General features: G+C 35.9%; 1 protein-coding gene across 12 annotated transcripts; it reads right to left on the reverse strand.

The window, feature by feature from the left end:
• Positions 1-4283: 4283 nt before the first annotated feature.
• Positions 4284-59000, reverse strand: DYNC1I2 (dynein cytoplasmic 1 intermediate chain 2). 12 transcript variants are annotated; one of them, XM_042243725.2, is made up of 17 exons: positions 58856-59000; positions 57308-57424; positions 55009-55126; positions 44064-44154; positions 38367-38426; positions 35878-35993; positions 25430-25525; positions 25041-25203; positions 24836-24935; positions 24218-24343; positions 23184-23330; positions 22716-22829; positions 22279-22412; positions 21237-21381; positions 8426-8566; positions 6460-6585; positions 4284-4916 (listed from the first exon to the last, which is right to left on the reverse strand). In XM_042243725.2, the coding sequence occupies exons 2-17, from the start codon at positions 57413-57415 to the stop codon at positions 4806-4808; spliced, it is 1896 nt and encodes a 631-aa protein (XP_042099659.1). In that variant the 5' UTR covers positions 57416-57424; positions 58856-59000; the 3' UTR covers positions 4284-4805. The 12 variants fall into 12 exon arrangements, with proteins under 12 accessions (XP_042099659.1, XP_011989244.2, XP_011989254.2 ...); XM_012133854.5 differs by having other exon boundaries at positions 4284-4919; XM_012133864.5 differs by lacking the exon at positions 58856-59000 and adding an exon at positions 58618-58746.
• Positions 59001-72089: the final 13089 nt, after the last annotated feature.

Below are 72089 nucleotides of genomic sequence, written 5' to 3' on the forward strand. Positions count from 1 at the left end.
ACCTAATCCTTAGATTAGCTTTTGTTACATTACCCAGATGGCTACATAAAGTGATCTCTCTCCATTCTTACATTCTCTAAAAAACAATCCATTATTTGTATGGTACTTCATAATTTACAAGTCTTAACATACATCTCACGTAACCTTCACACAAAGCAAAAATTTTCATCACTTCACAGATGAGAATACTGATACTTTACCCAGGTGATATTACTGGAAATGCGGAGTATCAGGAAGAGAATTTGGGACTTTGAGACCAGTATTCTCTTTTTTCTTATACCAAGCCATCCTTAAGTATAAAAGATTCTGTTCCAAAGCATTTCTATTTGTTCATAAAAAGTTTTTTAAAAATCTAGTACAAAAATTCACAAAGATAAAATGACTTGCCATCAAAGCCTTACTGGTGGCACACTGATTTCCAGAGTCACACAGTCACGTCTCGGCATGTTCAGCACCACGTAGGTGTGTTCTACACCCTACACAATCACTGCCCTACAGCTTTCTGATCAAATCAAGTACATTACGAGAGAGGCAGGATAATACATTACCACGGACCTGAATAAATGACCTCACAAAGTGAAACAGACCTTTCTGAAAGCTTACCTGAGTGCAAGCTGTTCCATCCTCTGGCTGGGAACTGGTAATGGAATATTAAGAAGCTGAAACTGAGATTCCTGCTATGAAACTAACAACACAAAATACTGTAATTTTAGAAAAGTTTGTAAAAGATTGCTGATTGGCTATGTTTAAACTCTCAGTGGCCAGAAGCTACATTCTGAAAACTTAATACCAGAAATCCATTTTAACTTTTAAGAAGTTCAGGGACTGTGAACATGGCAGGCAGAGAATCTGTACATCTAAATTCCAACAAAAGGTCTGAGGGCACTGGCCTATTGGAAAAGGATTACAATATGATGACTATTCAAAGCCTTCCAGTTGGCATTCTGGCTAGGATATAGGATCTTTTTCTAAAATGTGTTTCTTATATGTGAAAAGGATTCAAAAAGTATACCATATATTAAGTGCAAGCAAATTATTACCTTCTTAGAGCACTGAAATTGATTAGTTAAAAGAATGTTAATTGTAATCCTCTTCTTCAAAAGAAATCATAAACATGCTGCTCCCTTCTTGCCTTTGGGGCAAATTTCCTCTTCCTTGGTAGCACTAGAGACCCCCAGTCTGTAAACCAGATCTCTAAGTAAACAATTTCCTGCTTCTCCTGAGTTACTTCAGTCGTGTCTGAACTCTTTGCGACCCTATGGACTGTAGCCCGCCAGGCTCCTCTGTCCATGGGATTCTTCAGGCAAGAATACCAGAGTGGATTGTCATGCCCTCCTCCAGGGGATCTTTCTGACCCAGGGATCAAACCTGCATCTCTCATGTCTCTTGCATTTGTAGGCAGCTTCTTTACCACTGGTGCCACCTGGGAAGCACTAAGTAATTTCTTCAGCATGTTTTTTAAATTAATAAAAAATAAAAGATTCCCAGGTATTTTTCTCAAACCTGTAAGGTCCCTAGTTGCCTAGCAATTAGCAAGATAATAGCAGGAAAGCAAGAACTCCTTTCTTGGCTCTGGCTTGGTGGAGGGGCTGGACCTCAATGGGAATCACCAACCCATAACTAAATCATCAAACAACGCAAAGCTATAGCTTTTTAGCTATAAGCCCAAGATTCAGGCATAATACTGTCATGTTGGGTACTATGTTACGTTTGAAATAACTTGGTTCTCACAGCCACTGAGCAGCTGGAGTTGGAACTGAAGCTCTGTTCTCTGCAATGTGCTTAATTCTACAGTTTTTTCTAATTATGAAATATCACAATGCCAACGCTAAAATACCAGCATTGTGGGAAAGACATTTAAAAAGCATTGCCTGAGGACTTCCCTGGTGGGTCTGTGGTTAAGAATTTGCCTGCCAATGCAGGGGACACAGGTTTGATCCCTGCTCTGGGAAGACTCCACATGCTGTGGGGCAGCTAAGCCTGTGCACCACAACTACCAAGCCCACAGGTGTCAGAGCCCATGCTCTGCAACGAGAAGCCCATACACTGCAGCTAGAGCAGCCCCTGCTCACCACAACTAGAGAAAGCTCGTGGTGAAGACCTAGTGCAGCCAAAAATACGTATTTTTAAAACTATAAAAAAATAAAAGCAAATGCCTGACAGAATGGAAAGATGAAAAATTATATTCTTCACACCAGATTTTTATTCACTCATTCAAACCCCTTTTCCATGTGGTTCAAGTGGTAGAGGTTACAATCTATTACTACTAGTACAAAACAGAATGAATCAACATTCCTACAATACTGAAAGACTAGGATCATTCCTAAAGCTACTTTTACTTCTTACTCCTAAATTTTAAGTCATCCATTCCTTCAATATGCAATATCTCAGGATTATTGAAATAATGTTTTATATCTAGAGACTTTCTAAACTTTGTAGGGAACTAGATCTATAAACTGGAAGATTTTTTTTTTTTTTGGTTATTAATACAAAAAACGATTATTTCTGAGGTTTACAAGCTAACTGTCTGCAAAACTGAGTATTCTTCCTCTATTCAAAGGTAACCAACTTAATTTCTCATCAGAAAAGAAAATAACCAAACAACAAACACAAAATAAGAAATTAGCCAGAAAGCTACGGCTTGTTTCCCACTCAGGAAAAAAGTATAACTGGTAACAAATACAGTACAATTTCCATAAGTGGATTTTTTTTAAACTTGTAAGGTTTCCATTTCTAAAACAGAAGAGTTGAGACACTTTTCTAAGCAGCTTAATCTGTCAGAAGATTTCATATCAATATTTACACCCTCAGTACTTTGTATTTTGCTTTTACACAGTTAACTTTTTTCAGTTAACTTTAAAAGGCAATTCCTCCCATTAAATTCGTGTGCTACTAAATATGTAGGCTAAAGTTAAATGGGCAAAGATAAAGGCCTACATTGTATTTTGGGGGAGAGGTAAGAAAGTTATTTCCCAAAAGCAAGAACTCTTTGGTGAGAAGTATTTTTTACTAACACTTACCAATTTTATTCTTTCACAATTGGATGCATCAACTTGAGTCCAATGAGCATCTGGGTTTGCCACATCTCGTGATTTCCAACCTTAATCACAATTGCGTCTTCTCTTTTTGTACTCATTTATACAAATGGAGGGCAAGAATACAATAACTATTTTAGAGATTACATGAGTTCTATACTAAGACAGTGTGACCCTGCTAAGATTGAATTTTTGGCTCACAGACATTACTACCATGAGGTAACTTATTTGCTGCTGATATAAAAAATACTCTGGTATATAATAGGAAATTATGGGGTGTAAACCTATGAAAACTGAATATATAAAAATAGAGAGTTGCCTAAAGTAATTACAATCAATAATTTTAGAGCTGGAAGGAAATTTAGAAATCATCTAATCTTAACTCCTAGATAAAAGTCAGATATAAAACTTGGTTGGCAAAAACCACACTTCTCATGAGTGCCAAAGCTAGAACTTGGGGTTAGTATTCCAGGTGAATTATTCCTCACAGTATACAATACTCATGGTTAAGAATAAATTACTTGGAAATTTATTTCCCAACAGATCTTTGTTAGATTAAGAAAATCAATCCAAACAAAAATGTTCAAAATCTGCTATCTATTCTTCCTTCTTAGTTCATGTTGCTGAATAAATGACAGTTAAACTTTAGAAGGACAAAAGGTCAAGGAACTAGACAACTTAAAGTGAATAAATTCAACATCTGAGCATAATCCTTTTCTCTAGTCCTGAAATGGGTTGATTTCAACACAAATTCTTGGATATTTGCCACTTAACTTTCAGGCTTATAGACCAAGTTGTAACAGACCTCAAGATGTGGAGTTGATTCAATGACAAAAACTTAATTTGAGCACTTTGCTTCATGGCTACTACAACCACAACCACAAAATCAATTTCTCTCAAAGGAGGTTTCAGTCTCAGAGGGCTCACATATCATCTCAATTAGCAGAAACAAAAGGCAGCTTTCTGTTTATTCTTTATACCATGTATATCTTAGATGGGAAGAAAAAGGGAGTAAAACAAAACTTAACCTAGAAGAAGTTTTTTCACTTAGATAGATTACCTAGACATCAGCTCATAATGGACTGGGAGATCTACAGTATACTGTATGGTAATTTAAGGCACAAAGCTTTACAGGACTTGAAGTAGCTGCTTACAGCAGGAGCTTAAAGCAAGATGAAGATAGGAAACCTTATAAGAGAGACAGAATTTAATAAAATTTTAATTGCAAGGAGTAAATCAAAATGAAAATTTGAAAAGTTAAAGCATATTTGTTTTTATTTATAGACACTTATCACAAGAAATGTAAAGAAAAAGAGAATATCAGAATGGAACTGGATAGTTTTCATGCTATAGCTACGAATAAACAGTATTCCTACATATTATGGTTAGTGAGCACATTATCAGTATAACAGTGAATGGTGGTTACTTAAAAATATGTAGACCATAATCTGTGCTTTAGAAATAACTGCATATAGTGTTATAACCTGAAAAGACATCAAAAGAATACCAAATATACACCTGTGTATAAGAATTCAGAAAAGGTTGCATTCTGTAAAGTCAGTCAGCTGTATTAAAAATGACACAAATTCAAAACAAGATGCATGTTATATAAAAAAGGATTTTGTAAGACTTGCTTGCTGCATTAAATCCATAGTTTAATCCACGAAATTTCCTTTTAATTATCATTTAGACAGATGCATGCAAATAGTTCTAGGATCTACTTTGAGTCTTCCCCAAATCCACTAAGGCTACATATTCTCTCTTCAGGAGCTAAGCAGGTATTCGGGTAGCTGCTTCCTCCTCTGCATCCGCTCGGTTTGCATTAATTTCTGCAAGTGTTCGGCCAAACCGTGCCCATTCATCATTTCGGGGGACAGCAATCTGCTGTTAGAAGAAATACAATGCTTTACGTACAATGAAATAAAAGATCATCTTACCCACTATTTTTCAGTGTTTTCAAATAATTTTTCCATTAAAAAGTAATAATTGACTTGAATGTCCCTTCCATAATTACAGCTACTATACCAATAATTTATAACATTTCAAAACAAAAGATAGTGTTTGAGAAGTGTGTTATGACAGCCTCAGAAATGATTTTGCTATTATCAGCATCTGTGCAAGAGAGAATGACAATGATGCTCTGTAAACAGAACTCCTATGCACTATCTCATGGACTTTCTGGTGAGCAGGAATTCCTGAAGAATTTTTACTTCTTGCACATGAGTATGAAGTAACTTTTGAAACATGGTTCATAAAAGGCTGGTTTCTTAAGTATTTTTGTTTGGAGTATAAGATAATCTTTCTTGATGTATCTTAAACCTTTTGTCAAAAGGTATGCTGCTATTTACCAATTCAGTGACACACCAAGAGTAAAAGGGGAAAGGACGCTTGTGATATATTTCCCTCACTGAAGCAGTTCAATAACCAAACATTTTTGACAGCTGTCATTATAATATTAGAGGAATCTAGTACGCCATATTAGGGCACAGAGCATTCAGTGTGGCAAATGGATGTGCCTGCTTCTAAATCTACTGTACGAATTTAGACTAGTTGGGACAGTGATACCCAGTATTGTAGCTCCCAGACAAATGTGACTATTTAAATTACTTGAAATAAAATTGAAAATTCAGTTATTCAATTGTTCTAGCCACATTTTAAGCGTTCAGTAGCTAATGGCTACCATGTTGGATGGTGCAGATACAGAGTAATTCCATCTATGCAGACAATTCAACTGGCTGCTCTAAATGATCCAATTTACCTCTCTCCAGGTGCAGTTGCTAGAGGCTGTGGGATTTCCAGAGAGGATGGAGAATCATAAGGCACAGCAAAAGAAAAGAGTGACTAAGGCACTAGCCAGGGCTAAAACATGAGGAAACCACCCCTGAGCATTGTGCACAGTCAACCCAAACAGTAAAGATGAGAGGGCTGCAACTCATCCTGTTGGGTTCACTCATAACGGCTTTGCAACAAGGCTCACGGAGTCAAGAATGACATTTCACGTAGTCATTAGATAGCTCTTAAAAGATACTACTTTTTATTTGAGCTACCTGGTCCAAACAAATCTACGAATACAAAAAACAAAATCTTATCTCGATGTCAATTCTGTAAAGCCCCCAAGTCCAACTATGACTAAATTTCTTCTGCTAGAAGAATTTCTAATTTCCAGCAATGCATGCTGGAAAGTACTTTCAACATATGATACTACCCTCAACATTTGTTGCATAGGGACATAGGACATTCAGTTTAGAAAGGAAACTAATCTCAAGAGTTGCTTCTGTAATGAAAAGTAAGTTTTATCTTTACAAACACATGGGTTATTCAATTCATGAACCTCAAAGACTAGATTTAACCACAAAGATACTGCCACTATAGTTCCATGAAAGCTAAATAGATGTGTCAAAATTATAGGCAGTGAGCCCCATACCTCTCCCACATCATATATAACAATCTGTCCTTCAGAATCACCCACGGCAATCTCTCTTCCAGAATGGGTCCATCTTACACGATTAAGAGCAGGATTACCTTCCACAGAAATGCTTGCAGTTGGCACCTAAAGTCATTTAAAATACAGTTCAGTGTTAAAAGTTTCATCAGGATTTCTATAAACATGTAAAATAGTAATTCCTTTTTCTTCCAATCTGGCTAGGTTTTTGAAAACAAAGATGAAAATAGATAAAGAATTTCCCCAACTTTCTTCCTGTTCAGCGATACACTCTGAATGACATTACAGTCAATCCTTGAAAATGGTTTGGGAAAATAACTTAAGTCCTTTCGTAAGAAATCTTCACATGACTGGACACATTTTGAGAAATCTTCTTTTAATAAAGGATTCTTTGTTGTTTTGACTTTTTTAAGAAGTCAAGCCGTTTGAAAACAGATGGCCAAAACCTCATTTAAAGAAACATCTCAGAAGCCCGCATAAACAGATTATGGTTCAATTTTAGAGGACAGGAGTTACTTTTGTAGCTTGTGTCTCTATTAGCTAAAACCTGTGATTTGATCCACAGATTCTACAGTTCATACCAAAGATGCATATGGGTCAGTCCAAAGCCCTTGTCCCATGAACCATCTGGAGCAAGGCCAGAGGACAGCACCAACACCGTGGCACCACCCCTTGGATATGGCTGTGCCCTCTGCTGTGCAGAGGGAAAAGAAATTATCTGCCACTCACAGAGCAAACCTTCAATGTCTGACTCAGAACAGAATCACAATAGTTTTAAATTTTTGAAACCTGATTAAAAATAATCCTTCTATTTGACACAAGTCATCCCCAAATGACTAATTTAACCTTCTAGAATGCCAAAATAGTTTAAGAGAAAAATTATAACTTAGCTTTATTATGAGTTAAATTATAGAACAGATCCAAATTTAATTGTAACCACAAATGCCTAACATGAAAATCCAAATTAAGAAAATTGGTACCACTCTAGGTAACTAGAAATGTATAATTAAGTCCAGTCATGTATCCAGGACTCAATATCTTTCACTAGCAGTATCTGAATGTTGCTCTTCAAACTACTAGAGCAGAAGTTAGCATGATGTTAAAATACTTGTATTTCCAATATATAAATTCCTTGTCCTGTATAATCAACTAATTTACTTAGAGGATTATGATAACATATATTTAGCCACTAGAAATAAGAAGAGATGTGAGAAACAGTGGCTGTGGGAGAAGGCGCCAAGAGACTTTCTCCTCAACAACTTTTATTGATAGAACTGCTAATGTTACTTCTTAACCACCACATTGCAATATAGAACTCTAAGAACACTCTAAGCCTTTGCCTACATTAGTAAAAACAAACATAGTTAAAAATAAATAATAGCTGCAGTTAAATTTCATTCCAAATAAGTCATTTTAGTATAATAATTAGGAAATTTGATTATTTCTATATTAATTTTATAGTAAGACTAACACTGTTTTTAATCTTTCACAGAGCAAGTCATGAAAATACATTTTGTGTCACTCAAGTCAGCCTACAACTAATATTTATTGATAATATATAATTCTACCAAGGCTAAGAGATGATTCAGAAATTCAGAATTAAGGTTAACATATGTCAACAGCCTGAAACTATCTGCTTTCTAGCCTATGAATGAAAAATATCCCAGTTGCCTTATGAATGAGACTTTGCCAGGACATGAAGAGATGTGACAATGCTTTCAGAAGTAAAAGGAATGCCCCAGTGCTCCTGGCAACAATATTTCTCCCTTCAGTTCTGCACAGCAGGCTGTTTATTATTTAGGGTACAAAGCTTATTTGCTTTCTTTGTGATGAAGCTACAATCACAGAGTCCTTTCACATTCCTTGGGATAAAAGGAATTTCACAAATTATTCAATAAATCTCCAATTTTCTATTTTTCAGTGCAATTTTTGTTATTTTCTTGCTCACCTCTGTGTCATTATTGAGATTCCACAAATCCAGCCTACCCATGCCATCCACACAGGCAAACAGGGCTGGGTGAGTGGGTGACCACATAACATCATAAACATAGTCTGAATTATCTTCAAATGAGTACAAAGGCTTGTTATTCTGAAAAGGAAAAGTTGATTTTTAGCACAGTCAAAATATGACATACATTCAATAAGTATGATAATATTTTATGATACTTAACTCAGCCTAGAAAAAGTTCCTATAATCTGTTTCACTATAGAATTACCTGGAGTTATGAAGTATGAATCAACAACTGGATTGCATTTTCTGTTTAACTTTTAGACACCATACTGTTTTTAAAAAGGAATAGGATGTGCTTTAAAAACATTTTAATGAGATGATGCTGGAAAGATGAGAGCAATGGCAGTATACTTTTTGAATCTCCTCTAAATCTCCCCATAAACCCAGACAAAGCACTGAGGATAGCAAAAACCAAAGATTCATAAACAACATCTACAACAAAATCAGGAGACAAAACTTCAAATGTTAACAGGTGGAAATCTTGGCCAACTATGAGATCTGCATGGCACATCTGTGTGAGAAGAAGTACAGGAAGGCACGAGGGCTTCTCACAGCTGGAGAATAGAACAGAAAAGCCTCACAGTACACAGCGGGTGATCACTGGACAGCATGGGGGTCAGTCTGAGAACAGCAGTAGAGACTGGGAGGGAGTCAACACAATTCCATTTACACACGGAAGGCAGACTCCATTATGATAGAAGTAAGGTCTAATGATGCAGTCTGAGCCCCGAAAAACTCGCAAATTAACAAATCAAAGCTCCCTTTCCAAGACCAAGTCTCACCAAAAAGAAACTGAAGGGAATGGAATCCAAGTTGTGGAATACAGCACAATAGGGACAAGGGAAAGAGAAGGTTCAGATAAAGGTGGTGGAGAGGAACGGAAAAGATACATTTCAGAAAGTGCAAGACACAGAGAGATATATATCCACTTTGCAAAAAACCCAGGAGGGCTTTAACCTAGACTACAAAACTAGAAAGGACTTCCCAGGTAGCTCAGTGGTAAAGAATCCACCTGCCAAAGCAGGAGGCACAGGTTCCATCCCTGATTCAGGAAGATCCCCTGGAGAAGGAAATGGCAACCCACTCCAGTATTCTTGCCTGGAAAATCCCACAGACAGAAGAGTTTGGCGGGTTATAGCCCATGGGATGGCAAAGAGTAGGACACAACTGAGCGACTAAACAACAACATGAAACTAGAAGAGTTATCTATGCCCGTTCCCTCCTCCTTAAACACAGAGAAAAACTCATTTCACTACTAGATAATAAGGAACAAAAAAAAGGATCTCAGTCAAACCTCACACAAAGTTACTGTGACAGATCTTTAACGAGTGTAAGGATGTCATGACAATTAAATGTGAAAAGAACAGTCTTTTCAACAAGTGATGCTGGGCCAACTGTATATACACATGCAGAAGAATGAAGTTGGACCCCTCCTTCCCCACATCAAACCCAGAAATTAACTCAAAAATATCTCAGATCTGAATATAAGAGGTAAAACAGTATGTCTAAATACAAGAGGCAAAAACAGTAAAACTTAGGAGAAAGCACAGGAGTAAGTCATTGTGACTTTGGACTTGTCGATGATTTCTTAGATGAGATAAAAGCACAAATGACAACAAAAAAGTATATATATTGGGGTAAATCAAAATTTAAAACCCTTGTGCTTCAAATAATGCCCTCAAGAAAGTGAAAAGAGAGCCTATACAATGGGCAAAAATATTTGGAAATAATATATCTATAAGTAACTTGTGTCTACAACTCTTAACAAAACTTTAATAAAAAGGCAAACAACCCAATTAAAACTTGGGCAAAGTTTTAACAGGCATTTCTCCAGAGAAGATCTACAAATACAAATAAGCACTTGAAAAGATGTCCAATATCATTATCCACTATGGGAATGCAAATCAAAACCACAATGGAATATCATTTCATACCACTAGGACGGCTTAAATAAAATCCCCAAACCACTGAATTGTACACTGTAAAATGATGAATCTTATGGTATCTGAATTATATCTTAATAACACCGTTATTTTTTTAAAAAAGGAAAGTTAAACTGAATGTTTTCGACAGTGATGGACAAATGAGATTAACAAAGATATACCTGTAACGGCAGGCCCTCAAAAAGAAAATCAAAGCAATACTATAGAATACAAAAATAATAATTTTAGAGAACTCTCCTAAAATAAAAGACAGCCTGAAATTCATTAGAGTATCTTGTGTATCTACACAATCAATCCTTAAAATAAAAAAAAAGAAAAAAAATTTGATCATTCAGTTTTTAAAGACCAAGTTATGAGTGAGGTAATGAAAAAAAAAAAAAAGGATTGTCATCAGACTTTTTGACAATGCTTTTGCCAGAAAACAAGAATAACATATTTAGGGCAATCAAACAATGTAAACTGTAGATTTTGTATACAGCCAAACTGGTTTCCCCGGTGGCTCAGTGGTAAAGAACCACCTGCAGTGCGGGAGAAGCAGGAGACATGGGTTTGATCCCTGGGTCAGGAAGACCCCCTGGAGGAGGCCATGGCAACACACTACAGTATTTTCGCCTGAAGAATCCCAAGGACAGAGGAGCCTGGCGGGCTACAGTGCCTGGGGTCATGAGAACTGGACATGACGGAAGTGACTTAGCAGATAGCACAAACTGACCTTCGTAAACAGACTCTTGAGAATACAGGAATAATGCACCCATGAGCACCTCCTGAGGAATCTATTGTGGAAGAAGCTCCCGATCACCAAAAAGAACGAAGAGACGTCAACATAAGGACGGGGGGACACCAAGCTTCTCCTTACAGAATTATAAACCATCTGCAACTATACACAGCAGTATGAACAGCACCACAGAATGCAAAATCCAGACTGAGAAACTAACAGGACAACCAATCTGGTTTCTTCAACAGCAGTAGCAGCAAGGCAACAAGGCAGAGAAGGAAACCCTGTTTTTAAGAGAAGGGCTCAAAGGATGGGTCAATCACAAATAAATGAACCTCATCTGGATTCGGCTTCAAACAAATAAAAGGTAAAAAGAAAAAAAAAGTTTTAATTGAGCACCGATTGCCTATTTGATGAAATTAAGGAATCACTATTCATTTGGGGGGAGGGTACAACAATGATATGGTAGTATTACAGGTTTTTTTGTTTTGTATATATAATACTGCATACTATAAGTCATTGTTTAAAATAATCCAGTGGTACGGAGGGAATGCATATAGGAATAGATCAAACAAGGTTGGTCATGTGTTGAAAATTTTAGGAGCTAGGTAATGAGCACAACAGTTTAATTATACTCCTCTTTCTGCTTTTGTATCTATTTGGAATTTTCTATAATAAAAAGCTTAAAATTATAAATCTAAAATTTTCCAGGAGTCAAAGTAAATGTCAACTGCAGATTATCTTAAAAGCCAAAAAAAAATATGTTTGTAATTAAGAAAATAAAAATTTTAACTGAACTTAAAATTAAGCTAAAAACAGAAAGTAAGAGTTTTCTTCCTTTTTCAGATCAGTATTTTCCTATAACTCCCCTCGGCAACAATGAGTATCACAATCATTTGCAGAGCTTTTAAGAAACCCAGATGCAGGGTCCCACCTTCAATGTGCATCATGAGTCCCTCTGGTGTTGCTGCACTAAAGGTTCTGATGCACATCACTGATTAACAAACACCCTGCTTAGAAAGAGCAAGGAAAGATTTAAAAAAAGCTTTCTTAAGTGAACAATGCAAAGAAATTGAGCACAACAATAGAATGGCAAAGACTAGAGATCTCTTCAACAAAACTGTAGATACCAAGGGAACATTACAAGAAAAGATGGGCACAATAAAGGAGAGAAGTGGCAAGGACCTAACAGAAGCAGAAGAGATTAAGAAGAGTGGCAAGAATATACAGAAGAACTACACAATAATGTCTTAATGACCCGGATAACCACAATGGTGTGGTCATTCACCTGGAGCCAGACATCTGGAGTGTGAAATCAAGTGGGTCTTAAGAAGCATTACTATGAACAAAGCTAGTGGAGGTGATGGAATTCCAGCTGATTTAAAATCCTAAAAGATGATGCTGTTAAAATGCTGCACTCAATATGCCAGCAGATTTGGAAAACTCAGCAGTGGCCACAGGACTGGAAAAGGTCAGTTTTCATTCCAATCCCAAAGCAAGAAAATGCCAAATAATGCTCAAACTACCATACAATTGTGCTCATTTCACATGCTAGCAAGGTAATGCTCAAAATCTTTCAAGCTAGGCTTCAATTGTACTTGCACTGAGAACTTCCAGATGTATAAGCTGGATGTAGGAAAGGCAGAAGAACCAGAGATCAAATTGCTAACATCCGATGGATCATAGAAAAAGCAACGGAATTCTAGAAAAAGCATCTACTTTTGCTTAATTTTCTACACTAAAGCCGTTGACTATGTGGATGACAACAAACTGTGAAAATTCTTAAGAGATGGAAATACCAGACCGCTTTACTGCCTGCTGAGAAACCTGTATGCAGGTCAAGCACCAGTTAGAACTGGACATGGAACAATGGACTGGTTCAAAATTGGGAAAGGAATATGTCGAGGCTTATTTAACTTATATGCAGAATACATCATGTGAAATGCCGGGCTGGATGAATCGCAAGCTGGAATCAGACATGCAGATGATGGCAGAAAGTGAAGAGGAATTAAAGAGCCTCTTAATGAGGGTGAAAAAGGAGAGTGAAAAAGCTGGCTTAAAACTCAACATTCAAAAAGTAAGAGTGGGGAAAACGTGGAAAACAGTGAATGATTTTCCTGGGCTCCAAAATCACTGCAGTGACTGCAGCAATGAAACTAAAAGACATTTGCTCCTCGGAAGAAGAGCTACGACAAACCTAGACAGTGTTTTGCAAAGCAGAGACATCACTTTGCCAACAAAGGTCCATATATACTCAAAGCTATGGTTTTTCCAATAGTCATGTACGGATGTGAGAGTTGGAACATACAGAAGGCTGAGTACCAAACAATTTGATGCTTCTGAATTGTGATGCTGGAGAAGACTCTTGAGAGTCCCTTGGACAGCAAGGAGATCAAACCAGTCCATCCTAAAGGATAGCAATCATGAATATTCACTGGAAAGACTGATGAAGCTGAAGCTCCAATACTTGGGGCACCTGATATGAACGCATTGGAAAAGACCCTGATGCTGGGAAAGACTGAAGGCAGGAGAAGGGGGCGACAGAGGATGAGAAGATTGGATGGCATCACCAACTTAATGGCCATGAGTTTGCGCAAACTCCGGGAGACAGTAAAGGACAGGGAAGCCTGGCATGCTGCAGTCCATGGGGTTGTAAAGAGCTGGACACAACTTAGCGACTGAACAACAAGGTCTATAAATCCTGAGGTGATTGTATACTTCAAGAAAATCCCGTTTTTAGGCAATTTTATGGTCTCTCATCAAAGACTTGAAACAGCTGTTCACAGTCATGTGTACATACATGTTCAACTATGTGGCCAAGTATCTCCCTCCTAAGTATATGCCCAACAGAAACAAGTGCTTATGTTCACCACAAGACACCTACAACTATGCTCATAGCAACATTATCCATAACCCAACCCCAAACTACAATTAACCCATATACCATCAGCAGCAGAATGGATAAATTATAGTATATTTACATAAGGGAATACTGTATATCTGAAACAATGAACATCTAACTATCTACAACTACATTCAACAAAATGCAATGACTCCCACAAACATAATGAACAAAAGAGCCAAACACAAATAAGTACATATCATGATTCCATTTTTTATAGAAGATGAAAAATTTAATATACTAATTTGATTAAAACCCATAAAAATTATATACAGAAAAAGAAGATTGTGGACTGTCTCAGGAAATTATTAATAAAATTCTTCATCTAATTCAGTAGACTATGATGCAGCCAGAGGAAAAGAGCAGGATGCATTAAAATTGGGTAAAAGATATTAAAAATAAAAATACAATAAATGGCAACATGTTTCCAAATTTATAAAATGTAATTAGAAACCTTTAGTAATTTTTTCAAGTTTAATTTAGAAAACACAGTCATCCAAGGATTAACAATTTTCTGCCTCAAAGAGAAAGAAAAAACACACACAATACCAAAATTGTTCATTAATATATTAATCTTATATATGACACTTCAAATTTAAAATCCCCAATGGATCATTTGAAATACTTTTTAATAGTAATATCTTTTCTTAATTCGATGAGAACTTCTGCCTCAATGGAAGAGAGGCAGCAGGAAAGAGCTGAAGAGGGACACAGGACCCAGACTCTTATTTCAGGGCTTTAAGGCTTTGGAGAAGTCATCTCATCATTGCTGGCCCCTACTTCCTTATTCGCAGAGCAACAGTTCTGTATCAGTGGTTCTGAACTTTGACTATACATTGTAATCCCCCTAATCCTAGAGGGATTTTCAAAATTATGCTGTTGCCAAGTCTCCTTAGATATTATGATTAATCAGTCTCAGGTGCCAGGTGAGCACTAAAAGTTTTTAAAATTGCCAAGGTGATTCTAACATGACCAAAACTGAGAGCTACTGAACTAGATGATGTCTAAAGGTCACTGCCGCTCTAAAATTTTTACAAACAAAAGGTTTGCAAATACATTTGCCAAAAAGAATGAATCAAAAGTATTGTTTCTTGAAAAACAGATAGCATTTGAATAATCAAAGGCAGCTCATTGTAGTACATGGTGAAAATAAACACTGAATGGTCAAGAGACAAACCATATATATATTTTTTTTAGTTCTTTACAGTTATGTATTGGGTTAAATGGTGTCCTGCCCACCCCAGCCCCCCAACTCCCTGTCAAATTCAAGTCTGTTTGGAACTTATAAATGTGACATTATTGGAAAAAGGGTCTTTTGCAGACTTAATTAAACTGGGGTTATACTGCTTAGAGTAGGCCCTGAATCTAGCATGACTATTGTCTTAGAAGAAGAGAAAAATCTGGACAGACATGTAAGGAGAGTGCGATGTGACGACAGAGGCAGAAACTGGAGTGATGCAGCTGGAAGCCAAAAAGCACAAGATTGTTGCTGCTGCTGCTGCTGCTAAGTCACCTCAGTCGCGTCCGACTCTGTGCGGCCCCATAGACGGCAGCCTACCAGGCTTCCCCGTCCCTGGGATTCTCCAGGCAAGAACACTGGAGTGGGTTGCCATTTCCTTCTCCAATGCATGTAAGTGAAAAGTGAAAGTGAAGTCGCTCAGTCGTGTCTAACTCTGCAACCCCGTCCATGGGATTTTCCAGGCAAGAGTACTGGAGTGGGGTGCCATTGCCTTCTCCGACAAGATTGTTAGCAACCCTGAAAACTAGAAAAGAGACAGGGAAAGAGGGATAGATTCTTCCTCAGAGCCTCCAAAAGTAACCAACCTTGCCAACACCTTGATTTCAGACTTCTAGCCTCCTGTGAGAGAATAAATTTCTGTTGTTTTAAGTTCCCCAGTTTGTGACAATCTGATATGGCAGCCCCAGGAAATGAATACAGTAATTCTATATTTTTCTGGGGGCATCTGGGGAGTTCTAGATTAATAACCAAAGAGTCTCTATAGTAAATCCATGAACATAACAGTGAGGTACTTTCCAGAGAAGTGGGAAAAAAGTACATCCTCACTTGAATCAAGATGGAAATAAACAGATTCTCATGAAAAAGAAACAATTCCAAGGGCAGAAATACCTTTCTATATAACCTGAAAGAAGATACTAACTTTTTGAGAAGGAATGTATGTATCCATTAAAAGAAATGGAAATATAAACAAGCACTCTTATAAGAAAACTGAAGAAACACCTAATTCAAGCACTGTCCTGGAGACTGTCTCTGTCAATGGATTCTGAGGGTTACCACCTATGGCAGGGTTCTCTCTATGTGAAGATGAATGAATCAGGCTATCTTTGCTTGATGCCATTAAGCATTCAAATTAAAAAACGTTTTTTGCTCCAATTCCTTGCTCACCAAGCAACCTTCTGATTATAATCTGGCTTCCCATGTGGGTTGTCCAATACAGGAAACAATGAACCGGTCAGGCAAGTAAGAGTTTCTGGGCCTTCTGGCAGTTGTTTCTCATTGTAAATTAATAAATTGACCTTCTCCCACATATCAGTGTCTTAGAGACCTGTGAGTGCTAATTAGCATTCTCTAGCTAATCAACTCTGCTGCTGCTGCTGCTGCTAAGTCGCTTCAGTCATGTCCAACTCTGTGCGACCCCAATAGATGGCAGCCCACCAGGCTTCTCCATCCCTGGGATTCTCCAGGCAAGAACACTGGAGTGGGTTGCCATTTCCTTCTCCACTGCATGAAAATGAAAAGTGAAAGTGAAGTCGCTCAGTCGTGTCTGACTCTTAGCGACCCCATGGACTGCAGCCTACCAGGCTCCTCCATCCATGGGATTTTCCAGGCAAGAGTGGGGTGCCATTGCCTTCTCCGAATCAACTCTAGTAGACTAATAAAACTGAGTTTCTGAATATGCAAAGGACAGGCTGGACACTGGCCAACAGCAAGTTATTACAATAAATGTTGCCCTGGAGGACTGGGTCCTGATGGTCAGTCAGCATTTTCCAAGAAACATCCCAACTTCAGAGCATTTCTTCATTTTAATTTGTCTAACAGGTGCATAGTTGCTATTAGAAGCATTAGTAAAATCTCTTTAACCCTGTTTTAACGCAGATATTTTCCAAGAGTTAAATAGGTTGAAGCTTTTCAAATAAGGAGGGAATTTAAGACATCAGAAACTGTGAAACAATTTTACGGTGTATATGGACTATAAAAGTTCAAGAACTACCTATTCTGAGAAATACATTAATGATTCTAACTTTGTCACTTTTTGGTAAATATGCTCCTGAAAGGCATCAGTTCTGAAATTAGAATATATTGTGCATATATTAATACATTGTGTCCTCCAAATAAATAATTCTTATGTTTTAAGAGTAATCTGTAGTAAGTACAGTTAAATGTGGTTGGAATATTAAGCTCATTTATCAGGTCTACCCCTAATCAAGTGCTCATGGAATCCTCAAGTTATCTTCAAGACAACTATTCTATTCCTCCTACCATTTTTCAGGACTGCCAAAGTACTTCTGTTGTGAATTTTCAAATTTGGTATTTTAAAAAGTAAACAGTGTCCTTTAACTATTTTAGAAGCAATATCTTGGTTGGTTTAAATTAAACTTCACCAAAATGCGGAAAATTATCTATCTTTATCTTCTTTATTAAAAATAACTGAGTTCAAAAAAGAAAACAATTTGATGATCCAGAACCCTGTCACTGCATTAAAATCCATGACTCTGCAAAAACTAGAAGATGACAGAAGATAGATTACTTGAAACTAAATTTGAGGCAGTACCAAACTGAGATTTCAAGCGATAGACAGAGGACTTATAGAAAGGGAGAAAAAGAAAGAATCTTGTTTCGCTGCTGGGGCAGAGTCAGATCTTAAAGGATACAAAGATACAGCAATATCTAATGATTCATTCTTCCAGTTTATGGGGACCCAATTCCTAGAGTCAGAAAACACTTAAAAAGTAGAGGCAAAAAGAAAAACAATTTAAAGTCTGTTAAATTTATGAATTTGAAGATACTGGTTTAAAAAGCTTAAAGCTTTTTAAGCTGGAACAATGTTTTTAAGAAGAGATTATCTTAAAATTTTGCCTATTATTCATTATCATTGTATTGGAGAGCAGAGAGGCTCTACCAAGTTTTTAGAGAAGAAATGAAGACCAGTAACACAATTAACCATGAAGTGTAAATCCAAGATCAAAGCAATAATGACTTTGGGAGTCATAATATGGCCAAATAAAAAAATACTTAGCAGATTGTTGCTCTTTCTTCCTTCATAGACTAGAACTATTTGTGATGCAAAGTCAGAATAAAAAGGTAATTCTTCTGATACAGTTTTGAGGATAGATGGTTTATCTTCTATAAAATCACCCTGTTCTGTGTTGTCCTATTCTTCGGTCACTAACATTAGAGTGGCCGAAGAATAGGGTGGTGGGGGGAAGGGAGAGCCTTGTATTACAGTTGAATGAATAAATGAGCCGTCTATATGAAGCTTAAGAAGGAAGCAATGTCTAGCTCCATTAGCAAGGAAAGAGATATGGCTGGCTGTCATTCTTATTCAGTAGGCAGTTTTATGCTGAAATACAGGAAAATACAAAAACAAAAAATATCAACCACCAATCAATCAGCTGTGTAGTACACAAAAGCAAGCACCAGTCAGTCCACTACCACAGATGGAAGTACTGTTCTTATTTAGGCAAGATGAATTCTTCACTTTCTAGTCCTATTTGGTGGTATATTTAAGAATGGAAGCCTCAAATTTAAAGATAAAAAGGATGGCAAACTGAAGCCCTGAGATACTAAAAATAACAAATCTACAAATAGATAAAAGATTCTCTTCAAATACTGAAAAAGGGTACTGGCCAACAATCTAAGATGTAAGGTATCCAGATATCCAGAAATCTAGCCACTTAGGTGGCCACCTACAGCGCAGAGAGAAACAATTGGCTTCATCTCTCCAATTCTGCATCTTGCTTTGTTTTTGCTAGCTGGATTATACATTTCTTTGCTTAAAGACATGAGAATCTTCTACCTCTACCTTTCTCCACTGTATAAATCTCATTCAAAAGCAAAAATTCAAGAGCAATCCAGGAAAGAAAACAGATGATAAACTAAATGCATTAACACTCTGCCTGATCTCCATGGAGGAGAAAAGGAGGAACTGAATGAACACTGTGAAGTCTCTATCATGCTAGACAGACACTGTGTTAAACAGTTTTTAATACATTTTCCTTCATTAGACTTAAATGCTGTTTTTAATGCCTGCTAATTAATCCCAGAGACATTACTGTGCCAACTAAGGTCCGTCTAGTCAAGGCTATGGTTTTTCCTGTGGTCCTTTATGGATGTGAGAGTTGGACTGTGAAGAAGGCTGAGCACCAAAGAACTGATGCTTTTGAACTGTGGTGTTGGAGAAGACTCTTGAGAATCCTTTGGATGGCAAGGAGATCCAACTAGTCCATTCTAAAGGAGATCAGTACTGGGTGTTCATTGGAAGGACAGATGCTGAAGCTAAAACTCCAATACTTTGGCCACCTCATGCGAAGAGTTAACTCATTGGAAAAGACTCTGATGCTGGGAAGGATTGGGGGCAGGAGGAGAAAGGGACAACAGAGGATGAGATGGCTGGATGGCATCACTGACTCGATGGACGTGAGTCTGAGTGAGCTCCGGGAGTTGGTGCTGGACGAGGAGGCCGGGCATGCTGCGATTCACGGGGTCGCGAAGAGTCAGACACGACTGAGCAACTGAACTGAACTGAACTGAATTAATCCCAAACGTGCTTAGTCGCTCAGTCATGTCCAACTCCTTGCAACCCCATGGACTGTAGCCTGTCAGGCTCCTCTGTCCAGAGGGATTCTTCAGGCAAGAATATTGGAGTGGGCTGCCATGCCCTCCTCTAGGGGGATCTTCCCAAACTAGGGATAGAACCCAGGTCTCCCGCACTGTAGGCAGATTCTTTACCATCTGAGCCACCAGGGAAGTTCAAGAAAACTGGAGGTGGGGAGCCTATCCCTTTCTCCAGGGGAACTTTCCCACCCAGGAATCAGACCAAGGTCTCCTACATTGCAGGCAGATTCCTTACCAGAAAAGTCAATCCCAAACATGAAAACTTTGAATTTTAAGAGACAATTTGCTACTTCACTTCCTACTACACTGAAAGAACGCATCAGGAAAGGACAAGAGTGAGTAGTGAGTTTATCCCTGATTTCCAAGGTCAACATTTGATAAATGAATGATTCCACTATAATAGTAAAGAAAATCTCTTAAAAGCACCAGGTTTTCTCAAAGAAATTGAAGAATCAAAGTTAAGATAAGGCAGATGAAAACATGAAAAAACACAGCTTAAAATTTAACTTAAATAGAATATGATATTCTAAGGATGGAACTTCGTCACCAACAATGTAATACTGCAGAAAAGCTAGACAGCAAAGTAAAGGCACTTTGGATTTGCCTTGAGACTTTCAATAATTCAGGGCAAAGTCACATATTTCTGGAATTGCTGGAGGATCAGGAAGCACTGCTTAACATAAAAGGTTTTCAAGGCTTATTTAAACACAAACAACTTGTATTATGTATTGTGGTCAACAAAAATATATATGCATCCATAAGTATAATTATTATATATAAGTATTTATTTATAATAAATTTACCTATTTAATATAAAATATTTAATTATACTATAATAGTTTATAAGTATTTACACAATACTTTCCTAATGACTCGAGTTTATGACATAGTCTTATTGTACAACAGTTTTTATCTATCTTTCCTCCAGTTTCCATCAGCTCTGTGAGTCACTGCAGTTCTGAACATCTTCTAAAAGCTCTTCAAAGAGCAAATGCACAGCTTTTGTGCCAGGCTATAGGGGAGCTATATGAGAGTCATGCGAGATCTTCAGAGGCTTTTCCCCCAGCTCAGTTCAGAATAACAATTTCTATGCTTGAAATGCCAGAAGTGGGACAACTGGTCTTGGTTATGAGTGGAGTTATCATACCTGTGAGCATATTTTTTAAAAACTTCAACATCTAGTTTTCACTCATGTTCTGTGTAACTTTCTAGGTTTGATTTATCAGTAAATCATTCCAAGCTATTAGGAGGCTTTTCATCTTTTCCATGTGGTATTAGAGCACCACCTTGTGTCAGAAACCTGAGCACCTGACCAGACATCTGTTTTTAGATACCTTCGTTGTCCAAAGTTTTACTGTCCAGTCAAATGATGAAGTGACAAAAAGATGTGAGAAGTCCACTGCTCCAACAGCTGAATGGCAATGAATGCCAGTAATTGGTCCTTGATGTCCCTCGAACATCTCACTGATTCCAGCTTTGCTATTTCATAAGAGTGAAAACAGGGAAATCTCTTGTAAGTAGACCACTTACAAATATATGTCATCATAGGTTTATCTATTATTATACTTTGACACAATTTCAACAAACTTAACTCTGTGCTCATAACACATCAAAATAATTATGTTTGAGTGTTACTCTACCCATATTTGACAACACCACTAAAGCAGTAGTAAGTACATTTTGGAACCATAATCATGATGCTATTGATGACAGAACTCAAAAGTCCAATGTCCAAGGTTCTGAGGTGGTGGAACAGAGACAAAGAGATGCTACATGTAAGAGAGAGAACCTAGGTTACTTTTAAAACAAAAGCTTTCAAGTGAAGGTGATCTGTATTTGCAATGAAATCTGAACACTCAATTTTTTTTTTTACAGGAAGCAATTGATAAGGTACAGCTAGACAATTTCAAAACAGATTGAACAGCAGGAGAAATACTAGTCAATTTAAAATGTGTACGTGACATTACTGTACAATTATCAGGAGAAGTGAACTTTGAGCCAAGAAGGCTCAATGTCCAAATAAATTGAAATAGAAAAACAGTTGAAAATCTTATTTACAACTTTAAAGGCCAGTATGTGGTATATGAGTTTTTGTATTTGTAACTGCAGAATGTTACTTCCTACCACTAACTTTTGTGAGCACGTCCACATATACGAAAATCACAACATACCACACCCCTCAAAATCTATTGCTAGAACGCATTATAATCTAAAATGACCTTTTATTTTTAAAAAGTATTTAATTTTACATACCTGAACTTAAATAACTTTAAGTAGCTCTAGGAGAGATTCCTACTTGAATTAAGAGGCAAATTGTTTTAATGAGATTATTCAAGGGAGAATTTTAAATAATTGCAAATTCCAGTTTAGATTTACCTGCCATGGCGACATGCTGTGTACACAGAACCTTCCTCACTTCCAACAACGAAGTTGTTGACATCTCCAACAGGGAAGGACATAGATGTCACAGCAACTGCCTTTGACTGTTTATGAACTAATTCCATGCTATCCTACACAGAAAAAATTGAGATTATTTTGTAAACTTACGATTTTTAAATTTTTAAGAACATTTTCTAGTCTTAGTTTGTAAACCTTCTTTTACTATACTGCTTACATAAATTTAATTGATTAAAAGAAGCAGGTTTGAAAATGAAGTATATATATCACAGATGATATTTAATACATGCTTAGATTTATAAACTGTTACTATAATACTATTATAAAACATTTATGAAAAATACATGGGTTTATAGAGACTTAAAAAAATACCAATACTTGCCTCAAAACTTCAGAGTTTTCCTAGTGTAACCTACCTGTGGATGGGAAAGCATGTCCAGACTCCACGAACAAATTTTTCCATCAGTAGAGATACTAATCAGATTGTGAGCATTCTGTGTTCCAACAACATTTACACAATATACAGGATGCTAAAGAAAGAAATATTAAAGAAATTATTATCTGGAATTATTTTCACAAAAAAGATGAAATAATTTTTACTGTATCATCACAGATATTCTGTTTCATATCCAAATAGTCTCACATCATAAGGGCATTTTTAATGTGAAGTTTGATCCTATTCTGTGGATTAACAATAGATTATTTTAGAAGAGAGATAAGTTTCTAATAAAATAGATTTCAAAAAAAAAAAAAGCCCTCATTCTTAGTTGCTAAATGATGAGGAATTCATACATCAAAGGAAACATATTTTGAGACTATTTTGACAGACGCGACTAAGTATTTAATGATGAAGGAAATCTAATGGAAATAACCTCTTTACTTACTGTGTGTGCGGCAGCTGACAGTGGAGTTCTTTGCACTGGAGTTCTTTTATTGCTACGGTTATCCCACAGCACAATTTGGCCTGAATATGTGCCACCCACAACCAGATTTGGATGAAATTTTGCAAACGTAGCAGACATAACGGCTGACTGCAAATAAGTAAGATTTTTATATTTAAGGGTCAAATGAAAGAAAAGTGACAAGTTATAAGAATAAATCTATAACCAAAAACATTTTCCCTTTTATTATAAGCTATCAGAGATTAAAACCACCAGTAAATAAATACACTTAAAAATGTCATTTTGTTTAAGAACATAAAGATACAGCTCTAGAATAGTTTTGCTTAAAAGTCGAATGTAATGACTGTTTACAGAAATATTTAAGCAATTTATCCAACAAAGCAAAAACTATTTTATTACAGCATTAAATCAAAAGATAACTGGCTCTACTTTAGCCTTTGACAGAAATCTGATAACAGAGTATAATGCTAGTTTTGATTCAGTTAAGTGTTTTGCAGAATTATTATTAAAAGATTATAACTTATGCAACCAGAAAGGCTTGCAAATTCTAACCTCCCACTAAATCCACTTTAAAAAATCTGCATCTGTTTCCTACTTCAAACATATGTTTCTACTTAAAACTATCTAGTTCCAACTCCTCAGGCCATGTATAAGTAATTCAGTGGGCCAACCATCTAATTGTACATTCAGCAAGTAAGTTCCTGAGAAACTCCCTGCAGAAAAGACATTTTATAAAAGATTCCTTTTATACAATCAATCACAATAACAGAAAATCACAACAGCAAAGGACTTTAGGTGTGATTAAACATAAGAGACATCAAAAAAGCTAGAAAACACAGATCATGTTGAATAGAGAAGTCTTCAGTTTTTTGTTAACATCTGTTTGCAAATATGGGGTGGTTTAGTAAATGCCAATCCAATGAAATCATTCTGTTGACAAGAAAAGAAAAAAGGCACTGTCTAAATTCATTAGTGAATTCTTAAACTGGGAGAAGACTGCTAAAAGACTATCTTACCTGGCAGTGAAACACATACTCTGGAGTCGTTTTTTTGTATTTCATATTCCATACAAGGGCCACACCATCAGGCTCATGAGGAGCATCTTCGTTGTTGTTATAGGAAGCCACCAGTAATTCTGGATACTGCTCGCAAGAATCAAGTGGGGAAAAAATGCTATACATAATAACTGTTTTACATTCCTAGTTACTCAACTGTTTTTATTAAATTATTCTGAAAATGCAAATTCCTAACACTTCATCAAGAAATACATCTCTAGAGTTATGCTCTCTGCAACATTAGTAAAACTTTGAATTAGTAAAGTTATTTTAAAGGTTTTAATGTTAAAACATTTTATTAAAATGTGTTGCAATTCTATCCAAAGGACAGAATTAAAATAGGTAAGCAATTAAAGTAAGTAAAACTAATCTGTGGCATAAATAAAACCTTGAGTTTTAAATAGTATTCCAATCCTTTCTTCCTAAGTACATAAGGCAACCATAACATTAGAGCCATCATCCATTGTTATAATATACACTGATTTAATTATACAAAGTTTCCATAATTAAAATACAACTACCTGCTTATTGTAATTCAAAAATGGGTAAATATAAACCAATTTTGTTATTGTAATTTACCTGAGATGACCAATCCAAACAACTAACAACCCGATGCTTTGACCAACGTTCGTCAAAAAACTGTCGATTTAATGACAGTTTAGCACCTGCTTGAATCTCTCTACAGAAAAAAAACAAAAACCAAAAAACAACAACCGTGTTATAACTTCCCACTCTTAAAGTAATTAAACATTGCTGACACCATAATTTTAGCAACTATTCTTACCCTTCTTTGTCTTCCAAATCTCTTCCACTGTAGTCAAAGAAGATGTTAATCTGCTCTGAAAGAGCTCTTTCTACAATTCTTGTGGAATGGTCAAAGAAACTTAAAAATTCCTCAGAGTGCAAGATTTGCTGCTTTTCTTCTTCAGTCAGCTCATGAGGAGGAGCTGGAAAACAAATGTTTTTCTAAAGTCTGATATATGCCACTCAGATCATGTCACCTCACCATCACAATTTGGATCAATGAATGCGACTCATTTTTCAAGCAGATTCACCTCTTTGATTTAGAGCATTTTATTCTACTTTAGTGTATAAATAATAAAAAAACAATCTTAACAGGAATCAATAAAATTTTTTAAATTCTTTTTTTAAAAGTTAAATTCTTTAAGATACCTTTACTATCACTTTCTTCATCTTTCTTTAAAGTTTTCTCTTCCTCAGGTTCAATAGGTGGTTTAGGAGTCACCACGTCATCATCATCTTCTTCATCTGAATAAAAACAAAACAGTAACACAAAAATTATTTTTATGAGAATAACTGAAAGCTCTTGAGGTAATTACTTCAGAAAGTATCACAACTTTTTAGGTAAAAGCACAAGTGAACCACTCATAAGATAGAATGAGTAGAAATAATGTAAATTTTATCAATACGATTTTTAAAAAAGAATTAAGTGGAACTTCTTTATACATACCTAACATGGTAAGTCAGCAACAGCCATATCAAATTCTGTAGCTACATAAACTGAAATAAGATATATAAGCAACTAGGATGAGTTCCTCATGTAAATCTCTAAAAGCTTGCAAGCATTTATCATTCCAGACAGAACAACATGCAACTCCTACATAGTTTTATGTAGCATGCTGACACATTAATGCTGTAAAATGAAGAAAATCAAATGTCTAAAACAGCCTACAGAGTTGGCTGCTTACTTGTGATCTGAAACCATCAGTGTCTAATGGATCTTCATATGGCTTACATTAACTCTCAGGTTGCTATTTGAGAGGCAGATTTTAAAGATAATAGCTACGAGACCACATTTTCTATTCTGTCATTTTAAATGCAAGTCTCATTATCTACTGTTATATGATGTGGCAATAAGCACTTAAAATAATGTTTTCTTAACTTGAATAAAAATACACATTGAGACAACAGACAATGTTTATAAGACTTTTAAAAATGACTAACTCTCCTCTTATACAACCAAACCAGGAAATAACTAAATTACTTATTTTAAAACGTTATAGAACATACAACTCTGCATACCTTCTCTTTCACTACATACAGAGATGGATTTTTATGAAGAAAATGCTTATTTTTATTGCCTAAACAGATGCATCATTTATCTATGAGGGAATGGCAGCAGGCATCTGTGGCAGAGTCCATCTCAAGTAATGAGAGCCTATTCAATCAGGGGACTTTCCTTGTTATAGTCATTTCCCCGACCCATGTTCAAAATTATCTAAAACACACTAACATACGACATACACAAAAGAATGGTAGTATGGGAACCAGCTGCCAAGTCATGGTCCCAGCAGCCAGGCCAGCTGACTAGATAGCAACAACCAGATGGCACTGCTGGGCTTCTGTCTTTCTGCTACAAGGTGGCAATGGGATGGCATAACATTCTTCCGCTTGACTGCTTCCAATCCTGTCTCTCCCCAATGGCGAGCCTGTGCAATTACCCACACTCCAGGAGGCCTCCAGATAAGCCTTTACCCTGCAAACAAAATGCGGCTTGTAGGCCACACCAGCTGCCAAACCACACACACAGTGTTAGGTTTGGAAAGCTATGAAAATCTTTCTAACTCTATAGTATAAGCAATAAAAATATAACTGTACCTTCAGGAAAGAAAGCTTTAAATGACACTGTATAATGCACACAATGATACAACCTCCAACTTAATCAAAATGATAATGACGTATGCCAATCCTACATTACTTGAAATTGAGCGATTTTTACGTTCTGACAAGTTTACAGAACTAGGATAAATGGCACGAATGATTTCAATATATGCTCATACTTTTGAACCAAATGGTGAAGGTTAAAATTTTTCCTTTCAAGGGCCTCAATCAGCCACAAAGGAAAACAGTAATCACTGTCTTTTCAGCCAGCCCAACCGCATTTGTCAGCCCTTTCTCCGTCAATGCAGCCAGAGCAATCAACCTGCCAAACATTCAGAATGGAAAAACAATCTGAAAATACAGGGTATAATGCACCTGCCAGTGAAAATGGCCATTTCAAGAAAAGCTAGTGATCTCAGTGACCCCGCTGAGGAGGCGGTGGTGCAAAGGGGAAAGAACACGCAAAAGAATTCTTAGTGATCGCCACTCTCTTGCACATTGACACTTCCTTACAAAGCATGCCAATTACAGCTTTTGTGCTACTTAAAAAAATGAAAGCTTTTTTGGGGGCAAAATAATCACACAGAGAAACAGAAAGACAGTACTCCCTTTTAGATGAATTCTCATATACAATGGATTATTAATCTGAGAACAGTATATCTGGTAACAATTCTATACTGCACTGCTCAAACATTATGATGAAATTCTACCATCAAGTCACCTACCAGTATAATGTAATGAAAATAATTTAATTACACTTAAGCTGACTTTTAGAATAACAAGATATTTACTTCAATTAAAAATTAAGTCTGAAAATATGTATTTTTCCATTTTCTTCTAATACCATCAGTTATCAATTTTGTTGACTAGTAAGTTCACTGTATGTAAATCCTAAAATCAAAGACAGGGAATCTGAGTCACCCTGGACAGGTCATCCTGAAGCATTGTGAATTATAAATTACAGCCTCCTATCCACATCATATCTTCCTCCCTCAACTTTGTTGCATTATACGGCTTCTAAGTACCATTTCCAATGACAGGTGTCAAATTCCTGTCATAATGCATATGGTCAGTACTTTAGTGCTAAGTGACCTCATAATCTACACATTTAACAGAAAAGATCATGCTTACAGACACTCTTTTCCTTTTAAAATTTAAAATGTAGATGAAGTATGGCAGACAGGGATCTAACTCTGCCTTCTTCATGGCATTTGTCATGCTTATTTGCCCATACAGTTTAGTTGCAGCTGAATGATGACTAATCTATTTAATACTTGTTTTCAGGATTTTATTTTAGAATGAAGGTACTAACTCTATTAAAAACTGACTCAAATTAAAATTAAAAACTGATTCAAAAACTCAGATACTTAAGAATCAAGCTTCAGTAAATGGCTAACACTAAGAAAAATTCCGAGAACATTACAAAAATGATCTGCTTTAAAAATATTTTTATTATTAAGCTGATTATCTACACATACCAAATATTTGGCAAAACAATGCCAAACATCAGTATCATTAGACTGTTCTCTGAAACAAATACTCTTATTAAAAATGAATACAACTAGCTACTAAAAAAGTATTAACATGACCAAAAATATAATATTACAATTCTAAAGATTCTCTAAGCTAGTCCCTATTATATGATAAACCGTAATATATTTAAAACTGAAAAACACTACAACAGAGCAGGAAGACTGAAAAATGTGACTGCCATGTCACATCAATTTATTGATGAATATTCATTGCAATATGCTAAGTAGTTAACTCCATGCTTTCTCTGACAGGGAATCTAAGATTATAAACTGAGCAATAAAGAATGCATAAAAGTAGCAGTTACTTTTAAAATGACAAACCTCTTGTCAATGAATGCTAAGATTAGGTTTAATGAACCATTGAATTTTTACTGAGTTAACATCAAAATTGTGATGTATTTTGGTGAGATGGAAAGAAAAGCGGTCTATAAATTAAGCTGCACCTAGAAATAACATGAAAGAATGAAATTCCAGTTGTTGGAATAATCTGTTACAATGGAGTAGGTTAATCAAAGTTAAATCATCTGTGAAATGGGTGGCTTTTGTTAAGCTGAAGGAAGGACTCTTCAGAACAAGTTTTCTCATCTGTATGTCACACTGCGTTAAAGAGACATCTACAAATAAGCCACAAAGCACACTTTGAATTATTTAAAAATATTGTAACACATAACAAGGAATATGCAAGATCCTAGAAAATACTCACTAAAAACTGATACTCTTTAATCTATCACTTATCACAATTAATTCTTAGCATGAGGTCAAAATCTGTATCATTTGTGCCTTAATGCTATTTAGGAAACAGTTGTCTATAAATTTATTAACTAGTTTCATCATACTGATGTACTCTATTTCAAAATAGTTTAATATCTAATGAAGAATTCCTAATTTACAAAGTAGCATAATTACTCACTATAAAGGAAATTGCCAATGAATTCCAAAAATCAGGAAAAATGTGTTGCACATAAAGACATCATTTAATTTTAAAAATTCTACTTATAAGTAACTTCAAAATAAGACTATTAGAGGGAAATATTTCAATCATAAGTTTAAAATTACATGTTAGACATGAATGATTTTCCTTTAATATTTTCAAAATAATCCTTTCTTTTCTGGTTCAATATCCTTTTGAATCACTTCATTTTGATCCATTTGTTCGTAATTTCATATTCTTTACTCTTTAAAAATCAATATTAAGAAAATATTAGGACAAAACTTTAGGAATGTATCAATGGAATTCATTCCTTTTATTTTTTTAAACATCTAGAATCAAATGCAAGGTCATTTGTTTCTTAACAATTTAGATATTTAACAAGGGAAAATTTTAATCAGGAAATATTTTGAATACAGATCTAATGCTAATTTGTGAGATAAATAAAAAGAGAGTAATACTTTAATTATACCATTTATTTTAACACAGAATTTGTCTCTCTACATTGTCTCATTTTATGTAAAATTCAAATTTTTATTTAGGCAGTATTGGCATCATTAATACAGATCCTGTTATCTGTGATCTCATAAATATTACATTTTTCTGAGGCCACAATTTTAAATATGCTGATTAAAGTCTTTCAATCATGGTTAAGAACAAATGCTTCAATTTTCAATTATTTTTATATTCTCACAGATTCTTTGAGGGTTAAAACTAACGTATTACATATGTTATTTATTCCAAAAATTTTTTTTTAATCCATTTTAGACAAGAATAATATTAACCAGAAGGCCTAACAATTTAGTCTACTTGGGAAGTGTGGATTCCGGATGTTAAGATCATGTAACAAAAAATTAAGAGCTATTTACATATAACATTTTTCTATACATTATATATTCTAATCAACATGTACTTGAGGAAAAATATGATTACTAAGTCAATACCAAAAACCATTATGAAACTCCACACAGATAAGAAAATAGAATGATATGAGAAACATAGCACTCCAATGGAAATCAAGAACCAGGTTCTGACTGTAGCCTGATATTCTTTTATATTGTGACCATAGGGTCATCAATGAGCATTCTTGGGTCTCAGTTTCCTCAGGTGTAAACAAGCTGATTAAACTCTGGAATTTCCTCTTTAAAAATCTGTGTCTAAAAATTGCAACAATAACAAAAAATCCATGCTGATGATTTTTGGTGAATAAGAAAAGACAATGCCATTTTCAAGAGAGTTAAAAACTTCTAAAAGATAAGGGAAGAAAGTAACTTTTCCAGGCGTGTATCTATGGGTATTACACTCCTGCCATGAGAAGTTTTTTTTACCTGCCGGGAGCGAAATTGACTAAGGTCACATGTTCCTAGTCAATTTCATTCACAGTAGGTGCTTTAAGACAGCAAAGCAGCTCAGTTCACAAATGGTACTATCAACTTACAGAGTAAACTTGAAAGCAAGAACATGTGCTTTTCAAAAGAATAAATTCAGCCATTTTTTAAAAAATGAAAGAGAGAGGTAAGTCTAAGACCAATTTTTATCTTCAATTTGATAACTAACATTACTTCTGTACTAATTACACTGCCTACCCAAGTTCAATTTACTGTCTTTTACACTCAAACTGTGAATTTCACAATTTTGTCTCATAGTGAGTTTGGGAATTTATTACATATTCTTAAATGAGAGCCAAGGAGGCTAAGTTCGAGAAGCTCTGTATTAAACCAGTGGAAAAGCAGAGGTAGAGTTAAGCACAAAGTGTTCTCATTATAAAACTTTTAAGTGTAGGGGTTTTTTACCCCTCTTCCTGTAACTTTCATAAATTGGGAAATGAAACAATATAAGAGCCCTGGACATGAAAATAATTGTAATGATACAGACAGGAAATCTCATTTTTATAAATAGTTCTAAAGGCTAAGGACAGCCCCATGGTATTACAGTATGTTTCTCATTCTCCTTCACTTATATACCTCAGTAGTAGTGTAGTCTTAGTCGCTTAATGACGTCTGACCCTTTGCGACCCCACCAACAGTAGCCTGCCTGGCTCTTCTGTCCATGGGATTCTCCAGGCAAGAATACCAGAGTGGGTTGCCATTTTCTTTTCCAGACAATCTTCCCAACTCAGGGATCAAACCTGGGTCTCCTGCTTGGCAGGCAGATTCTTTTTCATCTGAGCTACAGGAGGTCTATATACCTCAACCTTAAACTAAAAAAAAATAATCAAGTAGATAGCATACACCCAATATACTAATAGAATCCCTGAATTCTTGTTAGGTTGCAAATGAATAAACATGGATCTTTATAAAATGAATATCTAAGTCTAGTCCACAGAGGAAAATTTTAAATAGAGTGGTACATAGGTGTACCCATTAGAAACTGGGCTCAGTTTATGTATCTTGCCACTTTTACCCTCTATTAGTGAAGATAAGAAAAATTCTATTTAACAACATGAAAGATCAAAGCTGTTTATTCATTACTCTGAGCTAATCACTATAAAATAGTATCTGATGCAAATTTACCAATAAATAAGTAAGCCATGCTATCTTTTTAATGAAATGTTCTTCAAACTACAAGTGAAAGCCAGCAATTTAGTTATGGCCAACAATGAAAAAAATGAAATACAGTAACAGCAGAGAAGGTATTATTTCAAAAAACTTTTGTATCGGTTACAAGACTCCCCTCCCGCTATCCAAAAGTAGAGCAGTCCTTGAAAACTCTCTTAAGCTGAAATGGTGTAAACTGAAGAAGCGATTACTTTAGGACACAGCTTGTTAACATGTGCACAGACTAAATACTGCAGATGCTCAGAGACAGTTTAAAGCTATGGCAGCTTTCTGCTGAGATGCTGAGTGTAGTTTCCAGGGAAGGAGCTTGGGTTTGTCATACTCCCCAAGTGGCATAAGTGAACTTTTGAAATTCGAAAGATACCTGTACACATCTGTATCTACATTTGTACTAGACTGTAATTAATATAAATTGAATTTCTTACCACAGGTAACTATCATAAAAGAATGAAAGTGCTGCTTCAGTGACTGTGTAAGAGAGAAAGGATATGTTGGAATCAGCCAAACTTGGTTTAGAATCTTACCCTTAGTAAGCTCTCTTTCAGCTTCAGCTTCTTCATATGTAAACAGAATTGGTATTTAACTCTCAAGGTTTTGGTAACAGGATTAGAGATAGTGTAAGTGTCTTACACGATACCTGATATGTAGTAAGCACTCTGCTGTTACAATTTTCAGTCACCAATTTAAACATGAGGTTTGAAGAACTGTAACAAACAAGTAGCTAAGATAAAATATTTGAGAGATGCTAACAGGTCCAATTTGCTCACAGCATTCACAGGGATACACAGAACACAGAGTAACAGCATATGTTTGTATCTAGGTCATCATGGAATCAGAGAAGGCTATAAGGGAGGATGTATGTTTCATTTATGGATCTAAGAGCAAATAATGATTACAACATGATATAGTCATATTAAAATCAAGAACCGAGACTATACTTTCTCACCCAATTTCATCAATATTGTTACTGTAGTATTAACACTGGAAAATAATATTTTCCCAGCAGTTTCCCAAGAAAAGGCATGGGAAAAAAAAAATCTCAAGTAAGTAAACCATTCTCCTAAGTAGGCAAAAGCAATTAATTCCTTCACCAAATATTTACTGAGTTTGTACTCACTACACATCATGCACTCTCCAAACCAGGCATTACAGCAATGAAGAAGAAAACAGTCCCTATTGTGTTCTGGAAAATTTGGCAAAAAAGCTGAAGTACGATGGTTGCTAAAAGCCTTGCCCTAAATAGAAGAACCTGTCTGCAATGCAGGAGGCATAAGAAACACAGGTTCAATCCCTGGGTCAGGAAGATCCCCTGGAAGAAGGCACGGCAACCCACTCCAGTATGCTTGCCTGGAGAATTCCATGGACAGAAGAGCCTGGCGGGCTACAGTCCATGGAGTTGCAAAGAGTTGGACACGACCAAAGTGACTTAGCACTCATGCAACTAATTTTCAAGTGAAAAAATACAGTTTATCTTGAACTTCTGGGTAATTAGCCTACTTTACAAATCACAATCTTTAAAATTTTCCCATTAATTTCAAAATAAAAATGGAAAAAAAGCGTTTTTTACAAAACTGCTAGTCATATACTATGTTATACATTCAAACTAGCTCAAAGACATTATTACATGTTCACTTTAAAATTTATATGCATGTCAAGAATAAGCAACTAAAAATGAAAATTTCAGGTAGAATATAAAACCATATGTGTGCTTGTATATGTATACATATATAATTTTTGAAAAAAATGTATCATAGAAAACAGACTGGAAACAAATATTAACAAATATTAACAAATATTAACTGGAAATATTAACAATGGGTACTACACAGTGGTATCACAGGCATATTTCCTATTCTCTCTGTCTTCTCTAAATTCTCTAGGATATACTACAGTAATTAGAAAAATTAGAAAAAAAATTTTTTAATGGAATTTTTCATTTAAACGATATATATAATTATAGGTGTGTTACAACAGGCATTACCTAAAATTGCTTCAGAATTGCTTTATATTCTAAAACAATCTAAAATGCATTTCATAAATAAAAGTAAATCTTCATATTATTTTAAAATTTATTTTTTAAATGAGATACTGTACCCTCATTTTTTTACTTTCTATTTAACATATCTAGCTTTTCTCATTTAACATATCTAATAATATAGCTCCCAAAAGACAGATATTTCAGTACTTTGAACATATTAGTTAGTAAAATATTTTCTGGAAATTATAGAATCCTACAGTATCAGTTTTCTCCATACTGGTAGTTCAGCACTATCTTTCCTCTTTTTTTAAAATGGCTTATGCCTCAAACAAATCTATCATCAAGGAGTTTTTTTCTGGTAAGATGAGTGATTTTGCACATATGAAAGCTATTTTACCAATTGATGGAGCAGCAGGAATGAAAAACATGTATCGATAGAAATGTATATTCACATGGTCAAGTTATAAAAAAAACTATTGGACAAAAACTTATTCCAATTTCCTCAAAATTTTTGAGTTTAATTGTACACATGATAATGTCAAGTCCTTTTGGGAATAAGAAGAAAATCAAAGGAAAAGTTTATGATATTTATTTCATGTCCATCCTTAGGCGGCAAGGAAAGGAGAGTTGTTAAAAGTACATGTGATGATCTACTATTAAGTTTAAAAAGTCTACAAAGAGTTATAATGGCTCATTTTCTTTTGAAGTATATATAAGTATGAAAATTTAAAGATTTTCATTGGTAATAAACTAGGAATTTCAAGGATTCCCTCCACCCCCACTCTTGCTTACTTGTATCTCGGGGTTTTCTGGAATGAATATTAATTTACTTCTCCTTAATGGAGAAATGTGGAAATTTAATTGAAATTTTAGAGATAAATTAACTTAAACATCTGATAAAGTGCTTATGCTTGATATTCTATAATTAAACAATAATAAATTTTTCTGGCTGAGGAGAAAAAAAATGTTCTTTATGTACAGACTGCTAAAAGGATTACAATAGGCCCACAATTCCAAAATATCAACTCTAAAATCCATAATTCTTTTGGTGGTAAACTCTAACATGACCAAAAGTAAAGGTATCTATAATCATTATTTATCTCACTCAGTTTGAATATTCATATCTTTTGCTGTTGAATATTTATGCCCAAGATGCTGCTGGAGTGTTTACATATGGTACACATAGTACTTAACTACTTCTTTGAAATGTAAAAAATTCTGAATCCCTATATATATATACAACTCCATAGGTTTCAGATAAGAAACTGTGAAACTGTATTAGGTATCTTAAGTAAAGTTCTTTTATATCAAACATAAATTTATTAGCTTCCCCTGGAAAAACAAGAACTATCATATTAAGTTTATGCTTAAATCATTAGCTATTCAATGAGATTTTTAAAATTAGTCTCCACTGTAAAAATGGTCAGCTCCTTTTGATTTAAGACACAAAAGACTCCACATTCAATATAATGTCTATGTATATTCCTTCTGTTTCACAGAGATTACAGGCTGCTATATAATCAACATAGTAGACCCCTTAGATCATAAAATAGGAAGTTTATGAATTAGGTCTAGATTTGTTCATTAATACAGATAACTGGCAGTATATAGGAATATAGCATGCACCAAAGAAAATAATTTATATTATTTCATTTACTATTGGATATACTCTCATTTGGGGAAGAATTATGTTCACGACACAGAAACAGAACATTCTTATTTTTTGCTTCTAAAGCAGCACATAGCAACAACAAAATGAGAATGGAAATATTTGTATTTATGCCAACATAATTAAAAACATACATATAGCTTATACTTCTATTAAATTCTACAAGAAAAAGTTTTCAAACTCTAAAGAGCAAATACATAAATATCGAAACCCAAAGCATTATTTTTATAATGTTCCTCTAAGAAAATATGCCAAACAACAAAGGAAAAAAAAGAAGAATCCCCTTATTTAACATGGGGATTAATGACAATCATATTTAAGGACAGATACTCACCTTCTTTGGGTTGAGCCATTACTGGAGTCTGAGTTTCCTTTGTGTATGTGACAATTTCACGAGGAGGAAAGTCAACTTGTGTAATTTTAGCCATTCCAAGTTTAATAGGTCCTCGTCTGAATAAAGTGAACACAAATACTTTCAAACACTACAAATGATACACTTTACATCAAACCATGTTTTTTGGGAAAAGTAAGAATTAAATATCGTATATCCAACAGTGTAATTTAAACCCCTGTTTTATTCAAGAATATTTAAATAAACAATTAATTGGCTTTATTTTAACAAAAGAATTAGAAGGTAACAAGAACAAAAGAAATTTCTAAATCATTCAAGGTGTTTATTTTTCACTTTAAAAAGGCAAATAATTTAGTTTCTTAGAACAAATGTGTGGGTAATAACAGAGGAAGAGGATGGGAATTTCAAAGTAGACTGCTGAATATGGTTGGTTATGAGGAATGTTTTTAGCAGGGATATGATTCTGGAATTGTTAAGAGTTAAATATATGAATCTCACTCATAGCACATTTAGTCTCCCTTCACCATTAGAAGACATCAGCTTTAAGAGTGAAAAATAACTTTCTGTTGAAAACAACTTTTTCTACTTGTATTTTGCAGAAATTGAGAAGCATACAGTCAATCTAGATTATAAAATAAAATATTTAAACTTTAAGTCTCTAATCTCTGTGTGATCAATATTGTCCTTGATTCACACATGGACAAACTATTGTGTAGATTATTTTAGATTTAAACTAAAGCTACATATCTTCTGAATATCATGAAATTACTCAAGCCACTCCTATCTTAAATAAGTGAAATACATTATTTTTTGACAAACAGAAGAAGAAAGTTGTGGATAATGAAAATATACCAAAAGAAAAATTTATTTTATTCTATATCTGGGGGAATTTTTTATTATAGTAGATGTCTAAATTCTAAACCAAATATAGCACGCTTCCAAACTCCCAAAATTCTCAATAATGAATCTGTCTTACAAGAATATAAAGCTGGACATTTGAAATATATATATATATATATATTTGGTAATATAACTTTGTTCTTATACAAACATCCTTTTCAAAATCCTGTACCAAAAAGTTCAATAAAATTACTACATTTAAAGAATTAATTTTCTCTAAGGTCCCAAATGTGGGCCACAAGAGATTTTTCATGTGTTTTCTACCTTGGAAATAGCTTAGAGAAAAAAAAGCATAATCAAAGAATTAAATGGAAAATTTTAGTAAGATTTGAAGTAACTTAGCAATCTAAGAACAAAATCTGAAATAAATTTTATATTCTAATTTTCAAGATGTAAACCATATGAAAAATAAATTACTCGTATCTGAAATATAATTTCAGTTATTTTTCATATCTGAAAAAAGTGCTTGAGTCAACAACATTAAGAACAAGTTACTAACCTAAGTACATATAGGGTTTAATAGATAAAAATCACAATACTACAACAAACAAAATAAGATTTAGGGATAGATTTGGGGAGATAATACCTTACTTATCCAAAGCCACTTGAGAACAAGCAAGCAGTTGAGGGTGGAGGAGCCTCAGGGGCAGCCAACACACAGAGGACTTCCAGCTAACATACAAGAAGCCCATATACTTTTCTTACATGGCCTAATTCAAGGTTTATTTAAGGGCTTCCCAGGTAGCACTAGTGGTAAAGAATCCACTGCCAATGCCAGATACATAAGAGATGTGAGTTTGAGCCCTGAGACATAAGAGATATGGGTTCAATCCCTGGGGTCGGGAAGATCCCCTTGGAGGAGGGCATGGCAAACCATTCCAGTACTGCCTAGAGAATCCTATAGATGGGGGATCCTTGCAGGCTACAGTACAGAGTCGCAAAGAATTGGACACAACTGAAGCAATTTAGCATGCACGTAAGGCTTATTTACTCTTAGACATAATTTCTAAAGGTATAGGGACATATGTTTTAGAAGCTTCAAACTATCAAGGGAAAAGAGCTATCGGAGTCAGGCACAGTGGCAGAAGCAAACATTTATAGTTTGCACTGGAGACCAGAATAAATAAGTAAATGAATAAATGAATAAATCAACAGCAATCTGGAGCCACAGTGTAGAAACTGACAGCTCTGTTCCTCTCAAAACCTTAAATATCATCAGGAAATTTTAATATAGGAAAATAAATTTCATGTTGAGTAACCTAGAAAAGATTGCATGTAGAGTATGTATTTTTAAAAGTTTAGGAAGTTTGTAATACGCTGTAGAAAAACTTACAAAAAAAGAGCAATAATAAAAGTAATTTAGACATTTAAAAGTAATTTAGACTTAGGGTACCTATAAAATCAGATACGTATTTCTTTCACTAATGACAGAGGATAAATGAGGTGTCACAGTGAAATATCACTCTTCGTATTATCTGCATGTTAGAAATTTAAGAAAAATAAAATTAGGACAATTTCACAAAGAGTCAAATTAACTATAAAAGAGGGAAGGTAATAAATCTATTCAATACCCCAAATCGGAATCTGAGTGAAGCTGAAGAACTGATGGATCTGTATCCCAATGCAGCGTCCTAAATGGTTGTAGGACAACCATGAAGCATTAGCAAAAAAGGCCATAAGTTAGTCAAGCAAATACATTCTATGAATAGCTAAAGTACTGTTCACAATTAAAAACCACATGTTCCGGTTAGTACAAAAAAAACACGATATCACTCAAACACTTTAGTTCATGCAATGCAAACATACAACCTAGAATAGTTAAAAAAAGACAGTATTTTCAGATTATAAGAAACTAATCTTGCAAAATAAGGAATAAGAACAGACAAAACATCCAACATCCCAAATAACACATTATTTTTGGATGATAACAAGCTAGGCTATACACATAGTTGAAATTTGAAGTTTCCTAATGAAAAAAGCTTTAGTAAAAACATCTTAGTTAACATATCATAATCTTGCCCAAAGCATTAAATGTGTCCAGGAAATTGTCATATTGGTAAAGGAAATGAGTCAACACATAAGCCTTTTGGTAAGAAAACCAAAGACTATTCCACTGGGATACAAAATAGCTTAAGTTTCCAAAATGTGACCCTTATGTAATTTATGGGTTAAGCACTGCCTTGGGCTTACATGTCATCTGCTTTAGAAAGCAACCAAAGATTTCTGTCTCTAGGAAAAAGCAGACTTTTTTTTTGCCAGGAAAAATATTTGATGTTCCAAGAATTTATCTAAACTAACTAAGCTTTTGGAGAATATCAATCCTAAATAAATATTTGGTTGTGTTTAGCCTTGCCTATTGGGTAAACAACTTCCACGGGATCTTTTCCAAAAGATTTAAGGAAAATTTGGTCATTACTAGAATAAAAGGTCCTTTCTACACTGGTACTCCTATAGATTAGCAACATGTAGGATAATTATGTATAGTACCATATGATGCTAGAATCCCTATTAAAAAGTTAAGCACAATACATTCAGTGCTACCATCTTTGTCAAATATATTTGTTTCTCATTTATGCAACAAATTATAACGTACAACTAAAACTACTATAATATTTAAATAAAAGAAATGAAATCTTTACTTGCCTATAAACTTAACAGTAAAAGCAATGAAATGAACTAGAGAAATGCTTCATTTTAAAAATATAAAGAAAGATTTTGGGATTTAAATGGTAATGTGTGTATACAAAGAAAGAAGAGGCCACAGTGAAGATTTACTTTATACTAAGCAATGAATAGCAACAAACTCAGGCTTTGTTAAACCAGAAGAGGTTCTATGAGATGCTCTCCAAGGAATGTTCTGTACATACCCTTTACATTCTCTAAGAGTTCGAGCTGTTACCAATGACATAGAGCTCCTTGTTAAGGATGTCATTTTGGTCTAAAATAGAGTAAAACTCTACCTCAGAACAGAGCCAGTACTGAAAACATATTGCACAAAGTACGGGATTATATTAAAGGCATCTCCAGACATATAAATTAAAATTTTAATATAATCCTGACACATATAATCAAAAGCCCAAGAGATAAACTGATCAAGAATGTAAAAAAGGAACAAGGAGCATGGATTATTCATTGAATAACTGTTATCTAAATCTCAGAGTTAACAGAAGTGACAGAGAAAGTAAACTGGAATCTTAATGATATGCAACTTGCCAATCAGCAAAGTTACAGAAATATCATTTTTCATGGCCTCCTACGTACTTATTCATAAATTACCACCAGGCCGAATAGAAACTTTTGGCATTGAGAAACTGTGATTCAGATGTTTTGATATCATACTTGGTAACGACTAGTATGTTTTTTTCCTACTCCCCAAGTGCAGAAATCGTCGACTGTCTTAGCCAGCTAAAGGAGTTGAGTGTATAGGTTTATACATCTCACACATCTTCATGCATTTTGCTGTTTATTTTTTATCATCATGCCAGCTCAATTTATATCCATTCTTTTTCTTTCTCAGACTCTAGCATTCTTTTAAAAAGTCACATATTTTAAAATGCGATTACTTCACTGCCAATATCATCAATTAATCAACAATATTAATTATTTCTCTATTATGGAATCTGAAGATGATTTAAAGGAATTCATAGTTTTCTCGCTGTGTGTACATATATATTAAAAAGTGAAATATTTAGTCCTCTTGAAAATTAACAACTAAAAATTAGTTTCGGTTTTCAAAGGAGATGACATATATATTAAGACTAAAAAGATATCATCTCATTAAAAAAGAATTTATTTTTCTCTCCCATTAATCTTATACTCATTCTCTAATAAAAAAACAAATATCCTTTTAAAAAAGTATCTTTGATATTAATTTCTCATTTTGAATTAATTTCTCAAATGCTTTTTTCTCTGCAACCACGCTGTGTGATCTTTCAGTCTTTTACCTTTACTGAGGCTTTCAATAGCTAAGTCAAAGATCTCTCTTGGTAACTGTCACACTGCATTTGAAAATATGTGGATTGTTATATCTTTTGATCATGATTTCTAACATAATTTCACAGTGATAACAGACTTGAGAGCACAGGTATGATTTCAATACCTTTAGACCATGAAATTTTTGCATCTTGTTTTATGTCCCTGGATATGTTCCAGTGTCTCCAGGTCTATAGTCTATAGGAACTTGAATAGAATTTGTATCCTGCTGTTGTGTGAAAATCGTATAAATTTTAATTATGCTGAATTGGTTCATAGTGCTTTTCAGGTCTAGTATATCCTTCTACTTTCTGTCTGTTCATTCTACTAATTTTTGAGAGTTTGACATTGCAACTCCAACTAAAAATACGTATTTTTAAAAACTGCAATATAGTGGAACTATATGTAACTTTGTTCTGTATTTTCCAAGTCTCCTGTAAATGTTATCATATTTTCATAATTTAAAAAATAAAAATAAAAACACGTATCCCTAAAGATACTCAAATACTCGTTTTCTTGTTTTACATCTACAAATCTACACTTTAAACACAATCTAGCACATTATTCTTAGGATTTTTCAATACTGCTGCTGCTGCTGCTGCTGCTGCTGCTTAGTCGCTTCAGTCGTGTCCGACTCTGTGCGACCCCATAAACGGCAGCCCACCAGGCTCCGCCGTCCCTGGGATTCTCCAGGCAAGAATACTGGAGTGGGTTGCCATTGCCTTCTCCAATGCATGAAAGTGAAAAGTGAAAGTGAGGTTGCTCAATCGTGTCTGACTCTTCACGACCCCATGGACTGCAGCCCACCAGGCTCCTCCGTCCATGGATTTTCCAGGCAAGAGTACTGGAGTGGGGTGCCACTGCCTTCTCCATTTTTCAATACAGTGAATACTATATTTAAGTTATGTAAATTAATGAGCATTAAAATCCAAGTTCCATGAAGGCAAGGACCAGGAACATTATTTTCTTTGACAGCCTATAGCACTTAACATTAAATTGGTAATTCAATTAATATGCATTCTAACAAAATAAACATATTTCTTAACAGTTATTTACTTCCTATACCAATTTACAATATTCCAATTGGGTCTAATAGTCTTTAGGTTTTCCAATGAAACTCAGGTGGTCATATTTTAATTTGCATACATGCTACATAGTATTTTTGAAAGCAAACTAGCTGATGCTGGATTAGAGTAACCTTTCTATTCCTGTTCAAAATCAAGAACAATGAATTAACACAATACAGTATAGGCATTAAAATAATATATAATATCAAGTAAGGAAATTTAATAAAATTTTTTGTGTTTTTTACCTTGGGAAATACTTTCACTTTGGTAATGTATTATAAGGGGAAAATAAAACCCTTCTGAAAATGCCCTTTGTTTTACTAGGAAAGGAATACTAACATATTTGTATAAAAATACAGAAGTACAAAAGCATGAAACAAATTTAGCCTTTAAAAATGAATTTAGACTAAATAAATTCAGCCTTTAATCTATAATATATTCTTTTATCCTGTCACTTAACGTCCAAAAAGAGTATTGTTTAAATCTGCAGTTTCGGTTCTATAAACAGAACAGGTTTGGAAAGCACATCTCAAATTCAGACTAGTGAGCCTTTTGTGTCTTCTAATTGTTAATGACAACTTGATTATTCAGAAACTGATTAAAGGACTGAGTTTATGGATTAGTTAGCCCCTTTTCTTCTTTTTTGTCTTGTCTTTTAGATACTCATTACTTGTTTGCAACTTCAATCGAGGTGCCTGGGCACAAAGAAGATAAAACTTCTTAGCTTACTTCTCATTAAAAGGTGTGTTTAGGTTTTCCTAAGGTAGACATTTAACTTCCTAGCCCAAAATAAGGATTCTGAATAAAGATTTTTAACTGGCTATGTTTAGTCTCATTTCAGTTGCCATAAGAAATAAAAATGTAAGATGTTGTTAAATAAAGATTGGGTATTATTGGGAGTGTGACAAAGAGAAATACTTTTCTCAGTATGGTATTTGCAAAGAAGTTGAAATCTTACTGAATGTTTGAACATCAAGTCCCAACATGTATGCAGGATGATAAAACAAATGTGAGATACTGTTTTACAACGAAGATGCAAGTTCAGGAAAACTTGGCAGCGACTTTTTTTAATTGAGGTATAACTGGCATATAATATCAGTTTCAAGTATATAACATAATGATTTAATATTTGTATATATGGTGAAATGATCACAATAAGTCTAGTTAACATCCATTTTACATAGTTACAAAGTTTTTTCTTATGATTTTCTCTTTCTCTTTAAGACCCAATCTCTCAGCAACTTTCAAATATACAACATATTATTGTTAACTACTGGAGAAGGAAATGGCTACCCACTCCAGTATTCTTGCCTGGAAAATCCTATAGACAGAGGAGCCTGGCAGCCTACAGCCCATGGGGTCACAAGAGTCAGACATCATTTAGCAACTAAACCACCATAAGGTGTTTTTTAATATATATATATATGAACTGTTAACTACAGTCTCCATGCTGTACATTTATACCTCCATGACTTATCTTATAACTGGAAGTTTGTACCTTTTGACCCCCTTCACCCATTTTGCCTACCCGTTACCTCCCCAACCTCTGGCAAACATCAAAAATTTTTAAAATGAAAATAAAAATGAACCAATCTCTTCTCTGTATCTATAAGCTAGTTTCATTTTTTAAATTTCACTTATAAGTGAGATCATACAGTATTTGTCTTTCCCTTTGATTTCTTTCACTTAGCATAATGCCCTCAAGCCAGCAAATACTTTTTAAAATTTTTATTGAAGCCAGTAAACACTCAATATTTCCTTAGCAATTATTCCTTATTCTTGATATTTTATGCATTATTATTTTCTACCTAATTAGAATAACTTAATAGAATAGAATTAGGCTGTTTAACCGAACTGTTTATTTTAATTACCAAATAGAAATTAAGCATAAGAGAGATTTTATACTATTTATACCCAAAACGCTCACATAATAACCAATACAATGCTGCTTAAATAGAAAAAATAATTTAATGAATGAACACTTCTATTTTTAATATAAGAAAATCAGCATAAATCAGTTAACTAGTCAGTAGCTAAATTAATCAAGTGTGATAGTAAAATAATGTTTTTAAAAAATTTCCCCCCAATTTACAACAATTTCTGTGTCATTCAGATTTCAAAATGTTACAACTAACTCAACATAACTATTTAGAGTCGCTCTATACCACTGACAGTAACTGGGTAGTAAATGCATTCTGTCATTAAAATATTGAAAGAAAATTACTGTACCTAGATCCCACGGCGCCATCTCCAGAGTCCTGGCTCCCAGCTTCGCTTGGTGTGCTCACAGATTTGGAGGATGGAGACATAGGAGGAGGGACTAAATAGTGAAATAGACAGGTATCCGCTGTTACTACACGCAGAGGTTGCTCAGCTTATGATGTTTCAAAAGTAATTTAATATGAAGTAATTAACAAAAAATAAAAAATAATGGCAAACCAAAAAACGAAAGTACATGAATGAAAATGAACGGTAAAAGAAGAGGAGAAAGACAAAGTTAACAACGCATGCTGACAATTCATGCAATTTCTCTGGCAAAATGCATTTGGGCTTTATATTAAAAAAAAAAAAAAGGCAAGATTATGAAAGGATGCATTTTCATCTCGGCCAACACCAAATGTGGGTACTAATTTTCAAAGGAAAGCATTCCTTCTCCCCTTTCTAACTTTTTGCTTTTAAGATCACCAGATCATTTATTTTTTGTCAATCTTTTCTTTAAAAAAAAAATTAATGTCTTAAATGATATAATTTTCCCCTCCAAAAATATAAATAAAGAAGAGCCAATTTAGAGAAATGACTACCAGTAAAGGAATGACTCCTTTAAAAGTTCATTAGTTTCCAGCAATTTGGGTGAAAAATGCAAACAGGCCATAAAACAACATGCCTTCTAGACATGATGCATAACATAAAGTGATGCATGCAACTTAAACAAGGCAAGGCTGAATGGTAACTTCCTTACCCCAGTATTCAGAAAAAACTGAAGTGTACAGACAAAGATACAGACACCCAAAATATTCTTAATCCCTTCTTATAGAAAAATATACATTTTTCATAGTATATAAAACAAACAGCAAATGCTCTCCCCTAACTTGTTACTTTTAACATTAGATACCAAAAGTTGAACATGAGTATTTCATGTTATTACACTTGTAAACTTTTTGGTTACCATTTGAGGGAGTATAAGAGGATCATCACTGCCATCTTCTGGTTGAATTTTACCATAAATGCCCCCAACCCCAAGTATCTTTTTAAAATAATTTTTCAATGTACAATATCAAGTGACTAATACATTTTATGTTGAACTGCAAGCCCTTCTTTTAATAGTTTACTGAAAAGAAGGTTAAGTTCCTAGTTATGTAGGAACCAATCTAAAGAAATAGGCACTTAATTAAAAGTCTGTGTTTTTGGAATAGTCACATTCACTGAATCCTTAAAATTATGTTTAAATGTTTACACATGCTTCTGTAAAAACAGTGGGTCTGAAAATCTAACAAAATGCACAAGAATAGTATGATGATTTATATCTTAAACATAGGTACAGAATAGATCAACCTTATTTTTCAATGCCAAATTCTACTGGAAACCCACAGGAAGATTAGAAGGAAAAAAACCATAGCTAGAATGTTGATTTCCTGAGATACTGTGGTTAATTCTTGCTCAAATTTCAAAAGACCATAAAAACATAATAAAAGGTTTATAATTTTGCAATTAAAATCTCTCAGAAACAAAGCTAAAACCAGACTGCCTTTATATAATTCACATGTGGATAGTACTGTGCTAGGGGCTGCATGTATAACTCAAAGTAGCCAAACATGACTTGTATCTGAAGTACAAGAACTTCAATGTCCCCTAACTTCTCTTACTTTGCCAACAAAGAGGTCCATCTAGTCAAACCTATGGTTTTTCCAGTAGTCATGTATGGATGTGAGAGTTGGACCATAAAGCAAGCTGAGCATCGAAGAATTGATGCTTTTGAACTGTGGTGTTGGAGAATACTCTTGAGAGTCCCTTGGACTGCAAGGGGATCAAACCAGTCAATCCTAAAGAAAATCAATCCTGAATATTCACTGGAAGGACTGATGCTGAAGCTGAAGCTCCAATACTTTGGCCACCTGATATAAAGAACTGATTCATTGGAAAAGACCCTGATGCTGGGCAAGATTGAAGGCAGGAAGAGAAGGGTCAACAGAGGATGAGACGGTTGGATGGCATCAACTCAATGGACATGAGTTTGAGCAAACTCAGGGAGTTTGTGATGGACAGGAAAGCCTGGCATGCTGCAGTCCATGGGGTCGCAAAGAGTCAGACATGACTGAGAGACTGAACTGAACTTCTCTTAGGTTAAGCTTTTCCTCATCTTTTTGTCCAACTCTCACTGTGAGGCTTCCCCTTAAGTCCCAACTGATATAGTAATAAAAGTAACATCTCAATGGCACCCTACTCCAGTACTCTTGGCCTGGAAAATCCCACGGGTGGAGGAGCCTGGTAGGCTGCAGTCCATGGGGTTGCTAAGAGTCAGACACGACTGAGCGACTTCACTTTCGCTCTTCACTTTCATGCACTGGAGAAGGAAATGGCAACCCACTCCAGTGTTCTTGCCTGGAGAATCCCAGGGACGGGGGAGCCTGATGGGCTGCCGTCTATGGGGTCGCACAGTCAGACATGACTGAAGCGACTTAGCAGCAGCAGCAAGAGTGATTTGTCTACTGTGCTGTAAGCATAAGCACAAATATGTGTATTGAGTTATAGTGAGGTACTACAATGTTTTCATATTAAAGATTTCCAAAGAAGAAATTTTTAGCTTTTAAAATTACATACTCAACTTTAGGCTTAGGAAAATAATTTTTCTAAGTATATATAAAAGAAAGATTTGAGGAAAAATAGTGATATGAAATTAAAAGACGCTTACTCCTTGGAAGAAAAGTTATGACCAACCTAGATACCATATTGAAAAGCAGAGACACTACCTTGCCAACAAAGGTCTGTCTAGTCAAGGCTATGGTTTTTCCAGTGGTCATGTATGGATGCAAGAGTTGGACTGTGAAGAAAGCTGAGCACCGAAGAATTGATGCTTTTGAACTGTGGTACTGGAGAAGATTCTTGAGAGTCCCTTGGACTGCAAGGAGATCCAACCAGTCCATTCTAAAGGAGATCAGTCCTGGGTGTTCTTTGGAAGGAATGATGCTAAAGCTGAAACTCCAGTACTTTGGCCACCTCATGCGAAGAGCTGACTCACTGGAAAAGACTCTGATGCTGGGAGGGATTGGGGGCAGGAGGAGAAGGGGACGACCGAGGATGAGATGGCTGGATGGTATCACCGACTCAATGGACGTGAGTTTGAGTGAACTCTGGGAGATGGTGATGGACAGGGAGGCCTGGCGTGCTGCGATTCATGGGGTCGCAAAGAGTAGGACATGACTGAGCCACTGAACTGAACTGAATTGTGATACATTATAAAATTCTTTTCCAGTTAATGTTTTTTCCCCTTTCTGGTGACTTTAACTCTAATCAATAAGTTCCTCGCCAGTATCTTAACTAGTTAAGACTGTGTTAAGAAAATGCTACCTCAAATGTTTTATGAAAACAGGTTAAACAGTAATTATACATACATAAGCAAACACATTAAACTAGGCAATTCTCAAATAAAAGTTTCAGAAATAAAAAATAAATCACAGGGGTGATGCAATCAAATTATCACAGATCTTCAGCCAGAAGCAAAATAAATCACAATTTCAAGTTTGTAACCAGACAAAAATCTCTTTCCCAGAACTATTCCTTCAACCAAAAGACAGTTTTCACATCAACTGATAAAGACACTCATTAAGGACTCAAAGTTTTATCTGGCCCACCAAACTCATCTTGCATCAATCTATACCACAGAAGGGACAAATCTAGAAAAGAAGAAGAAGATGACCATCACTGAAAAAGGAAGAATGTAAACAGGAAAAAAGGGAAAGGAAGCATTACTTGGTGACTACCCTATTTTAACCCAATTAGTCTAGAAATGTCAAAGAATATAGTATCTGCGCACTAAGGCAATGTCACTATACTCCCAGCCTCCAATAAACACCCAAAAATGAATAAACGTGTGCACTCAGGAAGGCTTAAAAAAAAAAACCAACTAAATAGCTCATAGCCACTCAAATTTCAGCAAAGACTTAATTCTAGAATTCATTTTAAAAAATGGTTTAAGAGTACAATCAGCTTTAGAAATAACATAAGCTTTATTAATTAGCCTTTGCCAAATACCTGAAATATGATTTGCATGATTAGAACAGTGATTCAATCGGATTACCTTCACCGTACAGTTCTGTCTATAGTCTAAAATAAGGCTTTAAAAATGGCACAAAATAAAAGATTTAATATTAACATATAAGAATCAGATGAATGAATTTAAGTTTCTTAGAAGTTTAGAGCAGAGAGATCTAACCCTTTCTTCAAAAACCAAGGAAGAAATGTGAAGTAAACTGAAAGACAAATCTACCCCCATTAACCACACCGATCATGCAAGTAATACTGGAAGGCTGGGACACTGATTCTTTACGACAAAAAGCTAACCAAGAACTAAGAAGGCCTTTCCTACTAGCCTAGAGCTTGGCCTTCCTTCCCAGGACATAAAATTAATACTGCTGCCAACTGGTCTATGAAGAAAACAACTAGAAATTTTAAAACCACAAAGGAAAAAAAAAAATAAATAAAACCACAAAGGACCTAGGTATGCACCTAGATTTAGAAACCAGAGTTAACTTTGAGTCAACCACTGAGAACTATACAGAAGTCACAGACATGAACAAGGATGGTGCACAGCCCAATTATTTTCAAAGGAAGTCTCTAGCAAGAAGGAGCTCTTGCCAGGAAGAACCCAGAAAAGGTGGACAGCCAAAGAAAGTAAATGTAGGGAGTGTTGGCAGACCACAAACGGGAGGAATGAGCTTCTGAGATAACCAAACATAGCTCATCTATGATACTTGGCACTCAAAGGCTAAGTTACACAGTAATGCCCTCTTGTGGCTGTAAGTGTTTCTAGACTGGAATATTAACATTTAAATAACTGTTAAGTTTTCATACTTTATCTTTTTTGTCTTGAAAGATGATGCTTTAAACTTTAATTTTCTGAAATAGCAATTTCTTCCTTTCCTATGATCCCTTCTTCTGATAGCATTAAATCCCTCCTCTAATCTCCCCTAAATGTTTCCTTTATTCTTTTTAATGTTTCAGAGTACAGGTAAATTTTCTAAAAGAAATCAATAAAATTTTATAGCATTAAAATACCATAAGGAATTGTTAAAATTAAGCTAAACCTGAAAAAAATGACTTGATAACAGAAATTATTCTATCTAAAAATCAGAATTACTAGTTATTAGATAAATAAGTGCTAGGGAATGTTGTACATGATGACTAGAGTTAACACATACATAACACTGCTGTATGATACATAGGAAACTTTAAGAAAGTAAATCCTAAAACTTCTCATCATTAGGAGAAATTTTTTTCTTTTTCTTTTATCTATATGAGATGATAGATTTTAACCATACCTGCTGTAGTAATCCTTTCACTGTGTGTGTGTGTTTGTGTACACACACACGCATATTACATATACACATAAATCAAACCATCATGATGTACACCTTAAACTTGTGGAGTGATGCATCTGTCAATTATTTCTCAATAAAACTGGAAAAATCCGATTTAAAATATTGGAAGTTACAAGAGAGGGAGATAAATGAAGCTATACTTATTTTGACTACCAAACTTCATTTATTCCTAATAAAAAACTGATTATCACAGTATATAAAATCAATATACTATGCCCTACTGATATAGATTCAGGCTACAGAACAACTGACAAAATCTGTTTTCATCTCTTTGTAAGATGGTTAAAACAGCAGTCACACATTCAAAAAGATTCACTTTTTGGGGGGGTGCGGGAGATCAGTGTTTATTAACTCCACATTTGATAAAATATGCCTTGAAAATTGTGCCTAAAATTAACTTTAAGACTGGCCACTTAAATTTCATTTAAAAAGTAATCAAGCCATATTTCTTTTGTGAAACATTCAAATTTCAATTTCCACTATGCATTTTGCTTAAATTTAAACAAGATTTTGTTGTTACTGTTTTTAAAGCAGATGGCTCTTATTAGTCTTACTAGGTGGAAAGACATATGACCTTATAATAATTGAACAATCATTGAAGCATCCAGTCTGCAGTGGACACCGGGGATAAAAAATTAACATGCTATCACTGCTCCCAAGGACCTCTGACAAAAAAACAATCAAATGATCAAATAAATAAGAATCTATCAGCAAAGAGAAGCTAAGAGCAGTCTTATTAGCTGTATCTCTTTAAAAAAACTAATTCTTCTCAGTAGAATCTTTTTTTCCAAGGGGAAAAAGTCCATTTTAGCTAAAACCAGACTGATGTTTTTAATAAATCCTTTTGAACATTCTAGTGGTGTTTTCATACTTCTATGATTTAAAAATATTTAATACATTTGTAGTGAAAAGAAAAACAAGTATCCATCCAGGTTATGATACAGAAACTATTTTTATTGTTACTAGCAAGAAAGTTTGACAGCCAATGCTTTCACCTGTATTCTTTATTCTCCAGGCCTAATTTCAAATAAATACTGGAAAGATCTTAGGTACTGTGAGAGAACAGAAGGTGGAAAACTACACAACTCACTTAATGAGATTACTATAATCATTATAATAAAACCAGACGAAATACAGTAAAAGGAAAAAAACTATAGGCCTGACTCTGAGTTATAGATGAATTCCTAAATATTAGTGTTATGTAAGAAAAATATTTTCTCATAACTAAGATGGATTTATTCCAAAATGTAAGCATGCTTATACATTTGAAAATCTAACAATATAAATTATATTAACATATTAAAAGGCAATAAAAAGCATATGATCATTTCAAAATATGAGGAGATCCATGAGTTTGTCATACATAGTTGGGGCTTTTAAAGAATGTCAAAATTCTTTGTGAATGTGGGCTGGACTTAGTGACTCTCTTCCAATAGACAGGAAATGGCAGAAGCCATGTTCTCTGACTTCCAAGGGTAAGTCATAAAAAGGATAGCTTCTTTCCAGCTCTCTTTCTCTTTGGACTGCTGACACACTGCAGCTAGGTGACATGCTGGAAGGATACTCAAGCAGGTAGTTTTATGGAATGGCCCACATAGATGAGAACTCAAGCCGCCCACTAACAACCAAAGCCAACCTGCTAGTCATGTGAGTGAGCAAATCATATGGCTGGTAAAGCAAATGCTCAGGCCCCAATCAAGCCTTCAGATGACTGCAGCTCTGACTGATCTTGACTTCAACCTCATGAGAGACCCCGAGCCAGAACCACCAAGCTAAGCCACTACCAAATTCCTGACTGGCAGAAACTATGAGTGATAATAAACCTTTATTATTATTTTTTAAAAAATCAAACTGATATAAGAAAAAAAACTTGAATAGACTATAACCATTAGAAAAACTGAAATGGTGAATAACTCCTGCTCTCCACTATCCTCTGGGGACAAAAAGCATAATCTCAGATAGTTTTACAGTTGAGTTCTACCAAGTGTTTAAGGAACAGACGATATCTATCTTTTACAACTGCTCCACAAAACAGCAAAAGAGAAAGCTATCCAATTTATTTTAAAACCATAACCATGGTGGCCACGGAACATGAACAGCAAAAGAAAATTACAGGCAAATTTCATTTATAAGCATACATAGAAAAACCCTAAATAACATAACTAAATGGAGAAAAATTAGGTCGGATCCCTACCTTCTACTATATTAAAAAAATGTGACTTAAGTATCTAAAGGTGAAGGCTAAAATAATAAAGAAAATGTAGAATATATTTGTATTCTCAAAATAGGAAAGGATATCTTTTAAAAGAAGATCAAAAAAGGGGGGGAGGGGTTGTCTATAATAGATCTGACCACTACTAAAAGATTTAAACATATCAAAATGTTCGATCCTTGGTCAGGGATCTAAGATCCCACATGTTCCAGAACAACTAGCCCTGTGCTGCAACTACTGAGCCTATGTGCTCTGGAGCCCGTGTGCCACAACTAGAGAGACTGTGTGCGCCAACTACCGAGCCCAAGCACCAAAACAGAGAGTCCACACGCTGCAAGCAAAGATCCCTTATGATGCAAAGAAGATCCCAGGTGCCGCAACCAAGACCCAATGCGTTCAAATGAATAACTCTTTTACATGGAGGATTCTGTTTCAATAAAAGATACTATGATGGAAGCAATCTAAATGTCCACTGACAGAGGACTGGGTAAAGAAGATGTGGTACATATACACAGTGGGATATTACTCAGCCACAAAAAAGCAAGACAATGACATCTGCAGCAGAACGCATGGACCTAAAGCTGTCATACTGAATGAAGGCAGACAGGAAAACATATCATATGATGTCACTTATATATGGAATCTAAAAAAAATGGCAAAAATGAACTTATTTACAAAACAGAAATAGAGTCACAGATGTAGGAAACAAACTTATGGTTACCAGGGAGAAGAAAGAAGGGATAAACTGGGAGATTTGGACTGACATATACATAATAGTACTGTATAGCACAGGGAACTCTTCTCAGTACTCGAACTATATGTGAAAAGAATCTAAAAAAGAGTGCCATATGTATAGGCATAACTGATTCACTTTGCTGTAATCTGATACTAACACAACATTTTAAGTCAACTATATTTCAATAAAAAATTTTTTTAATACTGTAGATAATAAACTAGGAGAAGGTATTTTTTAAAAGACTAAAACAAAGAAGTCCTCTCTTAAGTATACAAGGAACTCCTACAGCAAAATAAAGAACCCTAATGGTAAATGGACAAAGAACATGAATATGCAATTCATAGAAGAGAAAATGTGAAAAGTAGATAAATGAAAAAATGGTCACTCTCACTGTAAACAGCTAAATGTATATTAAAACATTTTGACATACTATTTTACACCCATCAAGTAGACAAAAATTAGAAAGTTGGATAATATCAAGTGATGTGGATACAGTGAAACAGTTACTTTCTCACACACTGGTAGCAGAAGTATAAACTTAGTTATTCTTCAGAGTAGTAGTAGAACCTAAAAAATGCAAGTCTACAATAACATACCAAGCCAATTCTTCAGCATATATTCCAGAGAAACTCTTCCACAGTCCTTTCAAGGGAAAAGAATATATTCTTTGCAGTGTTGCTTGTGAAAGCAAAGCAAAGAGATAGAAGAAATCACTAGGGAACAGATAAGGAAAATATAGTATATGATAGAATATTATGTATCAGTCAGAAATAAATAACTAGATGTATATGTAAGAACATGGGTAAATCTCAAATACAAACCTGCTTTGAAAAAAAGGAAAAAACAAAGTGAAACACAGAGCACAATACCACTTATGCACACAAATCATATCCACACACAGATATATAAAAACTTGAAAAATTACACATGCCAGACTAATCAAAAGGATGTATGTTAAAAACCCAAGAATCAGTACTTAATGCAAGACTGTGAAGGAGAATGGAATTGGAGATGGGTAACGAAGGAGAAACACACACACAACTGAAGAACATTCAAGAATAGATGATGGAGGCGGGCCATAAATTGAGAAATATGAGCAAGTGAATTTAGTGAAACTAAAGTCTTAAAGAGAATAGAAAAGAAAAAAAAAATCCTACGGGAGAAAACCAAAGCCAAAGGCTCAGAAAAAAATGATCACTTAAAGCCTATACAGCAAACAAGCAACTTGGTTTAGGTTCTAGGGTATTATTTTTTTAACAAGATAAAAGTGTTTTGATTCATTTACTTTAAAAATTGCAATATGCAACATAAGTTTATTAAACAAAAGACATAAAAATTATCAACCTTCAAATTTTATCAATAAGAAAAAGACAAATAAGCTGAAAGGGCTTCCCTGGTAGCTCAGCTGGTAAAGAAACTGCCTGCAATACAGGAGACCCCAGTTTGATTCCTAGGTTAGGAAGATCCCTTGGAAAAGGGATACGCTATCCACTCCAGTATTCTTGGGCTTCCCTGGTGGCTCAGATGATAAAGAATCCGCCTGCAATGTGAGGGCGCTTTTGAGCCCTGGGTTTGATCCCTGGGTTGGGATCAAACTTCCCTGGAGGAAGGCACAGCAACCCACTCCAGGATTCTTGCCTGGAAAATCCCCATGGATAGAGGAGCCTGATGGGTTACAGTCTATGAAGTCGCAAAGAGTTGGATACCACTGAGTGACTAAGCACAGCACAGTAAGCTGAAAGAAATAACAATGAAGCCAAACCATGAAAGTGACCAGCTTTTTTCACCTTAAAATTTTTTAGAAATAGTAATTCTAATAAGGTATAATAATTAAAGACTGTTATGTTACCATTCACAACTAGGCAAACAGCAGGTACTCCCTTGTTATTTGTCCTCTGGACTAGATGGAATTAGCCCACAAACTAACCCTGAAATTTTAGGTCTCTAAATGACAAAAGCCACATCAAACTAAAATACAATGTAACAGCACCCAGTTCAGAATTATTTTAAGCAAGCATTTAATGTCTGTATGTAACAAGACTGTCCTCAGTACTTTTACTATTTCAGCTTTTTGGTCTAGTACTGTTATAAAAATGAAGAGTCCAGAAAAAGAACAAGATTAAGTCAAACTGCTGCCAAAATCAGCTACCAATATTATTTCCCTTATTGGCACTGACAGCAGAAGGTTATAGGCTTCTCCTTCCACTCCTATACCTTTGAACATCAGTACACTTTTAGAACTTTGATTCACTATACCTCTCTTTAACTTATAGAAAGGATTGTATAGAGTTAAGAAGATCAGGAATCACATTCATCTTTGAGCTTAACACAGTATGGCACAGAAAACTAGTTCAAATGTCTGTCGAAATAAGTTACTGATTTAACAAGAAAAGTCAGTTGGTTTATGTTAATAAATATAGTCTTGCAGCTCTTCTGAACAAACAAAATAACTATGTATTAACACATCTGAAAAAAGTTAATTCCACACAAATTATAAGATTAATGCTTTTTATGAGGCACAAATAAGAAAGATATACAAAATACATTAAATCAATTCACTCATCTCATGTATATCTGAGCTGAGTAAGATCTATGCCTCTCTTTTATTAACAGGTATAATCTTATCCTTACCAATGGGGGATTCTGCAGTTAGACCCATGCTTTGAAGCAATGCTTCAGCTTCTCTTCTTTTTTTTTCAAGATCTGATTCTTCTTGCACAGGAGCAACTGCTTCCTTCTTCTGATCAGTCTAAATTTTTTAAGTTAAAACTTAAATTTACATATGGTATGAAACATTTCTATTTGCAAAAATACGTATGTTTTAAATAACATGCTAACACTGTATACAATTGGAGGTGGGCTTAGTTTTGAATACACATTATAGTCACTAAATGAAAATCATTCTGAGAGTTTTAGTAAAAATCTCTAAATAATATGTATTAAATTGATTCATTTTTATATGTAATCAAGAAGTTCTCACAAAAACACTCTGAACAGGTATGTTCAAAAAGTACAATTTCTATTTAATTTATAATATGAAATTGTTATCCATGGTCAAGAATTGTGGAAATCTCACAAATACATAAATATCACAATGCTATGAAAAAAAAAAATACAGACTATCATTTAAGACATAACAAATTTTAAGTAAATGAACAATTTGATTTGTTGAAAAAGTACAAGCGCCTCAAACTTCTATATGTAGTCTTCATCTTATTTATGCAACTTTATGTAGAGGATGTTTGTCAAAAATTCATCTGGAGAAAGGTTTTGTTTTTATTTTTTATCAACTATTGGTCTTATTTTCATGGTTTGGTAAAATTAAAATTTACTCTTGCATAGCACAAAACATTTTTCATTATTGAAATTTTTACCAACTTTTATTTTAGCCATTTATAGTTTTAGCAAAATCTTCCAGTTATAACCCTCAATATTCTCAGATCAATACTCTCAACATCTCAAGGGAAATTTAAGCCTTAAAGGGAAAAGTCTTATGTATACAACCTCAAAAGTCTATTTCAGCTAAGACAACCATTACTCATACAATTATCAGCAGTGAACTTTAGTCATAATATTCTATCATACCATTTTAACTTAAAAGAGTCATCAGAAAATTTCATTAAAATAGCCAAAGAGACTATATTATCAAGTAAACACTGTATCGATATATAACAATTAGACTTACTGTTTAATAGCACTGATTTAATGTCTCTTGTAATGTTTGATAAACTTTAAATTAGATTTAAATCATGTAATAGATATTCTGTACGGCCACTTATGGCCATGCTTAGAAAACAAATACCAAATTTGCCCTCAGTTCTGAAGGGTTTGTGACTACAGGTACTAGTTTGGAATGGTTCTGCCCCTCTTACTCATGCTTCTATCACTTAGTTTTTAATCAAATAGCTAACCTAAAGGTCCAACACTCTTTCAGTAATGGATCACAAAAAGGTTCAGAATAAACTAGAAAATTCTTCAATTGTAGGCCTTTACAGCATTACAGCAATGCTGCATATAAATTGTACCTTTGGTTTCTCTTTTCCCTTAAGAGATTCCAAGAAGTCTTGGCTATTATTAAGGCCAGTGGTCCCCAACCTTTTTGGCACCAGGGACAAGTTTTGTGGAAGACAATTTTTCCATGGACAGGGGGTGGAGAATGGTTTCAGGATGATTCAAGCGCATTACATTCATTGTGCACTTTATTTCTATTATTATTACATCAGTTCCACCTCAGATCACCAGACATTAGATCCTGGAGGTTGGGGGCCCCTGATTCAGGCTATCACAGAGAAAAACTTCATACTAATGTCACATTAGAAACAAACTATCTAAACACTGGCCATTTAAAACACTGAAGATAAAAATATACAAATATGTCTACACAGGTTTCATAGGGACAAATGTACTTTTCAAGACAGGAACAAGCAAAATTATCTCTAGCTCAGGGTCAATGTATGTTTGCCATACATAATAAAATGGTGATGCCAAAAGTCAGATCTAAGTATCTAGCCCACCCTCATGATAGTATCAAACCCACTACCTGGTAAAAATATTTCCATGACCAACTCATGACAAAGGAGAGACAATCAATTAAGTAATCCCTTAATCAATTAATAATCTAGTCTATATTTCTCTTTGCCATTATTTATTCTGACAACTAGCAGTTCTGACTGGTAAAATATTCAGATAAGCTCAAAGTCCAAACTAAGTTATAATGTATATCATGTTTTATCAGTAATTACAAGGCAGATGCCCCTTTATACAGTAAACATATTCCTCGAAGACTAAATATGTATATTGAGCTTTTCACCTAGAGTGCTATATGTGCAGTCACAACTGCTGGAATTTCAACTATTCTGAAAGTATTAAAGGTATAAGCACTTAAAATCCAATTATCTTATATTATCTTTAAAAAAAAAATCAAACATACTTCCTTTTTCTTTCTTTCTTCTTCTTTTCTCTTCTTTTCCTCTCTGATTTGAGCCAACCGCTGCTTCTTACGTTCCAACTCTGCCTTTAATTCACTTTTGTCAGACATGTTTGCAACCTTAAGAAGCATACAATCATTTACAATCATCAGTAAATTGGTAAAAGGAGCACTCTTTCAAAACTCTGTCTTTCAAGAAGAGAACTGTCTTGAAAGGCCATGTAGTTCAAGGTCATCAAACGAGAACATGTACACTCTACTTTTAAAATAAAAGAAGCCCATCTACTACTAAGACCTGAAAATCATTATAAACAGATGTATACAGGAAATATTCACAGTTGAGCACAGTAATTAGCACTCAGTAAACTCTTTAATGTTCACATGCTCAAATTTAACACAATGTCTCTGGCTCTTAAAACAGAGAACATGGATTGCCATTAAAAGCCAAGCTCTAAGACACAGCAAATCTGCTACCAGTTTTGCATTCACTCCTAGAAATCTGATAAAACCGGCAGTCAGACAGAAAATTCCTACAAATTCTAAAACTACCATGCAATAGTAATACTATGGAGAAGCAAAACACAAATATACCATCAATAACTATCAACTGTACTTAGAGCTTCCCTGGTGGCTCAGGCGGTAACAAATCTGCCTGCAATACAGGAGACCAGGATTCTATCCCTTTGGAAAAGGAAATGGCAACCCACTCCAGTTTTTTGCCTGGAGAATCCCAAGGGCAGAGAAGCCTGGCGGGCTATACAACACACACACACACACTTTAAGTATGCTGGGGTCGCAAAGAGTCGGACATGACTGAACGACTCTAACACACTGAGTCAAAGCCCAGCAACAAAGTCTGATTGAATAATTGCATACAGCTGACAGAACCGCTCAACCTGCGAGAGGCCGGAGCCTCCAGGCCTGACACATTCATTCACTTTCTTAAAACTCCAAGAAAGAGAAAGTCTCAGGAATTTTGTGCTACAATCTCCGCGTCTGCGTACTTTCTAACACACACCGGGTGAGCAAGGCGTGAAGGAGTCACTTCTCCCCTGGGTATGGACCAAGAGGGCGCGGCGTCTTGGGGAGGTGGCCTCGAACGAGCCTCAAGGCTTCTCGGGGCCCCTCCGAAGGGTCCAGAGAGAAGGGAGTGGGTTCGTCGAGGCCCCGGCCTTCCTGACTCACCCCGCCTCTCCTTCCCAGGGCCGGGCCGGGCTGGGCTGGGCTGGGCGGCACTGTCCGCAGGCCAAGCCGCCCTTAGGGGTGCGACGCGAGACACAGCAGACAGAAAGACGGAAGGGCAGTCCACCCACCTGTTCGGTGGCGGGATGGGGAAGAGTCCGCCTGCCAGCAACTTCCCGGTAACGTCCCTCTCCTTCTCCCGCAACAGCAACAGCCGCCGCCACTAGCTCCGCGGCTTGCCCCAGCACACAAAGAGGGATGGGCGGCGGCTGCTACGGCGAGAGCTTAGAGACAAACGGCTTCGCCCCAGCCAAGGCGCTCCCAGAAAGCAAGGCAGCTGCGGGGAGGAGCAGCCTCTCTACCACTTACCTGGGTAAAGCAGTAGCCAAGAGATGAGACAAAGACTCCACCCAAGGACCCGAAGCGTTTCCCCTTTGCAGAAACTGGACGACTTAGCCTAATAGCCTTGGGCCGGCTAAGAAAACGCCACCCTCGCCGGATTGGCTCCAAAGAGAACTACAAGCCCCAGCTGTGAGGGAAATCGGCATTCGGCGAGCAATGCACTCTGGGGGTTGTAGTCAACGGTAGTCGCAAAGCATGCTGGGATGCGTAGTGTTTCCTAGTCTTTCGCGTTCGCTTTGAGGCCTGCCTTCAAGATTCCAGAGACAAGCTTCCAGCTGTTCTCTTTAATGTAGTCTCCTTGGTTGGTCAGTGCTCACAATGTTGTATGTGTTATATCTTAAGATATTTGATTCCACATTGGCCTAATTTTAAAAAGTGGTGAACCTATGTATTACACTGCACATTTGGTGAACATTTCTAAAACATTTATACCAGTATTAGAAAAATACACCTTATAGAGGTTTAAGCAAAATCTATAATACAAAATCTAAAATTTGAAAATGTAGTGTAACCTTACTGTCAAAAAATGTGAGAAATTGTCTTTAATTATAAAAAGATTTGTAAATCTTTACTCAGTTTTCACAAGCATTCATGGTTGTAAACTTGATTAGCTGGATTATTGCAGTTATGAAAATTAACAATAAAACCTCTGCTATATTTCCTCTTTAATTTCTTCATGTACACATGGAATGTCTATTTGAGTCTAAATAAAATGATTACTGTTGCAATCAATGAATCGATAAGAATATGATGTACTCTTTTCCAGCCAGGGACCTGGAAATATAGGAACAAGTCAAGAAGAGAAAATTTGTGTACTAGAAGGTAGTACCTGAAGGAACTATCTAGGATGCAATATGGAGAGAAAAAAAAAAAAAAGGTAAGAAAGATTTAGAAACGTGGAGGATAGGAGGAGTAGGTCTAACAAACATCTCATGAAATTTTAGATGAGAAGGAGAGAGAGAGTAGAGTAGAGGCAATTTCAGATGAAAATACAGTTTTCCATAACTAGTGAAAATCACCAATTCACAGATTCAAGAATTCTGGTTAGTTGCAAACAGGATAAATGAAAAGAAATCCACAATTTGATACAGCTGAATGTAACTGTAAAAAAACAAACAAAAAAATAAATCCTGGAAATAACAAAAATTTCCATTAACTGATGAATGGATAAAATTGTAATACATTCATACTGTGGAATACTATTCAGCAACCAAGAGGAATGAACTACTCATATACGTAATGGCATGAATGAGTCTTGAAAACATCATGCTAAGTGAAAGAAGCCAGACATAAATGGCTATGTACTGATCTCATATTTGTGAAACCCTAGACAAAGCAGAATCCTAAACAATGACAAAAAGCAAGCCAGGGGTTGCCTGAGTTGGGCTAGAGAGAGTAACTGTCAGGGAGTCAAAAGGAAACTTCTGGAATCGTGGAAGTATTCTGTCACTGTGGCTTGGTAGTATATTTTGCAATCAGAAAGTGTGAGACCTCCAACACTGTTCTTTTTTGAGATTGTTTTAGCTATTTGGAGACCCTTGAAGTTCCATATGAATTTTAGGATGGTTATCTTTATTCCTGCAAAAAAAAAAAAAAAAGGCCGAATGGATTTTGGGGATGGATTGTGTTGAATCTGTATACTGCTTTAGGGAGTACTACTGCCATTTTTCGGAGAAGCCAATGGCACCGCACTCCAGTACTCTTGCCTGGAAAATCCCATGGACGGAGAAGCCGGAAAGGCTGCAGTCCGTGGGGTCGCTGAGGGTCGGACACGACTGAGCAACTTCACTTTCACTTTTCACTTTCATGCACTGGAGAAGGAAATGGCAACCCACTCCAGTGTTCTTGCCTGGAGAATCCCAGGGATGGGGGAGCCTGGTGGGCTGCCATCTCTGGGGTCACACAGAGTCGGACATGACTGAAGTGACTTAGCAGCAGCAGCAACAACTGCCATTCTTTCTTTTTAAAACCTTTAACCAGACTCATTAAGAAAAAGAGGGAGGGGGCTCAAAACAATACAACTAGAAGCAAAAAAGGAGGAGTTACACTGGATACCACAGAAATTCAAAGGATCACAAGAGACTGTTACAAGCAACTCTATGCCAATAAAATGGACAACCTAGAAGAAATGGACAAATTATTAGAAAGGTCCATTCTTCCAAGAATAAATCAGGAAGAAATGGAAAATATGAACAGACCAATCACAAATACTGAAATTGAAACTATAATTTTAAAACTTCCAACAAGCAAAAATCTAAGACCAGATGGCTTCATAGGTTAATTCTCTCAAACATTTAGTGGAGCGTTAACACCTAACCTTCTGAAACTCTTCCAAAAAAATCCAGAGGAAAGAACACTCCCAAACTCACTCTTATGAAGCCACTATCACCCTGATACCAAAACCATACAAAGATATAACACACACACAGAAAGAAAGAAATTTACAGGCCAATATCACTGACAGACATGGAGGTAAACATTCTCAACAAAATACTAGCAAGTAGAATCCAACAATATACTAAAAGGATCATATACCACAATCAAGCAGAATTTATCCCAGGGATGAAAGGACTTTTCAGTATCCACGAATCAATCAGTGTAATACACCCACATCAACAAACTGAAGAATAAAAACCATATGATCATCACAGTAGATGCAGAAAAAACTTCTGACAAAATTCAACACTCATTTATAATAAGAACTCTCCAGAGAGTACTGCTGTCTTAGTATCTTCCAGTCTGTGACCTTTCAAAGTCTTCTGTTACCATAGAATATCTTAGTCCTTCTTTAATTTCTTTCAATATATTTTTCTTATTTTTGGTTTCATTGGTTTTGGTTTTTAATATACAGGTTTTGGCCTCCTTGGTTAAATTTTATTTAATTATTGAATTCTTTTTTATGCTCTTGTAAATATGTTGAATTTTTAATTTCCTTTTTGGGTTGTTCATTGAGTATAAAATATAGCTGAGCTTTGTGTGTTCATCTTGCAGCCTAAAACTTTGCTGGATTCATTTATTTGCTCTAACAACTTTTTTTGTAGATTCTTTAGGATTTTCTGTTTACTATGAGGTTATGTCACCTGTGAATAGAGATAGCTTTACTTCTTTCCAATTTACACATATTTTATTTATTTATTTTTTTGCCTAATTTAATTGGCTAGAATTTCTGGTACAATGTTGAATAAAGTGATGAGAGACAGCACAGTTGCCTTGTTCCCTAAGGAGAAAAAGTTATAGGCTTGAAATTACTTCTTTTTTTTAAAAGGTCAGAATATCTCCTCCTTTCATTGGAAGAGTAACCAAGATTATTTCATGGAGTCTGGTCTCTCTTAAGACCACGGGAAACCCCTCAGCTGTTATTTGGCCCTACTCACACAGGAACCTATGTCAGCTCTGGACTGGAAGAACTGATGACTCCAGCTTTCAGGCACTGAGCTGAAAGAGGTGTGGGAAATACCTAGATATAGTTTGTAATTTCCATCTACTTAATAGGGAATAGAGACTGTGTGAAACCGTTTAATTAGTTTCTATCTCCTAGTGTCATGAAATTTCTATCTCAGTGATTAAAGAATCACTGTCCAAATGGGGATGCATATCTGTTTTTCAAATTCTAAAAATCTGATTAAGTAAGTAAAGGTATATATAGCCTTAGAATGCAGTACCATAAAACTTTTGAGATCAGTGTGGTAGTTCTCTATATGCTAATGGAAAATGACCTTCATTATAATTTACAATTGAAAAAAGGAAGGTACAACCCATGGCTGATTCATGTCAATGTATGGCAAAAGCCACCACAATATTGTAAAGTAATTAGCCTTTGATTAAAATAACTAATTTAAAAATAAAAAATAAAATCTAAAAATAAAGAAAGGTACAGACTCTCCAGAATGAAAACCACAATCACAGAAAGTTAACCAAAATGGATCACAGACTTGTGTAACTCATTGAAGTTATGAGCCATGCTGTGCAGGGCCGCCCAAGATGTGCAGGTCATGGTGGAGAGTTCTGGCAAAATGTGGTCTACTGGTGAAGGAAAAGGCAAACCACTTCAGTATTCTTGCCTTGAGAACCCCATGAACCGTATGAAAAGGCAAAAAGATATGATACCAGAAGATGAGTCCCTTAGGTCAATAGGTGTCCAATATGTTACTGGGAAAGAGTAGAGAAATAGCTCTAAAAAGAATGAAGAGTTTGGACCAAAACAGAAATCACACCCAGTTGTGGATGTGTCTGGTGGTGATAGTAAAGTCTAATACTGTAAGAACTATATTGAATAGGAACCTGAAGTGTTAGGTCCATGAATCAAGGTAAATTGGACGTGGCCAAGCAAGAGATGGCAAGAGTGAACACTGACATTTTAGGAATCAGTCAACTAAAATGGACAGGAATGGGTGAATTTAATTGAGATGACAATTATATCTACTACTGTGGGCAACAGTCCCTTAGAAGAAATGGAGTAGTGCTCATAGTCAACAAGAGAGTCTGAAATGCAGTGCTTGGGTACAATCTCAAAAATGACAAAATGATCTTGGTTCATTTCCAAGGCAAACCATTCAACATCAGAGTAATCCAAGTCTATACCCCAAACACTAATGCCAAAAAAGCTTAAGTTGAATGGTTCCATGAAGATGTACAAGAACTTCTAGAACCAACACCAAAAAAGAGATGTCCTTTTCATCATAGGGGATTGGAATACAAAAATAAGATGTCAAGAGATCCCTGGAATAACAGTCAAACTTGGCCTTAGAGTACAAAATGAAGCAAGGCAAAGGCTAACAGAGTTTTGCCAAGAGAATGCACTAGCAACAACCTCTTCCAACAACACAAGAGATGTCTTTACACAAGGACATCACCAGTTGGTCAATACCAAAATCAGATTGATTATATTCTTTGCAGCCAAAGATGGAGCAGCTCTATATATCGGCAAAAACAAGACCTGGAGCTGACTATGGCTCAGATCATGAGCTCCTTATTGCAAAATTCAGACTTACATCGAAGAAAGTGGGGAAATGATCTAAATCAAATCTCTTATGATTATACAATGGAGGTGGTGAATGGATTCAAGGGATTAGATCTGGTAGACAGAGTGCCTAAAGAACTATGGACAGGGGTGTGTAACTTCGTTCAGGAGGTGGTGACCAAAACCATCCCAAAGAAAAAGAGATGCAGAAAGGCAAAATTGTCTGAGGAGCCCCTACAAATAGCTGAGAAAAGAAGAGAAGTTAAAGGCAAAGGCAAAGGCAAAGAAAGATATACCCATTTGAATGCTGAGTTCCAAAGAATAGCAAGGAGAGATAAGAAAGCCTTCCTCAGGGATCAATGCAAATAAATAGAGGAAAACAATAGAATGGGAAAGACTAGAGATCTCTTCAAGAAAATTAGAGATACCAAGGGAACATTTCATCCAAAGAGGGCCACAATGAAGGATAGAGACAACAAGGACTAACAAAAGCAGAAGATAATAAGAAGAGGTGGTAAGAATACACAGAAGGACTATACAAAAAATGTCTTAATAACCTGGATAACCATGATGGTGTGCTCACTCACCTAGAGCCAGAAATCCTGGAGTGTGAACTCAAGTGGGCCTTAGGAAGCATTACTATGAACAACTAGTGGAGATGATAGAATTCCAGCTGAGCTATTTAAAATCCTAAAAGATGATGCTGTTAAAATGCTGCATTCAATATGTCAGCAAATTTGGGAAACTCAGCAATAGCCACAGCCTGGAAAAGGTCAGTTTTCATTCCAATCCCAAAGAAAGGCAATGCCAAAGAATGCCCAAACTACTGCACAATTGCACTCATTTCACATACTATCAAAATAATGCTCAAAATCTTACAAGCTAGGCTTCAACAATATGTGAACTGAGAACTTCACGTTCTTGAGCTGAGCACAAGCTGGATTTAGACAATGTAGAGGAATCAGAGACCAAATTCCCAGCATCTGTTGGATCATAGAAAAAGCAAGGGAATTCCAGATAAACATCTACTTCTGCTTCATTGACTATTCTAAAGCCTTTGATTGTGTGTATCACAACAAACTGTGGAAAATTCTTAAGGAGATAGGAATACCAGACCACCTTAGCTGTCTCTAGAAAAACGTAGCTACACGTTAGAAAGCAACAGTTAGAACTGGACAAGAACAAGGAACTGTTTCAAAATTGGGAAAAGAATACATCAAGGCTATATATTGTCATCCTGCTTATTTAACTTATATGCAGAGTACATCATGCAAGCTGGAATTCAGATTGCCAAGAGAAATATCAACAACTTCAGATATGCAGATGATACCACTCTAAGACGGCAGAAAGTAAATAGGAACTAAACAGCCTCTTGATGAACGTGAAAGAGGAGAGTGAAAAAGCTGGCTTGAAACTCAAAATTCAAAAAAGTTAAGATCACGGTATCTGGTCTCATCACTTCACCGCAAATAGATGGGGAAAAAGTGAAAACAGTAGCAGATTTTATATTTGGGGGCTCCAAAAATCACTGGAGACTGTGACTATAGCCGTAAAATTAAAAGATGCTTGCTCCTTGGAAGAAAAGCTTTGACCAACCTAGACAGCATATTAAAAAACAGAGAGATCACTTTGCCAACAAAGGTTTGTAGAGTCAAAGCTATGGTTTTTCCAGTGGTCATGTACAGATGTGAGAGTTGGATCATAAAGAAGGCTGAGTGCTGAAGAACTGATGCTTTTGAACTGTAGTGTTGGTACTCTTGAGAGTACCTTGGACTGCAAGGAGATCAAACCAGTCAATCCTAAAGGAAATCAATCCTGAATATTCATTGGAAGGACTGATACTGAAGCTGAAGCTTCAATATTTTAGCCACCTGATGCGAAAAGCTGAGTCATAGGAAAAGACCCCTATGCTGGGAAAGATTGAGGGCAGGAGGAGAAGAGGATAACAGAGGATGAGATGGTTGGATAGTATCACTAATTCAATGGACATGAGTTTGAGCAAACTCCGGGAAATGGTGAGCAAGCCTGGCTTGCTGCAGTCCATGGGTCCGCAAAGAGTCAGACATGACTTAGGAACTGAACAATAACAAAATACAGAATAATTTGTGTAGAATTAAAATTCTGAAAGAGATGGGAATACCAGACCACCTAGCCTGCCTCTTAAGAAATCTGTATGCAGGTCAAGAAGCAACAGTTAGAACTGGACATGGAACAACAGACTGGTTCCAAATAGGAAAAGGAGTACATCAAGGCTATATATTGTCATCCCGCTTATTTAACTTCTATGCAGAGTACATCATGAGAAACGCTGGACTGGAAGAAACACAAGCTGGAATCAAGATTGTCGGGAGAAATATCAATAACCTCAGATATGCAGATGACACCACCCTTATGGCAGAAAGTGAAGAGAAGCTAAAAAGCCTCTTGATGAAAGTGAAAGAGGAGAGCAAAAAAGTTGGCTTAAAGCTCAACATTCAGAAAATGAAGATCATGGCATCTGGTCCCATCACTCATGGGAAATAGATGGGGAAACAGTGGAAACAGTGTCAGACTTTTGGGGGCTCCAAAATCACTGCAGATGGTGACTGCAGCCATGAAATTAAAAGATGCTTACTCCTTGGAAGAAAAGTTATGACCAACCTAGATAGTATATTCAAAAGCAGAGACATTACTTTGCCGACTAAGGCCTGCAGAGTCAAGGCTATGGTTTTTCCTCTGGTCATGTATGGATGTGAGAGTTGGACTGTGAAGAAGGCTGAGCACCAAAGAATTGATGCTTTCGAACTGTGGTGTTGGAGAAGACTCTTGAGAGTCCCTTGGACTGCAAGGAGATCCAACCAGTCCATTCTGAAGATCAGTCCTGGGATTTCTTTGGAGGGAATGATGCTAAAGCTGAAACTCCAGTACTTTGGCCACCTCATGTGAAGAGTTGACTCATTGGAAAAGACTCTGATGCTGGGAGGGATTGGGGGCAGGAGGAGAAGGGGACGACCGAGGATGAGATGGCTGGATGGCATCACGGACTCGATGGACGTGAGTTTGAGTGAACTTCGGGAGATGGTGATGAACAGGGAGGCCGGGTGTACTGCGATTCATGGGGTCGCAAAGAGTCAGACACGACTGAGCGACTGAACTGAACTGAACAGAATCCATTTTTATAAAAAAGAAACATCCATGTGTGTGTTATTTTTGCAAGGATACACAAGAAGTGAGTAATAATGAATGTCTAGAAAAGAGGGTTCGGAGAAAACAATGGCACCCCACTCCAGTACTCTTGCCTGGAAAATCCCATGGACGGAGGAGCCTGATAGGCTGCAGTCCATGGGGTTGCTAAGAGTCGGACACAACTGAGCGACTTTACTTTCACTTTTCATTTTCATGCATTGGAGAAGGAAATGGCAACCCACTCCAGTCTTCTTGCCTGGAGAATCCCAGGGACGGGGGAGCCTGGTGGGCTGCCGTCTGTGGGGTCGCACAGAGTCGGACACGACTGATCCGACTTAGCAGCAGCAGCAGAAAAGAGAGTTAGATATCTAGAGTAAAATGATTCTGTGGCCCATTTGAATTTTTTTTAAAAAGTGACATGTGACAACAACTCCCCAAAAAACCCACACGAGTTTTTATTTCATTTCATTTCATTTTTAACACTTAAAAAAAAATTATCGGTGTTGATTAAAAAGATTGTAATGGCTGAGAAAAGATCAGTACTCCAGATATTATTCAGTTCAAACTACCATGCCATTCCTGATTCTTAAATTGGCATGACTGAGGAGGAATCAGGCAAGCATTAGTACTGAAGGAGTTTTTTATTTTAGGGGGAGAGCTGAGAAGCTTGCATTTTAAAACTTCCTAGAATAGTTTGTAAGAGAATGTAAAATAGATAAAAATTGCTTTTGTTGAACACATTCATATTTACAGTTACACTTGAACTCAATATGCCAACATACAGAAAATTTTAGAAAAGTAGCATATTGAACATACTTTCAAGATTTCATTTATATGAAAGTTTAAAGCAAGAAAAACTAATCTTATGATATAAATCAGAATACCAGCTATGAGTGTGGGGATATTGCCTTGAAGAAGAAATATGAGGTTTGTGGGGTGCTGGTAATGTTCCATATTGTGGTGTGGGAGGATTACAAAATTTACATATGAAAAATTCATTGTATAATTATAATTCATTGTATAATTCTTTGTATAATTATTCATTGTAAAATTGTATGCATTTTATGGATTTATATAATGTGAAAAGAAATTCTACCTTAAGTACGGTCCTCTTTACTGTAGATAGACTATATTCAATCAGCTAAATTCAGTCACTCAGTCGTGTCTGACTCTTTGTGACCCCATGAATCGCAGCACTCCAGGCCTCCCTGTCCATCACCATCTCCCGAAGTTCACTCAGACTTACGTCCATCAAGTCAGTGATGCCATCCAGCCATCTCATCCTCAGTCATCCCCTTCTCCTCCTGCCCTCAATCCCTCCCAGCATCAGAGTCTTTTCCAATGAGTCAACTCTTTGCATGAGGTGGCCAAAGTACTGGAGTTTCAGCTTTAGCATCATTCCTTCCAAAGAAATCCCAGGACTGATCTCCTTCAGAATGGGCTGGTTGGATCTCCTTGCAGTCCAAGGGACTCTCAAGAGTCTTCTCCAACACCACAGTTCAAAAGCATCAATTCTTCGGCGCTCAGCCTTCTTCACAGTCCAACTCTCACATCCATACATGACCACAGGAAAAACCATAGCCTTGACTAGATGGACCTTAGTTGGCAAAGTAATGTCTCTGCTTTTGAATATGCTATCTAGGTTGATTATAACTTTTCTTCCAAGGAGTAAGCGTCTTTTAATTTCATGGCTGCAGTCAGCATCTGCAGTGATTTTGGAGCCCCCCAAAATAAAGTCTGACACTGTTTCCACTGTTTCCCATCTATTTCCCATGAGTGATGGGACCAGATGCCATGATCTTCATTTTCTGAATGTTGAGCTTTAAGCCAACTTTTTCACTCTCCACTTTCACTTTCATCAAGAGGCTTTTAGTTCCTCTTCACTTTCTGCCATAAGGGTGGTGTCATCTGCATATCTGAGGTTATTGATATTTCTCCTGGAAATCTTGATTCCAGCTTGTGTTTCTTCCAGTCCAGCGTTTCTCATGATGTACTCAGCATAGAAGTTAAATAAGCAGGGTGACAATATATAGCCTTGATGTACTCCTTTTCCTATTTGGAACCAGTCTGTTGTTCCATGTCCAGTTCTAACTGTTGCTTCCTGAACTGCATACAGGTTCCTCAAGAGGCAGGCTAGGTGGTCTGGTATTCCCATCTCTTTCAGAATTTTCCACATTGATTGTGATCCACACAGTCAAAGGCTTTGGCATAGTCAATAAAGCAGAAATAGATGTTTTTCTGGAACTCTCTTGCTTTTTCCATGATCCAACGGATGTTGGCAATTTGATCTCTGGTTCCTCTGCCTTTTCTAAAACCAGCTTGAACATCAGGGAGTTCACGGTTCACGTATTGCTGAAGCCTGGCTTGGAGAATTTTGAGCATTACTTTACCAGCATGTGAGATGAGTGCAATTGTGCAGTAGTTTGAGCATTCTTTCGCATTGCTTTTTTTTGGGAATTGGAATGAAAACTGACCTTTTCCAGTCCTGTGGCCACTGCTGAGTTTTCCAAATGTGCTGGCATATTGAGTGAAGCACTTTCACAGCATCATCTTTCAGGATTTGAAACAGCTCAACTGGAATTCTATCACCTCCACTAGCTTTGTTTGTAGTGATGCTTTCTAAGGCCCACTTGACTTCACATTCCAAGATGTCTGGCGAAGAATAGAGTAGCAAATTAAACTGTTGCAGTTAAACTTACAAACCATCGGAAAGAAGTAACACCCAAATCAGAAGAGGAAGGAATTTTAAAGGGTTAAAAAGGTGTCACCCCAGTGATCCAGGTATCACTAAATATTCGGGGGACTCCAGTCTTCCCCAGGTAGTCGACTCTAGTGTTTATCACCTTGTGGTATGCACCCTCATCATACAAAGTTTATGAAATGATGTAAAAAAGAAAGACCAACATTAGTGATACACAAAACTTTCTGATAATTATACTTTTGTTATTTTTCTGTAAATGTCACTTGCTTGATTATAACTCTGCTAAAATGAAATAAACTTAATATATACATTCCTGTGAGCTTTTTAGCAGGCTAAGAATGTATTTCCTGGGATCTTCTCGTAAATGTTGCATCTCTTTTCTTTTTTCCTCATGTTATTCACAGATCCTATAAGATTTCACTTTGGTTGTGTTCCTGATGTTTCCACCATCCTGCCTTTGCGCTCTGAGACTGCTCATCTTATTTTTCTTTTTGAGACTGCTCAACTTTCTCATGTTAACAATTCCTTCCAAGTCACTTGAGTTTCTAATATTTCTAAATATTTCCACTTCACCTTCGGGAAATGTATCTGACCTTGTCTTTTAGAAACATTGCACAACTAACTGTTTTCTTCCAACGTTGAGATCTATCTTAACTTTCCCATTTCCTCTCATGCCTAAGGGAAGCTCTTTAAGAAACTAACTGCCTGTCAGGGAAGTGTTTATGAGCTGACCAGCAAATCCCTCCTCATAATTTAACAGCATTACTTTTCTATTATCCTTATTATTGTTCTAGTGTGTATTTTTCCCTTTGGCGTGTTTGCTGCATTGTTAACTTAATATAGGTTTTTTTTTTCCATTATTTTCTCTACTTGTCTTGATGCACATATTTTCTCTCTTAGTGTCAAAATAAGGTGATGGTGAATTATGAGTCCCTTCTGAGCTGAGGACACTTTTGTAATCTGGTAACCTTTGGCAGGAAGTACATATCCTAGTGAATGATGGAGCTCTTAAGACTGATTCACCGTAGAGCATTACAGAAAATAGGCTGAGGGTTCAAAAATTCCAGGCAAGTTTCTTCCCCTCAGCGTGGTGTATATACTGTGCTCTCACTTTTCTACCCCCTATTATGTGGTTAAGAGAGAGGAGATAATGATGGCTTCTTAAAGTTACCTATAATGCACTCAAAACTCTGTTAGGTGTAATGGTTTTAAAAGGTAGAATGAAAACACAGCTAGGAGATCAACACAAAAGGACTCATTTTCTGATAGAGACAGCAAGGCTGGTGTGCCTCTTGATACACACCTGCAACTTCCATTAACCGTAACGGGAATTATGAGTGCCGCATGAAAGGAGTGTATACCCCCATCCCAAATGTGGTAAGGAGAAGCCTTTCTCCCCCAGAACTTCTATGGATCCAGTTTCTTGTGGTAGAACCAAATCTTGTTATCACTACGTATTCAGTATGTCATCTTTCTAATGTAGGGGTGGAAAACGACAATCACTAATTGTCCGTTGACTCAGTGGACATGAGTTTGAACAAACTCAGGGAGATGGTGAAGGACAGGGAAGCCTGGCATGCTGCAGCCCATGGGGTTGCAAAGAGTCAGACACGACTTAGTGACTGAACAATAACAACCACAATAATATACTTAAACAACCGTCAACCCTATGTAAAGCCCAAATCAGACCCAGATTGATTAATTTTCAGGTTAGAAGCATTGATCTGTAATATCCCTCTTTTGAGTAAATATTTATTCAACATTTGACCTTACTGACTTTAGGCAAATTTCAGGGTGGTTAACACAGAAATAAGCTTCTGATTATATAGAACTGTTGATTAATAACATGTACAGATTTGTATAATGGGAAAAGAACTTTGGGTTCCTCAGTGATCTTTTTAGCTATACATGAATATAGAAATCTTGGTCATTGACAGGTGCTGAGCTTCATATGTATATATCTCTCACTAACCCCCAAGCTCCCAAAGCATGCGTCCAACTCCCCACTGGATATATCCCGGAGATCTACAGGTACGTCAAATTGAGCATGTCTGAAACTGACAAGTCATCTTTCCCAGCAAGACTGCTCCTCCCCGTTCACCATCTCACTGAGTGGAAACCACAAATCCTACGGTCATTCCAGCCACAGTCCTGCAAAACCATCCTTTCACCTTCCACATCTATCACTGTTGATTCCATTCCCTAAATATTTTCTGGAGGCAGCAGAAAGACATCTGTGGTGCTGAGCAGGCAGGCTGTAGCAAGCGTGACTCTGCTTCTGCTGCTAAGTCGCTTCAGTCGTGTCCGACTCTGTGCGACCCCATAGACGGCAGCCCACCAGGCTCCCCGGTCCCTGGGATTCTCCAGGCAAGAAC

The sequence above is a fragment of the Ovis aries genome, chromosome 2, assembly GCF_016772045.2.
Source record: "Ovis aries strain OAR_USU_Benz2616 breed Rambouillet chromosome 2, ARS-UI_Ramb_v3.0, whole genome shotgun sequence".
Lineage (NCBI taxonomy): Eukaryota > Metazoa > Chordata > Mammalia > Artiodactyla > Bovidae > Ovis > Ovis aries.

What these genes read in the sequence shown, in the direction of transcription:
- DYNC1I2 (XM_060409770.1), bottom strand. Translation starts at nt 57,415, where the DNA reads ATGTCTGACAAAAGTGAATTAAAGGCAGAGTTGGAACGTAAGAAGCAG. An exon ending in GATTTGGAAGACAAAGAAGG is followed by an intron (nt 24,936 to 25,040) that starts GTAAGAATAGTT and finishes TTTTTTCTGTAG; the next exon opens with AGAGATTCAAGCAGGTGCTA. An exon ending in TAAAACTTTGGACAACGAAG is followed by an intron (nt 8,567 to 21,236) that starts GTATCTAAAAAC and finishes TTTCCTTTTCAG; the next exon opens with AATAACAAGCCTTTGTACTC.